This window comes from Dama dama, unplaced genomic scaffold (assembly GCF_033118175.1).
Source record: "Dama dama isolate Ldn47 unplaced genomic scaffold, ASM3311817v1 ptg000109l, whole genome shotgun sequence".
NCBI lineage: Eukaryota > Metazoa > Chordata > Mammalia > Artiodactyla > Cervidae > Dama > Dama dama.
Genome location: NW_026870920.1, coordinates 2625183 through 2697271, shown reverse-complemented (window position 1 = coordinate 2697271; position 72089 = coordinate 2625183).

Sequence of the window (72089 nt, the reverse complement as noted above, 5' to 3'; positions counted from 1 at the left end):
AACGGTCTGAATAATAGGAGGAACATGAAGTGGTGTTGAAAAACATGAAGAGCCTGAAAAGGTGTGAAATATATAAAGAGCATCAAAAGATGTCAAAAATATGAGGAGCATGAAACGGTCTGAAAAGTAGGAGGAGCATGAAGCGGTCTTGAAAAACATGAAGAGCCTGAAAAGGTGTGAAAAATATGAAGAGCTTCAAAATGTTTCAAAAATATGAGGAGGATGATCGGTCTGAAAAGTAGGAGGAGCAAGAAGTGGCGTTTAAAAACATGAAGAGCATGAAAAGGTGTGAAAAATGTGAAGAGCTTCAAAAGATGTGAAATAAATGACTAGCAATAAACGGTCTGAAAAATAGGAGGAGCATGAAGCTGTGTTCAAAAACATGAAGAGCCTGAAAAGGTGTGAAAAATATGAAGAGCTTCAAAAGGTGTGAAAGTATGAAGAGTTTCAAAAGGTGTCAAAAATGAGATGAGCATGAAACGGTCTGAAAAATAGGAGGAGCATGAAGTGGTGTTTAAAAACATGAAGATCATGAAAAGGTGTGAAAAATATGAAGAGCTTCAAAAGGTTTGAAAAATATGAGGAGCAGGAAACGGTCTGAAAAATAGGAGGAGCATGAAGTGGTGTTCAAAAACATGAAGAGCCTGAAAAGATGTGAAAAATATGAAGAGCTTCCAAAGGTGTGAAAAATATGAGGAGCATGAAACGGTCTGAAAAATAGGAGGAGCATGAAGCGGTGTTGAAAAACATGAAGAGCCTGAAAAGGTTTGAAAAATATCAAGAGCTTACAAAGGTGTCAAAATATGAGGAGCTTGAAACGGTCTAAAAAATAGGAGGAGCATGAAATGGTATGAAAAATAGGAAGAGCATGAAACGGTGTTGAAAAACATGAAGAGCCTGAAAAGGTGTGAAAAATAGGAGGAGCTTCAAAAGGTGTCAAAAATATGAGGAACATGTAACGGTCTGAAAAATGGAGGAGCATGAAGCGGTGTTCAAAAACATGAAGAGCCTGAAAAGGTGTGAAAAATATGAAGAGCTTCAAAATGTGTGAAAAATATGAGGAGCATGAAACGGTCTGAAAAATAGGAGGAGCATGAAGTGGTGTTCAAAAATATGAAGAGCCTGAAAATGTGTGAAAAATATGAAGAGCTTCAAAAGGTGTCAAAAATATGAGGAGCATGAGACGGTCTCAAAAATAGGAGGAGCATGAATCGGTGTTGAAAAACATGAAGAGCCTGAAAAGGTGTGAAAAATATGAAGAGCTTGAAAATGTGTCAAAAATATGAGGAGCATGAAACGATCTCAAAAATAGGAGGAGCATAAAGCCGTTTTGAAAAACATGAAGAGCCTGAAAAGGTATGAAAAATATGAAGAGCTTCAAAGTTGTCAATAATAAGAGTTGCATAAAACAGTTAGAAAAATAGGAGGAGCATGAAACGGTCTGAAAAATAGGAGGAACATGACGCAGTGTTGAAAAACATGAAGAGCCTGATAAGGTTTGAAAAATATGAAGAGCTTCAAAAAGTGTGAAAAATATGAGGAGCATGAAACGGTCTGAAAAATAGGAGGAGCATGAAGCGCTGTTCAAAAACATGAAGAGCCTGAAAACGTGTGAAAAATATGAAGAGCTTCAAACCCTGTCAAAAATATGAGGAGAATGAAACGGTCTGAAAAATAGGAGGAGCATGAAGAGGTGTTGAAAAACATGAAGAGCCTGAAAAAGTGTGAAAAATATGAGGAGCTTCAAAAGGTGTGAAAAATATGAAGAGCTTCAAAAGGTGTCAAAAATGTGAGGAGCAAGAAACGGTCTGAAACACAGAAGGAGCATGACGCGGTGTTGAAAAACATGAAGAGCCTGAAAAGGTGTGACAAATATAAAGAGCTTAAAGGTGTGAATAATATGAGGAGCATGAAACCGTCAGAAAAATAGAAGAAGCATGAAGCGGTGTTGAAAAACATGAAGAGCCTGATAAGGTTTGAAAAATATGAAGAGCTTCAAAAGGCGTGAAATACATGAGGAGCATGAAATTGTCTGAAAAATAGGAGGAGCATGAAGCTGTGCTCAAAAACATGAAGAGCCTGAGAAGGTGTGAAAAATATGATGAGCTTCAAAAGGTGTGAAAAATAGGAGGAGCATGAAGCGGTGTTGAAAAACATGAAGAGCCTGAAAAGGGGTGAAAAATACGAAGAGCTTACAAAGGTGTCAAAAATATGAGGAGCATGAAACGGTCTGAAAAATAGGAGGAGCATGAAGCTGTGTTCAAAAATATGAATAGCCTGAAAAGGTGTGAAAAATATGAAGAGCTTCAAAAGGTGTCAAAAATATGAGGAGCATGAAACGTTCTGAAAAATAGGAGGAGCATGAAGAGGTGTTGAAAAACATGAAGAGCCTGAAAAAGTGTGAAAAATATGAAGAGCTTCTAAAGTTGTGAAAAATATGAAGAGCTTCAAAAGGTGTCAAAAATGAGATGAGCAAGAAACGGTCTGAAACACAGAAGGAGCATGAAGTGGTGTTGAAAAACGTGTAGAGCCTTAAATGGTGTGAAATATATGAAGAGCTTCAAAAGGTGTGAAAAATATGAGGAGCATGAGACGGTCTCAAAAATAGGAGGAGCATGAAAAGCTGTTCAAAAACTTGGAGTGCCTGAAAAGGTGTGAAAAATATGAGGAGCTCCAAAAGTTGTCAAAATATGAGGAGCATGAAACGGTCTCAAAAATAGGAGGAGCGTCAAACGGTGTTGAAAAACATGAAGAGCCTGAAAAGGTGTGAAAAATATGAAGAGCTTCAAAAGGTGTCAAAAATATGAGGAGCATGAAACGATCTCAAAAATATGAGGAGCATAAAGCCGTGTTGAAAAACATGAAGAGCCTGAAAAGGTATGAAAAATATGAAGAGCTTCAAAAGGTGTCAATAATAAGAGTTGAATGAAACAGTTTGAAAAATAGGAGGAGCATGAAATGCTGTTCAAAAATATGAAGAGCCTGAAAAGTTGTGAAAAATATGAAGAGCTTCAAAAGGCGTGAAATACATGAGGAGCATGAAATTGTCTGAAAAATAGGAGGAGCAGGAAGATGTGCTCAAAAACATGAAGAGCCTGAGAAGGTGTGAAAAATATGATGAGCTTCAAAAGGTGTGAAAAATAGTAGGAGCATGAAGCGGTGTTGAAAAACATGAAGAGCCTGAAAAGGGGTGAAAAATACGAGAGCTTACAAAGGTGTCAAAAATATGAGGAGCATGAAACGGTCTGAAAAATAGGAGGAGCATGAAGCTGTGCTCAAAAACATGAAGAGCCTGAGAAGGTGTGAAAAATATGAAGAGCTTCAAAAAGTGTGAAAAATATGAGGAGCAAGAAACGGTCTGAAAAATAGGAGCAGCATGAAGCGGTGTTCAAAAATATGAAGAGCTTGAAAAGGTGTGAAAAATATGAAGAGCTTCAAAAGGTTTAAAAAATATGAGGATCATGAAACGGTCTGAAAAATAGGAGGAGCATGAAGTGGTGTTCAAAAACATGAAGAGCCTGAAAAGATGTGAAAAATATGAAGAGCTTCCAAAGGTGTGAAAAATATGAGGAGCATGAAACGGTCTGAAAAACAGGAGGAGCATGAAGCGGTGTTGAAAAACATGAAGAGCCTGAAAAGGTGTGAAAAATATCAAGAGCTTACAAAAGTGTCAAAAATATGAGGAGCTTGAAACGGTCTGAAAAATAGGAGGAGCATGAAACGGTATGAAAAATAGGAAGAGCATGAAACGGTGTTGAAAAACATGAAGAGCATGAAAAGGTGTGAAAAATATGAAGAGATTCAAAAGGTGTCAAAAATATGAGAAGCATGAAACGGGGTTCAAAAACATGAAGACCCTGAAAAAGTGTGAAAAATATGAAGAGCTTCAAAAGCTGTCAAAAATATGAGGACCTTGAAAAAGTTTTCAAAAACATGAAGAGCATGAAAAGGTGTGAAAAATATGAAGAGCTTCAAAAGGTGTCAAAACTATAAGGAGCATGAAACGGTCTGAAAAATAGGAGGAGCATGAAACGGTGTTCAGAAACATGAAGAGCCTGAAAAGGTGTGAAAAAAATGAAGAGGTTCAAAACGTGTCAAAGTATGAGGAGCATGAAACGGTCTCAAAAATAGGAGGAGCATGAAATGGTGTTGAAAAACATGAAGACTTTGAAAAGGTGTGAAATATATGAAGAGCTTCAAAAGGCGTCAAAAATTTGAGGAGCATGAAACGGTCTGAAAAATAGGAGGACCATAAAGCGGTGTTGCAAAAGATGGAGAGCCTGAAAAGGTGTGAAAAATATGAAGAGCTTCAAAAGGTGTCAAAAATATGAGGAGCATGAAACGGTCTGAAAAATAGGAGGAACATGAAGCCGTGTTCAAAAACATGAAGAGCCTGAAAAGGTGTGAATTTTATGAAGAGCTTCAAAAGGTGTCAAAACTATGAGGAGCATGAAACAGCCTGAAAAATAGGAGGAGCATGAAGTGGTGTTGAAAAACATGAAGAGCCAAAAAGGTGTGAACAATATGAAGAGCTTCAAAAGGTGTGAAAAATATGAAGAGTTTCAAAAGGTGTAAAATATATGAGGAGCATGAAACTGTCTGAAAAATAGGAGGGGCATGAAAGGTGTTGAAAAACATGAAGAGCCTGAAAAGGTGTGAAAAAGATGAAGAGCTTCAAACGGTGTCAGAAATAAGAGGAGCATGGAACGCTCTCAAAAATAGGAGGAGCATGAAACGTTTTTGAAAAACATGAAGAAAAGGAAAATGTATGAAAAATATGAAGAGTGTCAAAAGGTGTGAAAAATATGAGGAGCATGAAACGTTCTGAAATATAAGAGGAGCATGAAGCGGTGTTCAAAAAGATGCAGTACTTGAAAAGGTGTGAAAAATATGAAGAGCATCAAAAGGTGTCAAAAATATGAGGAACTTGAAAAGGTGTTCAAACATGAAGAGCATGAAAAGGTGTGAAAAATATGAAGAGCTTCAAAAGGTGTGAAAAATATGAGGAGCATGAAGCGGTGTCCAAAAACATGAAGAGCCTGAAAAGGTGTGAAAAATATGAAGAGCTTCAAAAGGTGTCAAAATATGAGGAGCATGGAACAGTCTGAAAAATAGGAGGAGCATGAAACGGTGTTCAAAAACATGAAGAGCCTGAAAAGGTGTGAAAAATATGAAGAGCTTCAAAAGGTGTCAAAAATATGAGTTGCATGAAACGGTCTGAAAAATAGGATGAGCATGAAACGGTGTTCAAAAATATGAAGAGCCTGACATGGTGTGAAAGATATGAAGAGCTTCAAAAGGTGTCAAAAATATGAGGAGCATGAAATGGTCTGAAAATTTGGAGGATCATGAAACGGTATTGAAAAACATGAAGAAAAGGAAAAGGAGTGAAAAATATAATGAGGTTCAAAAGGTGTGAAAAATAGAAGGAGCATGAAGCGGTGTTCAAAAACATGAAGAGCTTGAAAAGGTGTGAAATATATGAAGAGCTTGAAAAGGTGTGAAAAATAGGAGGAGCATGACACAGTCTGAAAATAGGAGGAGCATGAAACGGTGTTGAAAAACATGAAGAGCCTGAAAGGTGTGAACAATATGAAGAGCTTCAAAGGGTGTCAAAAATATGAGGACCTTGAAAAGGTGTTCAAAAACATGAAGAGCATGAAAAGATCTGAAAAATATGAAGAGCTTCAAAAGGTGTCAAAAATATGAGGAGCATGAAACGGTCTAAAATATAGGAGGAGCATGAAGCGGTGTTGAAAAACATGTAGAGACTGAAAAGGTGTGAAATATATGAAGAGTTTCAAAAGGTGTCAAAACTATGAGGAGCATGATACGGTCTGAAAAAAAGGAGGAGCATGAAACGGTGTTCAGAAACATGAAGAGCCTGAAAATGTGTGAAAAATATGAAGAGGTTGAAAACGTGTCAAAGTATGAGGAGCATGAAACGGTCTGAAAAATAGGAGGAGCATGTAGCAGTGTGGAAAAACATATAGACCATGAAAAGTTGTGAAATATATGAAGAGCTTCAAAAGGCGTCAAAAATTTGAGGAGCATGAAACGGTCTGAAAAATAGGAGGAACATGAAGCGGTGTTGAAAAAGATGACCAGCCTGAAAAGGTGTGAAAAATATGAAGAGCTTCAAAAGGAGTCAAATATATGAGGAGCATGAAACGGTCTGAAAAATAGGAGCATGAAGCGGTGTTGAAAAAGATGAAGAGCCTGAAAAGGTGTGAAAAATATGAAGAGCTTCAAAAGATGTCAAAAATATGAGGAGCATGAATCGGTCTGAAAAATAGGAGAAGCATGAAGTGGTGTTGAAAAACAGAAAGAGCCTGAAAAGGTGTGAAAAATATGAAGAGCTTCAAAATGTGTCAAAAATATGACGAGCATTAAATGATCTGAAAACCATGAGGAGCATGAAGCGGTGTTCAAAAACATGAAGAGCCTGAAAAGGAGTGAAATATATGAAGAGCTTCAAAAGTTGTCAAAAATATGAGGAGCATGAAAAGGTGTCAAATATATGAGGAGCATGAAACTGTCTGAAAAATAGGAGTGGATGAAAGGTTTTAAAAAACATGAAGAGCCTGAAAAGTTGTGAAAAATATGAAGAGCTTCAAAAGGTGTCAAAAATTTGAGGCGCATGAAACGGTCTGAAAAATTGGAGGAGCACTAAACGGTGTTCAAGAACATGAAGACCCTGAAAAGGTGTGAAAAATATGAAGAGCTTCAAAAGGTGTCAAAAATTTGAGGCGCATGAAACGGTCTGAAAAATTGGAGGAGCACTAAACGGTGTTCAAGAACATGAAGAGCATGAAAAGGTGTGAAAAACATGAAGAGCTTCAAAAGGTGTCAAAAATATGAGGAGCATGAAACGGTCTGAAAAATAGGAGAAGCATGAAGCAGTGTTGAAAAACATGAAGACCCTGAAAAAGTGTGAAAGATAAGAAGAGCTTCAAAAGTTTCAAAAATTTGAGGAGCATGAAACGGTCTGAAAAATTGGAGGAGCATGAAACGGTGTTCAAGAACATGAAGAGCCTGAAAAGGTGTGAAAAATATGAAGAGCTTCAAAACGTGTCAACAATATGAGGAGCATGAAATGGTCTGAAAAATAGGAGGAACATGAAACGGTATTGAAAAACATGAAGAACAGGAAAAGGAGTGAAATATATGATGAGCTTCAAAAGGTGTGAAGAATATGAGGAACATGAAGCGGTGTTCAAAAACTTTAAGAGCTTGAAAAAGTGTGAAATATATGAAGAGCTTCAGAAGGTGTGAAAAATAGGAGGAGCATGAAGCGGTGTTCAAAAACATGAAGAGCTTGAAAAGGTGTGAAATATATGAAGAGCTTCAATAGGTGTGAAAAATAGGAGGAGCATGAAGCGTTGTTCAAAAACATGAAGAACCTGAAGAGGTGTGAAATATATGAAGAGCTTCAAAAGGTGTCAAAAATATGAGGAGCATGAAACAGTCTGAAAATAAGAGGAGCATGAAACGGTGTTCAAGAACATGAAGAGCCTGAAAAGGTGTGAAAAATATGAAGAGCTTCAAAAGGTGTCAAAAATATGAGGCGCATGAAACGGTCTGAAAAATAGGAGGAGCATGAAACTGTGTTCAAAAATATGAAGAGCCTGAAAAGGTGAGAAATATATGAAGAGCTTCAAAAGGTGTCAAATATATGAGGAGCATGAAACGGTCTGAAAAAGAGGAGGTGCATGAAACGGTGGTCAAAAACATGAGGAACCTGAAAATGTGTGAAAAATATGAAGAGCTTCAAAAGCTGTCAAAAATATGCAGAGCATGAAACAGTCTGAAAAAAAGGAGGAGCATGAAGTGGTGTTGAAAAACATGAAGATCCTGAAAAGGTGTGAAAAATATGAAGAGCTTCAAAAGGTGTAAAAAATATGAAGAGCATGAAAGGGTCTGAAAAATAGGAGGTGCATGAAACGGTGGTCAAAAACAGGGTGAAGCTGAAAAGGTGTGAAAAATATGAAGAGATTCAAAAGCTGTCAGAAATATGAGGAGCATGAAACAGTCTGAAAATTGGGAAGAGCATGAAGTGATGTTGAAAAACATGAAGATCCTGAGAAGGTGTGAAAAATATGAAGAGCTTCAAAAGGTGTCAAAAATATGAGGAGCATGAAACGGTCTGAAAAATATGAAGAGTTCCAAAAGCTGTCAAAAATATGAAGAGCATGAAACGTTCTGAAAAATAGGAGGAGCTTGAAGCAGTGTTGAAAAATATGAAGAGCATGAAAAGGTGTGAAAAATATGAAGAGCTTCAAAAGGTGTCAAAAATATGAGGAGCAAGAAACGGTCTGAAAAAGAGGAGGAGCATGAAGTGGTGTTGAAAAAAATGAAGAGCCAAAAAGGTGTGAACAATATGAAGAGCTTCAAAAGGTGTGAAAAATATGAAGAGCTTCAAAAGGTGTCAAATATATGAGGAGCATGAAACAGTCTGAAAAATAGGAGGAGCATGAAAGGTGTTGAAAAACATGAAGAGCCTGAAAAGGTGTGAAAAAAATGAAGAGCTTCAAACGGTGTCAGAAACAAGAGGAGCATGAAACGGTCTGAAAAATAGGAGGAGCATGAAACGTTGTTGAAAAACATGAAGAACAGGAAAATGTGTGAAAAATATGAAGAGTGTCAAAAGGTGTGAAAAATATGAGGAGCATGAAACGTTCTGAAATATAGGAGGAGCATGAAGTGGTGTTCAAAAAGATGCAGTGCTTGAAAAGGTGTCAAAAATATGAGGAGCATAAAAGGTGTCAAAAATATGAGGAACTTGAAAAGGTGTTCAAAAACATGAAGAGCATGAAAAAGTGTGAAAAATATGAAGAGCTTCAAAAGGTGTGAAAAATATGAGGAGCATGAAGCGGTGTCCAAAAACATGAAGAGCCTGAAAAGGTGTGAAAAATATGAAGAGCTTCAAAAGGTGTCAAAATATGAGGAGCATGGAACGGTCTGAAAAATAGGAGGAGCATGAAACGGTGTTCAAAAACATGAAGAGCCTGAAAAGTTGTGAAAAATATGAAGAGCTTCAAAAGGTGTCAAAAATATGAGTTGCATGAAACGGTCTGAAAAATAGGAGGAGCATGAAACGGTGTTCAAAAATATGAAGAGCCTGACATGGTGTGAAAGATATGAAGAGCTTCAAAAGGTGTCAAAAATATGAGGAGAATGAAATGGTCTGAAAAATTGGAGGAGCATGAAACGGTATTGAAAAACATGAAGAACAGGAAAAGGAGTGAAAAATATGATGAGCTTCAAAAGGTGTGAAGAATATGAGGAACTTGAAGCGGTGTTCAAAAACATGAAGAGCTTAAAAGGTGTGAAATATACGAAGAGCTTGAATAGGTGTGAAAAATAGGAGGAGCATGAAACGGTGTTGAAAAACATGAAGAGCATGAAAATGTGTGAAAAATATGACGAGCTTCAAAAGGTGTCAAAAATATGAGGAGCATGAAACGGTGTTCAAAAACATGAAGAGCCTGAAAAGGTATGAAAAATATGAAGAGCTTCAAAAGGTGTCAAAAATATGAGGACCTTGAAAAGTTGTTCAAAAACATGAAGAGCATGAAAAGGTCTGAAAAATATGAAGAGCTTCAAAAGGTGTCAAAAATATGAGGAGCATGAAACGGTCTAAAATATAGGAGGAGCATGAAGCGGTGTTGAAAAACATGAAGAGCCTGAAAAGGTGTGAAATATATGAAGAGTTTCAAAAGGTGTCAAAACTATGAGGAGCATGATACGGTCTGAAAAATAGGAGGAGCATGAAACGGTGTTCGTAAACATGAAGAGCCTGAAAAGGTGTGAAATATATGAAGAGGTTCAAAACGTGTCAAAGTATGAGGAGCATGAAACGGTTTGAAAAATGGGAGGAGCATGAAGCAGTGTTGAAAAAATGAAGACCATGAAAAGGTGTGAAATATATGAAGAGCTTCAAAAGGCGTCAAAATTTGAGGAGAATTAAACGGTCTGAAAAATAGGAGGACCATTAAGCGGTGTTGAAAAAGATGAAGAGCCTGAAAAGGTGTGAAAAATATGAAGAGCTTCAAAATGTGTCAAAAATATGAGGAGCATTAAATGATCTTAAAACCATGAGGAACATGAAGCGGTGTTCAAAAACATGAAGAGCCTGAAAAGGAGTGAAATATATGAAGAGCTTCAAAAGGTGTCAAAACTATGAGGATCATGAAACGGTCTGAAAAATAGGAGGAGCATGAAGTGGTGTTGAAAAACATGAAGAGCCTGAAAAGGTGTGAAAAATATGAAGAGCTTCAAAATGTGTCAAAAATATGAGGAGCATTAAATGATCTGAAAACAATTAGGAGCATGAAGCGGTGTTCAAAAACATGAAGAGCCTGAAAAGGAGTGAAATATATGAAGAGCTTCAAAAGGTGTCAAATCTATGAGGAGCATGAAACGGTCTGAAAAATAGGAGGAGCATGAAAAGGTGTTGAAAAACATGAAATGCCTGAGAGGGTGTGAAAAATATGAAGAGCTTCAAAAGTTGTCAAATATATGAGGAGCATGAAACTGTCTGAAAAATAGGAGGGGCATGAAAGGTTTTAAAAAACATGAAGAGCCTCAAAAGGTGTGAAAAATATGAAGAGCTTCAAAAGGTGTCAAAAATTTGAGGAGCATGAAACGGTCTGAAAAATTGGAGGAGCATGAAATGGTGTTCAAGAACCTGAAGAGCCTGAAAAGGTGTGAAAAATATGAAGAGCTTCAAAAGGTTTCAAAAGTATGAGGAGCATGAAATGGTCTGAAAAATAGGAGGAACATGAAACGGTATTGAAAAACATGAAGAACAGGAAAATGAGTGAAAAATATGATGAGCTTCAAAAGGTGTGAAGAATAAGAGGAACATGAAGCGGTGTTCAAAAACATAAAGAGCTTGAAAAGGTGTGAAATATATGAAGAGCTTCAAAAGGTGTGAAAAATAAGAGGAGCATGAAGCGGTGTTCAAAAACATGAAGAGCTTGAAAAGGTGTGAAATATATGAAGAGCTTCAATAGGTGTGAAAAATAGGAGGAGCATGAAGCGTTGTTCAAAAACATGAAGAACCTGAAGAGATGTGAAATATATGAAGAGCTTCAAAAGGTGTCAAAAATATGAGGAGCATTAAACAGTCTGAAAATAGCAGGAGCATGAACCGGTGTTGAAAAACATGAAGAACATGAAAAGGTGCGAAAAATATGAAGAGATTCAAAAGGTGTCAAAAATATGAGGACCTTGAAAAGGTGTTCAAAAACATGAAGAGCATGAAAAGGTGTGAAAAGTATGAAGAGCTTCAAAAGGTGTCAAAAATAGGAGGAGCATGAAACGGTCTGAAATATAGGAGGAACACAAGCGGTGTTGAAAAGCATGAAGAGCCTGAAAAGGTGTGAAATATGTGAAGAGCTTCAAAAGGTGTCAAAACTATGAAGAGCATGAAACGGTCTGAAAAATAGGAGGAGTATGAAACGGTGTTCAGAAACATAAAGAGCCTGAAAAGGTGTGAAAAAAATGAAGAGGTTCAAAACGTGTCAAAAGTATGAGGAGCATGAAACGGTCTGAAATATAGAAGGAGCATGAAGTGGTGTTGAAAAAGATGAAGAGCCTGAAAAGGTGTGTAAAATATGAAGATCTTCAAAAGGTTTCAAAAATATGAGGAGCATGAAACGGTCTGAAAAATAGGAGGATCTTGAAGCGGTGTTAAAAAACATGAAGAGCCTGAAAAGGTGTGAAAAATATGAAGAGCTTCAAAAGGTTTGAAAAATATAAGGAGCCTCAAAAGGTTTCAAAAATATGAGGAGCATGAAACGGTCTAAAAAATAGGAGGATCTTGAAGCGGTGTTCAAAAACATGAAGAGCCTGAAAATGTGTGAAAAATATGAATAGCTTCAAAAGGTGTCAAAATATGAGGAGCATCATGGTCTGAAAAATAGGAGGAGCATGAAACGGTGTTCAAAACATGAAGAGCCTGAAATGGTGTGAAAAATATGAAGAGCTTCAAAAGGTGTCAAAAATATGAGGAGCATGAAACGGTCTGAAAAATAGGAGGACCATGAAGAGGTGTTGAAAAAGATGAAGAGCCTGAAAAGGTGTGAAAAATATGAGGAGCTTCAAAATGTGTCAAAAATATGAGGAGCATGAAACGGTCTGAAAAATAGGAGGAGCATGAAGCCGTGTTCAAAAACATGAAGAGCCTGAAAAGGTGTAAATTATATGAAGAGCTTCAAAAGGTGTCAAAACTATGAGGAGCATGAAACAGTCTGAAAAATAGGAGGAGCATCATGTGGTGTTGAAAAAAATGAAGAGCCAAAAAGGTGTGAACAATATGAAGAGCTTCAAAAGGTGTGAAAAATATGAAGAGCTTCAAAAGGTGTCAAATATATGAGGAGCATGAAACAGTCTGAAAAATAGGAGGAGCATGAAACGTTGTTGAAAAACATGAAGAACAGGAAAATGTGTGAAAAATATGAAGAGTGTCAAAAGGTGTCAAAAATATGAGGAACTTGAAAAGGTGTTCAAAAACATGAAGAGTATGAAAAGGTGTGAAAAATATGAAGAGCTTCAAAAGGTGTCAAAATATGAGGAGCATGGAACGGTCTGAAAAATAGGAGGAGCATGAAACGGTGTTCAAAAACATGAAGAGCCTGAAAAGTTGTGAAAAATATGAAGAGCTTCAAAAGGTGTCAAAAATATGAGTTGCATGAAACGGTCTGAAAAATAGGAGGAGCATGAAACGGTGTTCAAAAACATGAAGAGCCTGAAAAGTTGTGAAAAATATGAAGAGCTTCAAAAGGTGTCAAAAATATGAGGAGCATGAAACGTTCTGAAAAATAGGAGGAGCATGAAGAGGTGTTGAAAAACATGAAGAGCCTGAAAAAGTGTGAAAAATATGAAGAGCTTCTAAAGTTGTGAAAAATATGAAGAGCTTCAAAAGGTGTCAAAAATGAGATGAGCAAGAAACGGTCTGAAACACAGAAGGAGCATGAAGTGGTGTTGAAAAACGTGTAGAGCCTTAAATGGTGTGAAATATATGAAGAGCTTCAAAAGGTGTGAAAAATATGAGGAGCATGAGACGGTCTCAAAAATAGGAGGAGCATGAAAAGCTGTTCAAAAACTTGGAGTGCCTGAAAAGGTGTGAAAAATATGAGGAGCTCCAAAAGTTGTCAAAATATGAGGAGCATGAAACGGTCTCAAAAATAGGAGGAGCGTCAAACGGTGTTGAAAAACATGAAGAGCCTGAAAAGGTGTGAAAAATATGAAGAGCTTCAAAAGGTGTCAAAAATATGAGGAGCATGAAACGATCTCAAAAATATGAGGAGCATAAAGCCGTGTTGAAAAACATGAAGAGCCTGAAAAGGTATGAAAAATATGAAGAGCTTCAAAAGGTGTCAATAATAAGAGTTGAATGAAACAGTTTGAAAAATAGGAGGAGCATGAAATGCTGTTCAAAAATATGAAGAGCCTGAAAAGTTGTGAAAAATATGAAGAGCTTCAAAAGGCGTGAAATACATGAGGAGCATGAAATTGTCTGAAAAATAGGAGGAGCAGGAAGATGTGCTCAAAAACATGAAGAGCCTGAGAAGGTGTGAAAAATATGATGAGCTTCAAAAGGTGTGAAAAATAGTAGGAGCATGAAGCGGTGTTGAAAAACATGAAGAGCCTGAAAAGGGGTGAAAAATACGAGAGCTTACAAAGGTGTCAAAAATATGAGGAGCATGAAACGGTCTGAAAAATAGGAGGAGCATGAAGCTGTGTTCAAAAACATGAAGAGCCTGAAAATGTGTGAAAAATATGAATAGCTTCAAAAGGTGTCAAAATATGAGGAGCATCATGGTCTGAAAAATAGGAGGAGCATGAAACGGTGTTCAAAACATGAAGAGCCTGAAATGGTGTGAAAAATATGAAGAGCTTCAAAAGGTGTCAAAAATATGAGGAGCATGAAACGGTCTGAAAAATAGGAGGACCATGAAGAGGTGTTGAAAAAGATGAAGAGCCTGAAAAGGTGTGAAAAATATGAGGAGCTTCAAAATGTGTCAAAAATATGAGGAGCATGAAACGGTCTGAAAAATAGGAGGAGCATGAAGCCGTGTTCAAAAACATGAAGAGCCTGAAAAGGTGTAAATTATATGAAGAGCTTCAAAAGGTGTCAAAACTATGAGGAGCATGAAACAGTCTGAAAAATAGGAGGAGCATCATGTGGTGTTGAAAAAAATGAAGAGCCAAAAAGGTGTGAACAATATGAAGAGCTTCAAAAGGTGTGAAAAATATGAAGAGCTTCAAAAGGTGTCAAATATATGAGGAGCATGAAACAGTCTGAAAAATAGGAGGAGCATGAAACGTTGTTGAAAAACATGAAGAACAGGAAAATGTGTGAAAAATATGAAGAGTGTCAAAAGGTGTCAAAAATATGAGGAACTTGAAAAGGTGTTCAAAAACATGAAGAGTATGAAAAGGTGTGAAAAATATGAAGAGCTTCAAAAGGTGTCAAAATATGAGGAGCATGGAACGGTCTGAAAAATAGGAGGAGCATGAAACGGTGTTCAAAAACATGAAGAGCCTGAAAAGTTGTGAAAAATATGAAGAGCTTCAAAAGGTGTCAAAAATATGAGTTGCATGAAACGGTCTGAAAAATAGGAGGAGCATGAAACGGTGTTCAAAAACATGAAGAGCCTGAAAAGTTGTGAAAAATATGAAGAGCTTCAAAAGGTGTCAAAAATATGAGGAGCATGAAACGTTCTGAAAAATAGGAGGAGCATGAAGAGGTGTTGAAAAACATGAAGAGCCTGAAAAAGTGTGAAAAATATGAAGAGCTTCTAAAGTTGTGAAAAATATGAAGAGCTTCAAAAGGTGTCAAAAATGAGATGAGCAAGAAACGGTCTGAAACACAGAAGGAGCATGAAGTGGTGTTGAAAAACGTGTAGAGCCTTAAATGGTGTGAAATATATGAAGAGCTTCAAAAGGTGTGAAAAATATGAGGAGCATGAGACGGTCTCAAAAATAGGAGGAGCATGAAAAGCTGTTCAAAAACTTGGAGTGCCTGAAAAGGTGTGAAAAATATGAGGAGCTCCAAAAGTTGTCAAAATATGAGGAGCATGAAACGGTCTCAAAAATAGGAGGAGCGTCAAACGGTGTTGAAAAACATGAAGAGCCTGAAAAGGTGTGAAAAATATGAAGAGCTTCAAAAGGTGTCAAAAATATGAGGAGCATGAAACGATCTCAAAAATATGAGGAGCATAAAGCCGTGTTGAAAAACATGAAGAGCCTGAAAAGGTATGAAAAATATGAAGAGCTTCAAAAGGTGTCAATAATAAGAGTTGAATGAAACAGTTTGAAAAATAGGAGGAGCATGAAATGCTGTTCAAAAATATGAAGAGCCTGAAAAGTTGTGAAAAATATGAAGAGCTTCAAAAGGCGTGAAATACATGAGGAGCATGAAATTGTCTGAAAAATAGGAGGAGCAGGAAGATGTGCTCAAAAACATGAAGAGCCTGAGAAGGTGTGAAAAATATGATGAGCTTCAAAAGGTGTGAAAAATAGTAGGAGCATGAAGCGGTGTTGAAAAACATGAAGAGCCTGAAAAGGGGTGAAAAATACGAGAGCTTACAAAGGTGTCAAAAATATGAGGAGCATGAAACGGTCTGAAAAATAGGAGGAGCATGAAGCTGTGCTCAAAAACATGAAGAGCCTGAGAAGGTGTGAAAAATATGAAGAGCTTCAAAAAGTGTGAAAAATATGAGGAGCAAGAAACGGTCTGAAAAATAGGAGCAGCATGAAGCGGTGTTCAAAAATATGAAGAGCTTGAAAAGGTGTGAAAAATATGAAGAGCTTCAAAAGGTTTAAAAAATATGAGGATCATGAAACGGTCTGAAAAATAGGAGGAGCATGAAGTGGTGTTCAAAAACATGAAGAGCCTGAAAAGATGTGAAAAATATGAAGAGCTTCCAAAGGTGTGAAAAATATGAGGAGCATGAAACGGTCTGAAAAACAGGAGGAGCATGAAGCGGTGTTGAAAAACATGAAGAGCCTGAAAAGGTGTGAAAAATATCAAGAGCTTACAAAAGTGTCAAAAATATGAGGAGCTTGAAACGGTCTGAAAAATAGGAGGAGCATGAAACGGTATGAAAAATAGGAAGAGCATGAAACGGTGTTGAAAAACATGAAGAGCATGAAAAGGTGTGAAAAATATGAAGAGATTCAAAAGGTGTCAAAAATATGAGAAGCATGAAACGGGGTTCAAAAACATGAAGACCCTGAAAAAGTGTGAAAAATATGAAGAGCTTCAAAAGCTGTCAAAAATATGAGGACCTTGAAAAAGTTTTCAAAAACATGAAGAGCATGAAAAGGTGTGAAAAATATGAAGAGCTTCAAAAGGTGTCAAAACTATAAGGAGCATGAAACGGTCTGAAAAATAGGAGGAGCATGAAACGGTGTTCAGAAACATGAAGAGCCTGAAAAGGTGTGAAAAAAATGAAGAGGTTCAAAACGTGTCAAAGTATGAGGAGCATGAAACGGTCTCAAAAATAGGAGGAGCATGAAACGGTGTTGAAAAACATGAAGACTTTGAAAAGGTGTGAAATATATGAAGAGCTTCAAAAGGCGTCAAAAATTTGAGGAGCATGAAACGGTCTGAAAAATAGGAGGACCATAAAGCGGTGTTGCAAAAGATGGAGAGCCTGAAAAGGTGTGAAAAATATGAAGAGCTTCAAAAGGTGTCAAAAATATGAGGAGCATGAAACGGTCTGAAAAATAGGAGGAACATGAAGCCGTGTTCAAAAACATGAAGAGCCTGAAAAGGTGTGAATTTTATGAAGAGCTTCAAAAGGTGTCAAAACTATGAGGAGCATGAAACAGCCTGAAAAATAGGAGGAGCATGAAGTGGTGTTGAAAAACATGAAGAGCCAAAAAGGTGTGAACAATATGAAGAGCTTCAAAAGGTGTGAAAAATATGAAGAGTTTCAAAAGGTGTAAAATATATGAGGAGCATGAAACTGTCTGAAAAATAGGAGGGGCATGAAAGGTGTTGAAAAACATGAAGAGCCTGAAAAGGTGTGAAAAAGATGAAGAGCTTCAAACGGTGTCAGAAATAAGAGGAGCATGGAACGCTCTCAAAAATAGGAGGAGCATGAAACGTTTTTGAAAAACATGAAGAAAAGGAAAATGTATGAAAAATATGAAGAGTGTCAAAAGGTGTGAAAAATATGAGGAGCATGAAACGTTCTGAAATATAAGAGGAGCATGAAGCGGTGTTCAAAAAGATGCAGTACTTGAAAAGGTGTGAAAAATATGAAGAGCATCAAAAGGTGTCAAAAATATGAGGAACTTGAAAAGGTGTTCAAACATGAAGAGCATGAAAAGGTGTGAAAAATATGAAGAGCTTCAAAAGGTGTGAAAAATATGAGGAGCATGAAGCGGTGTCCAAAAACATGAAGAGCCTGAAAAGGTGTGAAAAATATGAAGAGCTTCAAAAGGGGTCAAAAATATGAGTTGCATGAAACGGTCTGAAAAATAGGATGAGCATGAAACGGTGTTCAAAAATATGAAGAGCCTGACATGGTGTGAAAGATATGAAGAGCTTCAAAAGGTGTCAAAAATATGAGGAGCATGAAATGGTCTGAAAATTTGGAGGATCATGAAACGGTATTGAAAAACATGAAGAAAAGGAAAAGGAGTGAAAAATATAATGAGGTTCAAAAGGTGTGAAAAATAGAAGGAGCATGAAGCGGTGTTCAAAAACATGAAGAGCTTGAAAAGGTGTGAAATATATGAAGAGCTTGAAAAGGTGTGAAAAATAGGAGGAGCATGACACAGTCTGAAAATAGGAGGAGCATGAAACGGTGTTGAAAAACATGAAGAGCCTGAAAGGTGTGAACAATATGAAGAGCTTCAAAGGGTGTCAAAAATATGAGGACCTTGAAAAGGTGTTCAAAAACATGAAGAGCATGAAAAGATCTGAAAAATATGAAGAGCTTCAAAAGGTGTCAAAAATATGAGGAGCATGAAACGGTCTAAAATATAGGAGGAGCATGAAGCGGTGTTGAAAAACATGTAGAGACTGAAAAGGTGTGAAATATATGAAGAGTTTCAAAAGGTGTCAAAACTATGAGGAGCATGATACGGTCTGAAAAAAAGGAGGAGCATGAAACGGTGTTCAGAAACATGAAGAGCCTGAAAATGTGTGAAAAATATGAAGAGGTTGAAAACGTGTCAAAGTATGAGGAGCATGAAACGGTCTGAAAAATAGGAGGAGCATGTAGCAGTGTGGAAAAACATATAGACCATGAAAAGTTGTGAAATATATGAAGAGCTTCAAAAGGCGTCAAAAATTTGAGGAGCATGAAACGGTCTGAAAAATAGGAGGAACATGAAGCGGTGTTGAAAAAGATGACGAGCCTGAAAAGGTGTGAAAAATATGAAGAGCTTCAAAAGGAGTCAAATATATGAGGAGCATGAAACGGTCTGAAAAATAGGAGCATGAAGCGGTGTTGAAAAAGATGAAGAGCCTGAAAAGGTGTGAAAAATATGAAGAGCTTCAAAAGATGTCAAAAATATGAGGAGCATGAATCGGTCTGAAAAATAGGAGAAGCATGAAGTGGTGTTGAAAAACAGAAAGAGCCTGAAAAGGTGTGAAAAATATGAAGAGCTTCAAAATGTGTCAAAAATATGACGAGCATTAAATGATCTGAAAACCATGAGGAGCATGAAGCGGTGTTCAAAAACATGAAGAGCCTGAAAAGGAGTGAAATATATGAAGAGCTTCAAAAGTTGTCAAAAATATGAGGAGCATGAAAAGGTGTCAAATATATGAGGAGCATGAAACTGTCTGAAAAATAGGAGTGGATGAAAGGTTTTAAAAAACATGAAGAGCCTGAAAAGTTGTGAAAAATATGAAGAGCTTCAAAAGGTGTCAAAAATTTGAGGCGCATGAAACGGTCTGAAAAATTGGAGGAGCACTAAACGGTGTTCAAGAACATGAAGACCCTGAAAAGGTGTGAAAAATATGAAGAGCTTCAAAAGGTGTCAAAAATTTGAGGCGCATGAAACGGTCTGAAAAATTGGAGGAGCACTAAACGGTGTTCAAGAACATGAAGAGCATGAAAAGGTGTGAAAAACATGAAGAGCTTCAAAAGGTGTCAAAAATATGAGGAGCATGAAACGGTCTGAAAAATAGGAGAAGCATGAAGCAGTGTTGAAAAACATGAAGACCCTGAAAAAGTGTGAAAGATAAGAAGAGCTTCAAAAGTTTCAAAAATTTGAGGAGCATGAAACGGTCTGAAAAATTGGAGGAGCATGAAACGGTGTTCAAGAACATGAAGAGCCTGAAAAGGTGTGAAAAATATGAAGAGCTTCAAAACGTGTCAACAATATGAGGAGCATGAAATGGTCTGAAAAATAGGAGGAACATGAAACGGTATTGAAAAACATGAAGAACAGGAAAAGGAGTGAAATATATGATGAGCTTCAAAAGGTGTGAAGAATATGAGGAACATGAAGCGGTGTTCAAAAACTTTAAGAGCTTGAAAAAGTGTGAAATATATGAAGAGCTTCAGAAGGTGTGAAAAATAGGAGGAGCATGAAGCGGTGTTCAAAAACATGAAGAGCTTGAAAAGGTGTGAAATATATGAAGAGCTTCAATAGGTGTGAAAAATAGGAGGAGCATGAAGCGTTGTTCAAAAACATGAAGAACCTGAAGAGGTGTGAAATATATGAAGAGCTTCAAAAGGTGTCAAAAATATGAGGAGCATGAAACAGTCTGAAAATAAGAGGAGCATGAAACGGTGTTCAAGAACATGAAGAGCCTGAAAAGGTGTGAAAAATATGAAGAGCTTCAAAAGGTGTCAAAAATATGAGGCGCATGAAACGGTCTGAAAAATAGGAGGAGCATGAAACTGTGTTCAAAAATATGAAGAGCCTGAAAAGGTGAGAAATATATGAAGAGCTTCAAAAGGTGTCAAATATATGAGGAGCATGAAACGGTCTGAAAAAGAGGAGGTGCATGAAACGGTGGTCAAAAACATGAGGAACCTGAAAATGTGTGAAAAATATGAAGAGCTTCAAAAGCTGTCAAAAATATGCAGAGCATGAAACAGTCTGAAAAAAAGGAGGAGCATGAAGTGGTGTTGAAAAACATGAAGATCCTGAAAAGGTGTGAAAAATATGAAGAGCTTCAAAAGGTGTAAAAAATATGAAGAGCATGAAAGGGTCTGAAAAATAGGAGGTGCATGAAACGGTGGTCAAAAACAGGGTGAAGCTGAAAAGGTGTGAAAAATATGAAGAGATTCAAAAGCTGTCAGAAATATGAGGAGCATGAAACAGTCTGAAAATTGGGAAGAGCATGAAGTGATGTTGAAAAACATGAAGATCCTGAGAAGGTGTGAAAAATATGAAGAGCTTCAAAAGGTGTCAAAAATATGAGGAGCATGAAACGGTCTGAAAAATATGAAGAGTTCCAAAAGCTGTCAAAAATATGAAGAGCATGAAACGTTCTGAAAAATAGGAGGAGCTTGAAGCAGTGTTGAAAAATATGAAGAGCATGAAAAGGTGTGAAAAATATGAAGAGCTTCAAAAGGTGTCAAAAATATGAGGAGCAAGAAACGGTCTGAAAAAGAGGAGGAGCATGAAGTGGTGTTGAAAAAAATGAAGAGCCAAAAAGGTGTGAACAATATGAAGAGCTTCAAAAGGTGTGAAAAATATGAAGAGCTTCAAAAGGTGTCAAATATATGAGGAGCATGAAACAGTCTGAAAAATAGGAGGAGCATGAAAGGTGTTGAAAAACATGAAGAGCCTGAAAAGGTGTGAAAAAAATGAAGAGCTTCAAACGGTGTCAGAAACAAGAGGAGCATGAAACGGTCTGAAAAATAGGAGGAGCATGAAACGTTGTTGAAAAACATGAAGAACAGGAAAATGTGTGAAAAATATGAAGAGTGTCAAAAGGTGTGAAAAATATGAGGAGCATGAAACGTTCTGAAATATAGGAGGAGCATGAAGTGGTGTTCAAAAAGATGCAGTGCTTGAAAAGGTGTCAAAAATATGAGGAGCATAAAAGGTGTCAAAAATATGAGGAACTTGAAAAGGTGTTCAAAAACATGAAGAGCATGAAAAAGTGTGAAAAATATGAAGAGCTTCAAAAGGTGTGAAAAATATGAGGAGCATGAAGCGGTGTCCAAAAACATGAAGAGCCTGAAAAGGTGTGAAAAATATGAAGAGCTTCAAAAGGTGTCAAAATATGAGGAGCATGGAACGGTCTGAAAAATAGGAGGAGCATGAAACGGTGTTCAAAAACATGAAGAGCCTGAAAAGTTGTGAAAAATATGAAGAGCTTCAAAAGGTGTCAAAAATATGAGTTGCATGAAACGGTCTGAAAAATAGGAGGAGCATGAAACGGTGTTCAAAAATATGAAGAGCCTGACATGGTGTGAAAGATATGAAGAGCTTCAAAAGGTGTCAAAAATATGAGGAGAATGAAATGGTCTGAAAAATTGGAGGAGCATGAAACGGTATTGAAAAACATGAAGAACAGGAAAAGGAGTGAAAAATATGATGAGCTTCAAAAGGTGTGAAGAATATGAGGAACTTGAAGCGGTGTTCAAAAACATGAAGAGCTTAAAAGGTGTGAAATATACGAAGAGCTTGAATAGGTGTGAAAAATAGGAGGAGCATGAAACGGTGTTGAAAAACATGAAGAGCATGAAAATGTGTGAAAAATATGACGAGCTTCAAAAGGTGTCAAAAATATGAGGAGCATGAAACGGTGTTCAAAAACATGAAGAGCCTGAAAAGGTATGAAAAATATGAAGAGCTTCAAAAGGTGTCAAAAATATGAGGACCTTGAAAAGTTGTTCAAAAACATGAAGAGCATGAAAAGGTCTGAAAAATATGAAGAGCTTCAAAAGGTGTCAAAAATATGAGGAGCATGAAACGGTCTAAAATATAGGAGGAGCATGAAGCGGTGTTGAAAAACATGAAGAGCCTGAAAAGGTGTGAAATATATGAAGAGTTTCAAAAGGTGTCAAAACTATGAGGAGCATGATACGGTCTGAAAAATAGGAGGAGCATGAAACGGTGTTCGTAAACATGAAGAGCCTGAAAAGGTGTGAAATATATGAAGAGGTTCAAAACGTGTCAAAGTATGAGGAGCATGAAACGGTTTGAAAAATGGGAGGAGCATGAAGCAGTGTTGAAAAAATGAAGACCATGAAAAGGTGTGAAATATATGAAGAGCTTCAAAAGGCGTCAAAATTTGAGGAGAATTAAACGGTCTGAAAAATAGGAGGACCATTAAGCGGTGTTGAAAAAGATGAAGAGCCTGAAAAGGTGTGAAAAATATGAAGAGCTTCAAAATGTGTCAAAAATATGAGGAGCATTAAATGATCTTAAAACCATGAGGAACATGAAGCGGTGTTCAAAAACATGAAGAGCCTGAAAAGGAGTGAAATATATGAAGAGCTTCAAAAGGTGTCAAAACTATGAGGATCATGAAACGGTCTGAAAAATAGGAGGAGCATGAAGTGGTGTTGAAAAACATGAAGAGCCTGAAAAGGTGTGAAAAATATGAAGAGCTTCAAAATGTGTCAAAAATATGAGGAGCATTAAATGATCTGAAAACCATTAGGAGCATGAAGCGGTGTTCAAAAACATGAAGAGCCTGAAAAGGAGTGAAATATATGAAGAGCTTCAAAAGGTGTCAAATCTATGAGGAGCATGAAACGGTCTGAAAAATAGGAGGAGCATGAAAAGGTGTTGAAAAACATGAAATGCCTGAGAGGGTGTGAAAAATATGAAGAGCTTCAAAAGTTGTCAAATATATGAGGAGCATGAAACTGTCTGAAAAATAGGAGGGGCATGAAAGGTTTTAAAAAACATGAAGAGCCTCAAAAGGTGTGAAAAATATGAAGAGCTTCAAAAGGTGTCAAAAATTTGAGGAGCATGAAACGGTCTGAAAAATTGGAGGAGCATGAAATGGTGTTCAAGAACCTGAAGAGCCTGAAAAGGTGTGAAAAATATGAAGAGCTTCAAAAGGTCTCAAAAATATGAGGAGCATGAAATGGTCTGAAAAATAGGAGGAGCATGTAACGGTGTTCAAAAATATGAAGAGCCTGAAAAGGTGTGAAATATATGAAGAGCTTCAAAAGGTGTCAAAAGTATGAGGAGCATGAAATGGTCTGAAAAATAGGAGGAACATGAAACGGTATTGAAAAACATGAAGAACAGGAAAATGAGTGAAAAATATGATGAGCTTCAAAAGGTGTGAAGAATAAGAGGAACATGAAGCGGTGTTCAAAAACATAAAGAGCTTGAAAAGGTGTGAAATATATGAAGAGCTTCAAAAGGTGTGAAAAATAAGAGGAGCATGAAGCGGTGTTCAAAAACATGAAGAGCTTGAAAAGGTGTGAAATATATGAAGAGCTTCAATAGGTGTGAAAAATAGGAGGAGCATGAAGCGTTGTTCAAAAACATGAAGAACCTGAAGAGATGTGAAATATATGAAGAGCTTCAAAAGGTGTCAAAAATATGAGGAGCATTAAACAGTCTGAAAATAGCAGGAGCATGAACCGGTGTTGAAAAACATGAAGAACATGAAAAGGTGCGAAAAATATGAAGAGATTCAAAAGGTGTCAAAAATATGAGGACCTTGAAAAGGTGTTCAAAAACATGAAGAGCATGAAAAGGTGTGAAAAGTATGAAGAGCTTCAAAAGGTGTCAAAAATAGGAGGAGCATGAAACGGTCTGAAATATAGGAGGAACACAAGCGGTGTTGAAAAGCATGAAGAGCCTGAAAAGGTGTGAAATATGTGAAGAGCTTCAAAAGGTGTCAAAACTATGAAGAGCATGAAACGGTCTGAAAAATAGGAGGAGTATGAAACGGTGTTCAGAAACATAAAGAGCCTGAAAAGGTGTGAAAAAAATGAAGAGGTTCAAAACGTGTCAAAAGTATGAGGAGCATGAAACGGTCTGAAATATAGAAGGAGCATGAAGTGGTGTTGAAAAAGATGAAGAGCCTGAAAAGGTGTGTAAAATATGAAGATCTTCAAAAGGTTTCAAAAATATGAGGAGCATGAAACGGTCTGAAAAATAGGAGGATCTTGAAGCGGTGTTAAAAAACATGAAGAGCCTGAAAAGGTGTGAAAAATATGAAGAGCTTCAAAAGGTTTGAAAAATATAAGGAGCCTCAAAAGGTTTCAAAAATATGAGGAGCATGAAACGGTCTAAAAAATAGGAGGATCTTGAAGCGGTGTTCAAAAACATGAAGAGCCTGAAAATGTGTGAAAAATATGAATAGCTTCAAAAGGTGTCAAAATATGAGGAGCATCATGGTCTGAAAAATAGGAGGAGCATGAAACGGTGTTCAAAACATGAAGAGCCTGAAATGGTGTGAAAAATATGAAGAGCTTCAAAAGGTGTCAAAAATATGAGGAGCATGAAACGGTCTGAAAAATAGGAGGACCATGAAGAGGTGTTGAAAAAGATGAAGAGCCTGAAAAGGTGTGAAAAATATGAGGAGCTTCAAAATGTGTCAAAAATATGAGGAGCATGAAACGGTCTGAAAAATAGGAGGAGCATGAAGCCGTGTTCAAAAACATGAAGAGCCTGAAAAGGTGTAAATTATATGAAGAGCTTCAAAAGGTGTCAAAACTATGAGGAGCATGAAACAGTCTGAAAAATAGGAGGAGCATCATGTGGTGTTGAAAAAAATGAAGAGCCAAAAAGGTGTGAACAATATGAAGAGCTTCAAAAGGTGTGAAAAATATGAAGAGCTTCAAAAGGTGTCAAATATATGAGGAGCATGAAACAGTCTGAAAAATAGGAGGAGCATGAAACGTTGTTGAAAAACATGAAGAACAGGAAAATGTGTGAAAAATATGAAGAGTGTCAAAAGGTGTCAAAAATATGAGGAACTTGAAAAGGTGTTCAAAAACATGAAGAGTATGAAAAGGTGTGAAAAATATGAAGAGCTTCAAAAGGTGTCAAAATATGAGGAGCATGGAACGGTCTGAAAAATAGGAGGAGCATGAAACGGTGTTCAAAAACATGAAGAGCCTGAAAAGTTGTGAAAAATATGAAGAGCTTCAAAAGGTGTCAAAAATATGAGTTGCATGAAACGGTCTGAAAAATAGGAGGAGCATGAAACGGTGTTCAAAAATATGAAGAGCCTGACATGATGTGACAGATATGAAGAGCTTCAAAAGGTGTCAAAAATATGAGGAGAATGAAATGGTCTGAAAAATTGGAGGAGCATGAAACGGTATTGAAAAACATGAAGAACAGGAAAAGGAGTGAAAAATATGATGAGCTTCAAAAGGTGTGAAGAATATGAGGAACTTGAAGCGGTGTTCAAAAACATGAAGACCTTGAAAAGGTGTGAAATATATGAAGAGCTTCAAAAGGTGTGAAAAATAGAAGGAGCATGAAGCGGTGTTCAAAAACATGAAGAGCTTGAAAAGGTGTGAAATATATTAAGAGCTTGAATAGGTGTGAAAAATAAGAGGAGCATGAAACAGTCTGAAAATAGGAGGAGCATGAAACGGTGTTGAAAAACATGAAGAGCATGAAAAGGTGTGAAAAATACGAAGAGTTTCAAAAGGTGTCAAAAATATGAGGACTTTGAAAAGTTGTTCAAAAACATGAAGAGCATGAAAAGGTCTGAAAAATATGAAGAGCTTCAAAAGGTATCAAAACTATGAGGAGCATGAAACGGTCTAAAATATAGGAGGAGCATGAAGCGGTGATGAAAAACATGAAGAGCCTGAAAAGGTCTGAAAAATATGAAGAGGTTCAAAACGTGTCAAAGTATGAGGAGCATGAAACGGTCTGAAAAAGAGGAGGAGCATGAAGCAGTGTTGAAAAAATGAAGACCATGAAAAGGTGTGAAATATATGAAGAGCTTCAAAAGGCGTCAAAAATTTGAGGAGCATGAAACGGTCTGAAAAATAGGAGGACCATGAAGCGGTGTTCAAAAACATGAAGAGCCTGAACAGGAGTGAAATATATGAAGAGCTTCAAAAGGTGTCAAAACGATGAAGAGCATGAAACGGTCTGAAAAATAGCAGGAGCATGAAATGGTGTTGAAAAACATGAAGAGCCTGAAAAGGTGTGAAAAATATGAAGAGCTTCAAAATGTGTCAAAAATATGAGGAGCATTAAATGATCTGAAAACCATGAGGAGCATGAAGCGGTGTTCAAAAACATGAAGAGCCTGAAAAGGAGTGAAATATATGAAGAGCTTTAAAAGTTGTCAAAATATGAGGAGCATGAAATTGTCTGAAAAATAGGAGGGGCATGAAAGCTTTTAAAAAACATGAAGAGCCTGAAAAGGTGTGAAAAATATGAAGAGCTTCAAAAGGTGTCAAAAATTTGAGGAGCATGAAACGGTCTGAAAAATTGGAAGAGCATGAAATGGTGTTCAAGAACCTGAAGAGCCTGAAAAGGTGTGAAAAATATGAAGAGCTTCAAAAGGTGTCAAAAATTTGAAGAGCATGAAACGGTCTGAAAAATTGGAGCAGGAAACGGTGTTCAAGAACATGAAGAGCCTGAACAGGTGTGAAAAATATGAAGAGCTTCAAAAGGTCTCAAAAATATGAGGAGCATGAAATGGTCTGAAAAATAGGAGGAGCATGTAACGGTGTTCAAAAATATGAAGAGCCTGAAAAGGTGTGAAATATATGAAGAGCTTCAAAAGGTGTCAAAAATATGAGGAGCATGAAATGGTCTGAAAAATAGGAGAACATGAACCGGTATTGAAAAACATGAAGAACAGGAAAATGAGTGAAAAATATGATGAGCTTCAAAAGGTGTGAATAATAAGAGGAACATGAAGCGGTGTTCAAAAACATAAAGAGCTTGAAAAGGTGTGAAATATATGAAGAGCTTCAATAGGTGTGAAAAATAGGAGGAGCATGAAGTGGTGTTCAAAAACATGAAGAGCTTGAAAAGGTGTGAAATATATGAAGAGCTTCAATAGGTGTGAAAAATAGGAGGAGCATGAAGCGTTGTTCAAAAACATGAAGAACCTGAAGAGGTGTGAAATATATGAAGAGCTTCAAAAGGTGTCAAAAATATGAGGAGCATTAAACAGTCTGAAAATAGGAGGAGCATGAACCGGTGTTGAAAAACATGAAGAACATGAAAAGGTGTGAAAAATATGAAGAGATTCAAAAGGTGTCAAAAATATGAGGACCTTGAAAAGGTGTTCAAAAACATGAAAAGCATGAAAAGGTGTGAAAAATATGAAGAGCTTCAAAAGGTGTCAAAAATAGGAGGAGCATGAAACGGTCTGAAATATAGAAGGAGCATGAAGTGGTGTTGAAAAAGATGAAGAGCCTGAAAAGGTGTGTAAAATATGAAGATCTTCAAAAGGTTTCAAAAATATGAGGAGCATGAAACGGTCTGAAAAATAGGAGGAGTATGAAACGGTGTTCAGAAACATAAAGAGCCTGAAAAGGTGTGAAAAAAATGAAGAGGTTCAAAACATGTCAAAAGTATGAGGAGCATGAAACGGTCTGAAATATAGAAGGAGCATGAAGTGGTGCTGAAAAAGATGAAGAGCCTGAAAAGGTGTGTAAAAAATGAAGATCTTCAAAAGGTTTCAAAAATATGAGGAGCATGAAACGGTCTGAAAAATAGGAGGATCTTGAAGCGGTGTTAAAAAACAAGAAGAGCCTGAAAAGGTGTGAAAAATATGAAGAGCTTCAAAAGGTGTGAAAAATATAAGGAGCCTCAAAAGGTTTCAAAAATATGACGAGCAGGAAACGGTCTGAAAAATAGGAGGATCTTGAAGCGGTGTTCAAAAACATGAAGAGCCTGAAAATGTGTGAAAAATATGAATAGCTTCAAAAGGTGTCAAAATATGAGGAGCAAGACGGTCTGAAAAATAGGAGGAGCATGAAACGGTGTTCAAAACATGAAGAGCCTGAAATGGTGTGAAAAATATGAAGAGCTTCAAAAGGTGTCAAAAATATGAGGAGCATGAAACGGTCTGAAAAATAGGAAAAGCATGAAGCATTGTTGAAAAACATGAAGACCCTGAAAAGGTGTGAAAGATATGAAGAGCTTCAAAAGCTGTCAAAAATATGAGGACCTAGAAAAAGTTTTCAAAAACATGAAGAGCATGAAAAGGTGTGAAAAATATGAAGAGCTTCAAAAGGTGTCAAAACTATGAGGAGCATGAAACGTTCTGAAAAATAGGAGGAGCATGAAACGGTGTTCAGATACATGAAGAGCCTGAAAAGTTGTGAAAAAAATGAAGAGGTTCAAAACGTGTCAAAGCATGAGGAGCATAAAACGGTCTGAAAAATAGGAGGAGCATGAAAAGGTGTTGAAAAACATGAAGACACTGAAAAGGTGTGAAATATATGAAGAGCTTCAAAAGGCGTCAAAATTTGAGGAGCATGAAACGGTCTGAAAAATAGGTGGACCATGAAGCGGTGTTGAAAAAGATGAAGAGCCTGAAAAGGTGTGAAAAATATGAGGAGCTTCAAAAGGTGTCAAAAATATGAGGAGCATGAAACGGTTTGAAAAATAGGAGGAGCATGAAGCCGTGTTCAAAAACATGAAGAGCGTGAAAAGGTGTAAATTATATGAAGAGGTTCAAAAGGTGTCAAAACTATGAGGAACATGAAACAGCCTGAAAAAGAGGAGGAGCATGAAGTGGTGTTGAAAAAAAATGAAGAGCCAAAAAGGTGTGAACAATATGAAGAGCTTCAAAAGGTGTGAAAAATATGAAGAGCTTCAAAAGGTGTCAAATATATGAGGAGCATGAAACAGTCTGAAAAATAGGAGGAGCATGAAAGGTGTTGAAAAACATGAAGAGCCTGAAAAGGTGTGAAAAAAATGAAGAGCTTCAAACGGTGTCAGAAATAATAGGAGCATGAAACGGGGTGAAAAATAGGAGGAGCATGAAACGTTGTTGAAAAACATGAAGAACAGGAAAATGTGTGAAAAATATGAAGAGTGTCAAAAGGTGTGAAAAATATGAGGAGCATGATACGTTCTGAAATATAGGAGGAGCATGAAGCGGTGTTCAAAAAGATGCAGTGCTTGAAAAGGTGTGAAAAATATGAGGAGCATCAAAAGGTGTCAAAAATATGAGGAACTTGAAAAGGTGTTCAAAAACATGAAGAGCATGAAAAGGTGTGAAAAATATGAAGAGCTTCAAAAGGTGTGAAAAATATGAGGAGCATGAAGCGGTGTCCAAAAACATGAAGAGCCTGAAAAGGTGTGAAAAATATGAAGAGCTTCAAAAGGTGTCAAAATATGAGGAGCATGGAACGGTCTGAAAAATAGGAGGAGCATGAAACGGTGTTCAAAAACATGAAGAGCCTGAAAAGTTGTGAAAAATATGAAGAGCTTCAAAAGGTGTCAAAAATATGAGTTGCATGAAACGGTCTGAAAAATAGGAGGAGCATGAAACGGTGTTCAAAAATATGAAGAGCCTGACATGGTGTGAGAGATGTGAAGAGCTTCAAAAGGTGTCAAAAATATGAGGAGAATGAAATGGTCTGAAAAATTGGAGGAGCATGAAACGGTATTGAAAAACATGAAGAACAGGAAAAGGAGTGAAAAATATGATGAGCTTCAAAAGGTGTGAAGAATATGAGGAACTTGAAGCGGTGTTCAAAAACATGAAGAGCTTGAAAAGGTGTGAAATATATGAAGAGCTTCAAAAGGTGTGAAAAATAGAAGGAGCATGAAGCGGTGTTCAAAAACATGAAGAGCTTGAAAAGGTGTGAAAAATAGGAGGAGCATGAAACAGTCTGAAAATAGGAGGAGCATGAAACGGTGTTGAAAAACATGAAGAGCATGAAAAGGTGTGAAAAATATGACGAGCGTCAAAAGGTGTCAAAAATATGAGGAGCATGAAAGGGTGTTAAAAAACATGAAGAGCCTGAAAATGTGTGAAAAATATAAGGAGCTTCAAAAGGTGTCAAAAATATGAGGACCTTGAAAAGTTGTTCAAAAACATGAAGAGCATGAAAAGGTCTGAAAAATATGAGGAGCATGAAGCGGTGTTGAAATACATGAAGGGCCTGAAAACGTGTGAAAAATATGAAGAACTTCAAAATGTGTCAAAAATATGAGGAGCATGAAACGGTATGAAAAATAGGAGCAGCATGAAACGGTGTTGAAAAACACGAAGAGTCTGAAAAGGAGTGAAATACATGAAGAGCTTCATAAGGTGTCGAAAATATGAGGAGCATGAAACGGTCTGAAAAATAGGAGCAGCATGAAACGGTGTTGAAAAACACGAAGAGTCTGAAAAGGAGTGAAATACATGAAGAGTTTCAAAAGGTGTGGAAAATATGAGGAGCAGGAAGCGTTGTTGAAAAACATGAAGAGCCTGAAAAGGTGTGAAATATATGAAGAGCTTCAAAAGGTGTCAAAAATATGAGGAGCAGGAAGCGATGTTGAAAAATATGAAGAATATGAAAAGGGGTGAAAAATATGAAGAGCTTCAAAAGGTGTGAAAAATATGAAGAGGTTCAAAAGGTGTGAAAAATATGAGGAGCATGAAACGGTCTGAAAAATAGGAGGAGCATAAAGCGTTGATGAAAAACATGAAGAGCCTGAAAACGTGTGAAAAACATGAAGAGCCTGAAAAAGGGTGAAAAATATGAAGAGCTTCAAAAGGTGTGAAAAATATGAAGAGCTTCAAAAGGTGTGAAAAATATGAGGAGCATGAAACTTTCTGAAAAATAAGGGTAGCATGAAATGGTGTTGAAAATTTGAAGAGTCTTAAAAGGTGTAAAAAATATGAAGAGCTTCAAAAGGTGTGAAAAATATGAGGAGCATGAAACGGTCCTAAAAATAGGAGGAGCATGAAGCGGTGTTCAAAAACATGAAGAGCCTAAAAAGGTGTGAAAAATATGAAGAGCTTCAAAAGGTGTGAAAAATATGAAGAGCTTCAAAAGGTGTTAAAAAGATGAGGAGCATGAAACGATCTGAAAAATAGGAGGAGCATTAAACGGTGTTGAAAAACATGAAGAGCCTGAAAAGCTGTGAAATATAAGAAGAGCTTCAAAAGGTGTCAAAAATATGAGGAGCATGAAACAGTCTATAAAATAGGAGGAGCATTAAGCGGTGTTCAAAAACATGAAGAGCCTGAAAAGGTGTGAAAAATATGAAGAGCTTCCAAAGGTGTGGAAAATATGAAGAGCTTCAATAGGTGTCAAAAGTATGAGGAGCATGAAACGGTCTGAAAAATAGGAGGAACATGAAACGGTGTTGAAAAACATGAAGAGCATGAAATGGTTGAAAAATATGAAGAGCTTCAAAAGGTGTCAAAGAAAGGAATAGCATGAAACGGTGTTCAAAAAGATGAAGAGCCAGAAAAGGTGTGAAAAATATGAAGAGCTTCAAAAGGTGTCAAAAATATGAGGAGCATGAAACGGTCTGAAAAATATGAGGAAAATGAAACGGTTTGAAACATAGGAGGAGCATGAAACGGTGTTGAAAAACATGAAGAGCCTGAAAAGGTGTGAAAAATATGAAGAGCTTCAAAAGGTGTCAAAAATTTGAGAAGCATGAAACGGTCGAAAAATATGAGGAGCATGAAAAGGTCTGAAAAATTGGAGGAGCATGAAGTGTGGTTGAAAAACCTGAAGAGCTTCAAAAGGTTTGAAAAATATGAGGAGCATGAAACGGTCTGCAATATAGGAGGAGCATGAAATGGTGTTGAAAAACATGAAGAACTTCAAAAGGTTTGAAAAATATGAGGAGCATGAAACGGTCTGAAAAATAGGAGGAGCATGAAACGGTTTTTGGGGGGAGCCAGCCTGACTGCTCAGGCCCCTTCTCGGCCCTGAGAGAGATCAAAAGGTCCCTCTCTGTCCCGCCACCCCTGATTTGTTAAAGTGCAAATTGGCCTTTCTCACCTCCCTCATGGAAATCGCTGCAGCCACCATTTGCCCATTTTCCTGACTCTGATAAGATTATCGGGCTTCTGTGAATGGCTTATGTCTAGGTAGTCTTTACCTGATTGGAAGACCCTGGTGCCATGCTCTGCTGGAGTTAAGATAAAACTCCTGAGCTAAAACTAGTGTCTGCAGTTCTGCACGTATGCAAGTCTTTGATCTAAAATTTGGTGAATCCTGTTAGTATATATATGTATGTTACCCCTCAATAAAGTCGTCGGAATGAGTCACAAGCTGACTCCGTCCCTCTCAACCCCATCTTTCTTAGTCTTTTATTTCTCAGGTGCTGTGGTGATTGCGTCCTCGACCTGTTCATCTAGCCGGCAGGCCCAGCAAGTGGCGCCAGAACGAGGAACGTGGGCGGATCCCACCGCACAGCCACCGAAAACTATTGAAAGTGATCCCGGGAGAAAGCCTCACCTATTCAGGTATCGTTGGAAAACTGTGGGTGGAGAGGGTATATAGTTGAGAGTAAAAATTATGGGGCAAAGTAATAGTAGGCAGTTCTTTGTTTCTATGTTAAAAACTATGCTAAAAGCTAGAGGAATTTCTGTGTCTAAACAGAAACTAGAAAGATTTCTTGTCTTTGTGGAGGAAACTTGTCCTTGGTTCCCAGAGGAAGGAACTATTAGCCTTGAAACTTGGGTAAAGGTGGGAGAAGAAATTCAAACAGTTTATACCCTCTGTGGACCAGACAAAGTTCCTCTTGATGCTTATTCTCTATGGACTCTAATAAGAGATTTTTTAAACCCAGAACACGAAAGTAGGAAATTTGAAACAGCCTTGAAACTTATAACACCCAAGTGTTCAGGTGCCCCGCAACGGGTAGCGGAGCACATATATGACTCCCCAATTGTTTCAGGTTCCAGAAAAAATGATAATGAGACTACTGCTCTGGAACAAGACTCAGATTCAGAACTTTCTCCTGATGAGGAAGATGATTTAAAAGAGCAGGCTTTTGAGCATGACAAAGAAGGATGGGATGCCTTTATAGTAACTCAACAAAAGAATAAAGACCAAGGCTCCCCTTTTTCTGAACTTAGAGAGATACTAACATCCATATCTGAGAGAATGGAACAACTAGACTTATCGCCCATAAATACAGCTAAGCCGTTGCATTCTAAAACGCCATCCGTTATAGCCAGTTTAGATCCTGACCCGCTGCCGCCGCCTGTCCCGCTCCCTCCCCCTCCTCTCGCAGAAGCGCCTTTGATTCCAACAGCACCAGTATATGTTCCATCTAGCCTAAAAAGGCCAGTCCTTTCACCACTACAAATGGCTGTGAAAACAGCCCGAGAACAGGGTGAAAATCTTGAGGGATATTCTATGATTTTTCCTGTTTTTCAAGATGCTAATCATCGGAGGTATCATGAGCCTCTGCCTCTTAAACAACTGAAACAAGATTGCGCCCAATACGGGCCTACTGCACCATTTTCTCCAGCCATAACTGAAAGTCTTTCATCTCAGGACTTGCCTCCTAATGGTTGGAAGGCAGTTGCGCGAGCCTGTCTCTCAGGAGGTGATTATCTCTTGTGGCGCTCAAAATAAGGCGAGGTCTGTAACATCATTGAAGACCGTAACCACCGCAATGGGCTGCAGGTTACTTTTGACATGCTAATGCAGGAAAGACAATTTAGAGACCTCAATCAACAACTGACCCTTCCTCCCCTAAAATACTAAACGATGAGGGGCGAGCTGCTCTGGCCTTAATTGAAGAGGCCCTCTCTCAGCATTTTGCTACCTACTGTGATTTTTCTCAACCGTGGGGACTATATGTGTTTCCCTCTAAACATACCCCGACGGCAGTGTTATATCAAAATGCTCCCTTACAGTGGATCCATTTACCTGTATCGCCTTCAAAAGTTCTTACTCCTTTTTTTGATTTCATTAGCCTCCTCGTTGCCAAAGGAAGGCGTCTTTCCAGAGAAATGTTGGGAGCCGATCCTGCTTACATTTATGTGCCCTATACCAAAGAACAGCAGGAATGGCTTTTTCAGTTTAATGACTCGTGGGCTTTGGCCTTTTCCTCCTTTACAGGTCAAATTATTAATCATTTACCTTCTGATAAACTTTTGCATTTTGCCAGCCAGCATTCATTTATTTTTCCAAAGAATGTTTCTAATGTTCCTATTCAAGATGCTCTTACGATCTTTACTGATGGATCCTCCAATGGAACTGCTGCCTTTGTGGTTAATGATACCCCTTTCTCCTGGCAGACGAACTATACATCGGCTCAAGAAGTAGAACTTTCAGCCGTCCATAAAGTATGCTCACGATATTCCTCACAGTCTTTTAATTTGTTTACTGATAGCAAATACATTGCTCATGCTTTGCAATATATAGAAACTGTTTCCTTTATTTCTACTGTGAATTCTAACATTCAAAATTTGTTACGTTCAATTCAGTCTCTGCTGCAACAGCGCACCTTACCCTGCTTCTTTGGACATTTACGTGCCCACCCTGGGCTTCCTGGACCTCTATCTATGGGAAATCAGATGGCTGATTCTCACACTAGAGTTTTTCTTTCACAGGTGGAAGCAGCACAGCAATCACATGCGCTACATCACCAAAATAGTAATACTCTTCGTTTGCAGTTTCAAATTCCTCGAGAGACTGCACGACAAATTGTTAAATCTTTTTCTGTTTGCCCTAAGTTTCTTCCAGTTTCACATCTTGGCGTTAATCCTCGCGGGCTTCTACCGAATCATCTTTGGCAAATGGATGTCACTCATGTCCCTTCCTTTGGTCGTTTAAAGTACGTTCATGTATCTATTGACACCTTTTCAGGATATATTGTGGCATCCTTACAGACTGGTGAAGCCGCAAAACATTCTATCTCACATTGTCTTTATGCTTTTTCCATTTTAGGCACGCCAAAGATTATAAAAACTGATAATGGCCCTGGCTATGTCTCCTCTGCCTTCAAAAATTTTTGTTCCTCTTTTTCTATCACCCTAAAAACAGGCATTCCTTATAATCCACAGGGTCAAGGCATCGTAGAACGTGCTAATCAAACTTTGAAACTACAGCTTCAAAAAATACAGAGGGGGAAGCTCTACTCCCTTCTACCCAGAAATTACCTTAATCACGCTTTATATATTTTAAATTTTTTAATTTTAGATAAAGAAGGACATTCAGCCGCGCAGAGATTTTGGGACCCTCAGATTTCCAGCATAAAGCCGATGGTCTTGTGGAAAGACCCGCTGGATAATAACTGGCATGGCCCAGATCCCGTGTTAATTTGGGGGAGGGGTCAGGTGTGTGTTTTTCCACAGGATGCCGAAGCACCGCGCTGGCTCCCAGAAAGGCTGGTACGCCAGACGGAGGAGATTACTGAATCAGCAATTAGGTCAGCTGACTTTACAGCAGAGGAATCTTCTCCCGACAAATCAGCAGATGCATGAGTGTTAATGCGTACTTATATTACGAAAATAGATCTGTTTCTTCTCCTAATGATTTTAATCGATTTGAGGGTGACTACTACCAAGTTTGGGATGAATATTTCTGGATGACCCCTGAAAAAGGACAGCTACTGACCCCTGCTGACATTTGCTGGGAGCAAAAGACTCATGTACCAACATTTGGAGGCCGAGAATTTCCAGGATATCACATGAAACATATGGGACTATTGCCTACCCACAAATGTAAGACTGTAATGGATGTAACGTTTATTGTCAACAAGTCTGTTATTTGGCCAGGGACAGATTGGGAAAATAGCCCTGGTATAAGATGGGTAGCCCCAAATAACACTCGATGGATTTGTGGATACACCCTTTGGCCCTGGCTCCCTGTAGGATGGGTGGGGAGATGTACCCTAGGGTTTGTGTTTGCCCCTGGGAGAATTCATAAGCAAAAAATTAGTCAACCTGTTAATTTACCTTATGTTAAAGCCCGGTGGTCACGCTCTGTTTTTCATTGGTATGATTATTTAGCCTCAATTTTTGTGCCCTCTTTAGGAGCCACTGATATTATGCTCAGGGTAGAGGCTTTGAACAATTTTACAAAACAAGCTTTGACAGATACTAGAAGAGCTTTAGAGGCTCTTAATGAAGAACAAAAACAGATGAGAAAAGCCGTTCTACAAAATCGTATGGCTCTGGATATTCTAACAGCCTCTCAAGGGGGAACATGTGCCTTAATAAAAATGGAGTGTTGTGTATATATTCCTGATTATTCCTCAAATGTTTCTGATGCTTTAGAAGATATGAAACAACAAGTAGCCGCTATGGATTTTCCTGACTCCAGCATTTGGAGTCAGATATCTGCCTGGTTTCATAGTGGTTGGTGGAAATCTATAATTTTTATCATTATATGCATATTGTTATTGCTGTGTTTTGGCCCTTGCATTTGTCAATGCATATCTGAGATGATAAATAAAAGATTGCTGATGTTTTCCCGTTTGCAAATGCGGCCATTTCCTTCGAGGGAGATATAATGGCCATTAGTCAAAAGAAAAGGGGGAGATGCGGGGAGCCGGCCTGACTGCTCAGGACCCTTCTCGGCCCTGAGAGAGATCAAAAGGTCAGTCTCTGTCCCACCACCCCTGATTTGTTAAAGTGCAAATTGGCCTTTCTCACCTCCCTCAAGGAAATCGCTGCAGCCACCATTTGCCCATTTTCCTGACTCTGATAAGATTATCGGGCTCCTGTGAATGGCTTATGTCTAGGTAGTCTTTACCTGATTGGAAGACCCTGGTGCCATGCTCTGCTGGAGTTAAGATAAAACTCCTGAGCTAAAACTAGTGTCTGCAGTTCTGCACGTATGCAAGTCTTTGATCTAAAATTTGGTGAATCCTGTTAGTATATATATGTATGTTACCCCTCAATAAAGTCGTCGGAATGAGTCACAAGCTGACTCCGTCCCTCTCAACCCCATCTTTCTTAGTCTTTTATTTCTCAGGTGCTGTGGTGATTGCGTCCTCGACCTGTTCATCTAGCCGGCAGGCCCGGCAAGGGTTTTGAAAAACATGAAGAGCTTCAAAAGGTTTGAAAAATATGAGGAGCATGAAACGGTCTGCAATATAGGAGGAGAATGAAATGGTGTTGAAAAACATGAAGAGCTTCAAAAGGTGTCAAAAATATGAAGAGCTTGAAATGGTCTGAAAAATAGGACGAGCATGAAACGGTGTTGAAAAACATGAAGAACATGAAAAGGTGTGAAAAATATAAAGAGCCTCAAAAGGTGTCAAAATTATGAGGAGCATGAAACTGTCTGAAAAATATGAGGAGCATGAAACGGTGTGAAAAATATGAGGAGCACGAAACTGTCTGATAAATAGGAGGAGCATGAAACGGCGTTGAAAAACATGAAGAGCTTCAAAAGGTGTCAAAAATATGAGGAGCATGAAACGGTCCGAAAAATAGGAGGATCATGAGTCGGTGGTGAATAACATGAAGAGCCTGAAAAGGTGTGCAAAATATGAACAGCTTCAAAAGGTGTGAAAAATATGAGGAGCATGAAACGGTCTGAAAATTAGGAGGAGCGTGTAGCGGTGTTGAAAAACATGAAAAGCCTGAAAAGGTGGGAAAATATGAAGAGCTTCAAAAGGTTTCAAAAATATGAGGAGCATGAAATGGTCTTATAAATAGGAGGAACATGAAACGGTGTTGAAAATCATGTAGAGCCTCAAAAGGTGTGAAAAATATGAAGAGCTTCAAAAGGTGTCAAAAATATGAGGAGCAAGAAACGGTCTGAAAAATAGGAGGAGCATGAACCAGTATTCAAATACATGAAGAGCTTGAAAAGGTGTGAAAAATATGAACAGCTTCAAAAGGTTTCAAAAATATGAGGAGCATGAAAAGGTCTGAAAAATAGGAGGAGCATGAAGCGGTGTTCAATAAGGTGAAGAGCCAGAAAAGTTGTGAAAAATATGAAGAGCTTCAAAAGGTGTGAAACATAGGAAGAGCTTCAAAGGGTGTCAAAAATTAGATTAGCATGAAAGGGTCTGAAAAATAGGAGGAGCATGAAGTTGTGTTGAGAAACATGAAGAGCCTTAAAATGTGTGAAAAATATGAAGAGCCTCAAAACGTGTCAAAATATGAGGAGCCTGAAACGGTCTCAAAAATAGGAGGAGCATGAAACTGTCTGAAAAATAGGAGGAGCATGAAGCGGTGCCAAAAACATGAAGAGCCTGAAAAGGTTTGAAAAATATGAAGAGCTTCAAAAGGTGTCAAAAATATGAGGAGCATGAAACGGTCTGAAAAATAGGAGCAGCATGAAACGGTCTGAAAAATAGGAGGAGCATGAAATGGTGTTGAAAAACATGAAGAGCCTGAAAAGGTGTGAGAAATATGAAGAGCTTAAAAAGATGTCAAAAATATGAGGAGCATGAACGGTCTGAAAAACAGGAGGAGCATGAAGCGGCGTGAAAATAACATGAAAAGCCTGAAAATGTGTAAAAATATGAAGAGCTTCAAAAATGTCAAAAATATGAAGAGCTTCAAAATGTGTGAAAAACATGAACAGCTTCAAAAGGTGTCAAAAATGAGATGAGCAATAAACGGCCTGAAAAATAGGAGGACCATGAAGCGGTGTTGAAAATCATGAAGAGCGTGAAAACGAGAGAAAAATATGAAGAGCTTCAAAAAGGTGAAAACTATGAAGAGCTTCAAAAGGTGTGAAAAATATGAAGATCTTCAAAAGGTGTCAAAAATATGAGGAGCATGAAACGGTCTGAACAATAGGAGGATTATAAAACGGTGTTCAAAAACATGAAGAGCCTGAAAAGTTGTGAAGAATATGAAGAGCTTCAAAAATGTCAAAAATATGAAGAGCTTCAAAAGGTGTGAAAAATATGAACAGCTTCAAAAGGTGTCAAAAATGAGATGAGCATTAAACGGTCTGAAAAATAGGAGGACCATGAAGCGGTGTTGAAAATCATGAAGAGCGTGAAAACGAGAGAAAAATACGAAGAGCTTCTAAAAGTGAAAAAATATGAGGAGCATGAAACGGTCTGAAAAATATGAGGAGCATGAAGCGAAGTTCAAAAACATGAAGAGCCTGAAAAGTTGTGAAAAATATGAAGAGCTTCAAAAGGTGAAAAAATATGAGGACCATGAAACTGTCTGAAAAATATGAGGAGCATGAAGCGAAGTTCAAAAACATGAAGAGCCTGAAAAGTTGTGAAAAATATGAAGAGCTTCAAAAGATGTCAAAAATATCAGGAGCATAAAACGGTCTGAAAAAAAGGAGGAGCATGAAACGGTGATCAAAAACATGAAGAGCTTGAAAATGTGTGAAAAATATGAAGAGCTTCAAAAGGTGTGAAATACATGAGGAGCATGAAACGGTCTGAAAAATAGGTGGAGCAAGAAGGGGTGTTGAAAAACATGAAGAGCCTGAAAATGTGTGAAAAATATAAAGAGCTTCATAAGATGTGAAAAATATGAAGAGCTTCAAAAGGTGTCAAAAATGAGATGAGCATGAAACGGTCTGAAAAATAGTAGGAGCATGAAGCGGTGTTGAAAAACATGAACAGCCTGAAAATGTGTGAAAAATATGAAGAGCTTCAAATGGTGGGAAATACATGAGGAGCATGATACGGTCTGAAAAATAGGAGGAGCATGAAGCGGTGTTCAAAAACATGAACAGCCTGAAAATGTGTGAAAAATATGAAGAGCTGCAAATGGTGGGAAATACATGAAGAGCATGATACGGTCTGAAAAATAGGAGGAGCATGAAGCGGTGTTCAAAAACATGAACAGCCTGAAAATGTGTGAAAAATATGAAGAGCTTCAAAAGGTGTCAGACATGAGATGACCATGAAACTGTCTGATAAATAGGAAGAACATGAAGTGGTGTTGAAAAACATGAACAGCCTGAAAAGGTGTGAAATATATGAAGAGCTTCAAAAAGTGTTAAAAATATGAGGAGCATGAAACGGTCTGAAAAATAGGAGGAGCATGAAGTGGTGTTGAAAAACATGAAGAGCCTGAAAAGGTGTGAAAAATATGAAGAGCTTCAAAAGGTGTCAAAAATAGGAGGAGCATGAAACGGTCTGAAAAATATGAGGAGCATGAAGCTGTGTTCAAAAACATGAAGAGTCTGAAAAGGTGTGAAAAATATGAAGAGCTTCAAAAAGTGTTAAAAATATGAGGAGCATGAAACGGTCTGAAAAATATGAGGAGCATGAAGCTGTGTTCAAAAACATGAAGAGTCTGAAAAGGTGTGAAAAATATGAAGAGCATGAAACGGTCTGAAAAAGAGAAGCAGCATGAAACGGTGTTGAAAAACATGAAGAGCCTGAAAAGGTGTGAAAAATATGAAGAGCTTCAAAAGGTGTGAAAAATATGAGGAGCATGAAACGATCTGAGAAACAGAAGCAGCAGGAAACGGTGTAGAAAAACATGAAGAGCCTGAAAAGGTGTGAAAAATATGAAGAGCTTCAAAAGGTTTGAAAAATATGAAGAGCTTCCAAAGGTGTCAAAAATATGAGGAGCATGAAACTGTCTGAAAAATAGGAGAAGCATGAAACAGTGATCAAAAACATGAAGAGCCTGAAAAGGTGAGAAAAATATGAAGAGCTTCAAAAGGTGTGAAATACATGAGGAGCATGAAACGGTCTGAAAAATAGGAGAAGCATGAAGTGGTGTGGAAAAATATGTAGAGCCTGAAAATGTGTGAAAAGCATGAAGAGCTTCAAAAGGTGTGAAATACATGAGGAGCATTAAACGGTCTGAAAAATAGGAGGAGCATGAAGCGATGTTCAAAAACAAGAAGAGCCTGAAAAGTTGTGAAAAATGTGAAGAGTTTCAAAAGGTGTCAAAATTATGAGGAGCATGAAACGGTCTGAAAAATAGGAGGAGCATGAAGCGGTGTTGAAAAACCTGAAGAGCCTGAAAAGGTGTGAAAAATATGAAGAGCTTCAAAAGGTGTCAAAAATATGAGGAGGATGAAACGGTCTGAAACATAGGAGGAGCATGAAACGGTGTTGAAAAACATGAAGAGGCTGAAAAGTTGTGAAAATTATGAAGGGCTTCTAAAGGTGTAAAAAATATGAGGAGTTTCAAAACGTGTCAAAAATGAGATGAGCATGAAACGGTGTGAAAATAGGAGGAGCATGAGGCCGGGTTGAAAATCACAAAGAGCCTGAAAAGGTGTGAAAAATATAAAGAGCTTGAAAAGGTGTCAAAATTAGATGAGCATGAAACGTTCTGAAAAATAGGAGGAGGATGAAGTGGTGTTGAAAAACATGAAGAGCCTGAAAAGGTGTGAAATATATGAAGAGCTTCAAAAGTTGTGAAAAAAATGAACAGCTTCTAAAGGTGTCAAAATTATTAGGAGCATGAAACGGTCTGAAAAATTGGAGGAGCATGAAACGGTGTTCAAAAACATGAAGAGCCTGAAAAGGTGTGAAAAATATGAAGGGCTTCAAAACGTGTGAAATACAGGAGGAGAATGAAACGGTCTGAAAAATAGGAGGACCATGAAACGGTGTTCAAAAACATGAAGAGCCTGAACAGGTGAGAAAAATATGAAGAGCCTGAAAAGGTGTGAAAAATATGAAGAGCTTCAAAACGTGTGAAAAATACGAGGAGCATGAAACAGTCTGAAGATAGGAGGAGCATGATGCGGTGTTGTAAAAGATGAAGAGCCTGTAAATTTGTGAAAAATATGAAGAGCTTCAAAGATGTGAAAAATATGAGGAGCATGAAACAGTCTGAAAAATAGGAGGAGCATGTCGCGGTGTTGAAAATCATGAAGAGTTTGAAAAGGTATGAAAAATATGAAGAGCTTCAAAAGGTGTGAAACATATGAAGAGCTTCAAAAGGTGTGAAAAATATGAGGAGTATGAAACGGTCTGAAAAATAAGAGGAGCTTGAAGTGGTGTTGAAAAACAAGAAGAGCCTGAAAAGTTGGGAAAAATATGAAGAGGTTCAAAAGGTGATAAAAATGTGAGGAATATGAAACGGTGTGAAACATAAGAGGAGCATGAAACAGTCTCAAAAATAGGAGGATCATGAAACGGAGTGGAAAAACATGGAGAGGCTGAAAAGGTGTGGAAAATATGAAGAGCTTCAAAAGATGTGAAATACATGAGTAGCATTAAAAGATCTGAAAAATAGGAGGTGCATGAAGCGGAGTTCAAAAACATGAAGAGATTGAAAAGGTGTGAAAAATATGAAGATCTTCAAAAGGTGTCAAAAATATGAGGCGCATGAAACGGTTTGAAAAATAGGAGGAGCATGAAGCGGTGTTCAAAAACATGAAGAGCCTGAAAAGGTGTGAAAAATATGAAGAGCTTGAAAAGCTGTCAAAATATGAGAGCAGGAAACGGTCTGAAAAATAGGAGTAGCATGAAACGGATTTCAAAAACATGAAGAGCGTGAAAAAGAGTAAAAAATATGAAGAGCTTCAAAAGGTGGTAAATATACGAGGAGAATGAAACAGTCTGAAAAATAGGAGGAGGATGAAGTGGTTTTCAAAAACATGAAGAGCCTAAAATTGTGTAATAAATATGAAGAGCTTCAAAAGGTGTCAAAAATATGAGAAACACGAAACGACTGAAAAAAAAGGAGGAGCATGAAGCCGTGTTGAAAAACAAGAAGATTCTGAAAAGGTGTGAAAAATGTGAAGAGCTTCAAAAGGTCTCAAAAATATGAGGAGCATGAATCGGTCTGAAAAATAGGAGGAGCATGAAGTGGTCCTCAAAAACATGAAGAGCCTGAAAAGGTGTGAAAAATATGAAGAGCTTCAAAAGGTGTCAAAAATATGAGGAGCATGAAACGGTCTGAAAAATAGGATGATCATGAAGCGTTGTTGAAAAACATGACGAGACTCAAAAGTTCTGTAAAATATGAAGAGATTCAAAAGGTGTCAAAAATATGAGAAGCATGAAACTACTGAAAAATAGGAGGAGCATGAAGCGGTGTTGAGAAACATGAAGAACATGAACAGGTTTGAAATATATGAAGAGCTTAGAAAGGACTCAAAAATATGAAGAGCATGAAACGGTCTGAAAAATAGGAGGAGCATGAAATGGTGTTGAAAAACATGAAGGGCGTGAAAAGGTGTGAAAAATATGAAGAGTTTCAAAAGGTGTCAAAAATATGAGGAGCATGAAACGGACTGAAAAATAGGAGCAGCATGAAGCAGTGTTCCAAAACATGAAGAGCCTGAAAAGGTGTGAAAAATATGAAGAGCTCCAAAAGGTGTGAAAAATATGAGGTGCATGAAACAGTCTGAAAAATTGGAGGAGCATGAAGCGGTGTTGAAATACATGAAGAGTTTGAAAAGGTGAGAAAAATATGAAAAGCTTCAAAAGGTGTGAAAAATATGAGGTGCATGAAAGTGTCTGAAAAATAGGAGGAGCATGAAGCAGTGTTGAAAAACATAAAGAGCCTGAAAACGTGTGAAAAATATGAAGAGCTTCAAAAGGTGTCAAAAATATGAGGAGCATGAAACGGTCTGAAAAATAGGAGGAGCATGAAGCGATGATGAAAAACATGAAGAGCCTGAAAAGGTGAGAGAAATATGAAGAGCTTCAAAAGGTGTCAAAAATATGAGGAGCTTTAAACGGTCTGAAAAAAAGGAGGAGCATGAAGCGGTGTTCAAAAACATGAAGAGCCTGAAAAGGTGTGAAAAATATGAAGAGCTTCAAAACGTGTCAAAAATATAAGGGGCATTGAACGGTCTGAAAAATAGGAGGAGCATGAAGCGGTGTTCAAAAACATGAAGAGCCTGAAAAGGTGTGAAAAATATGAGGAGCTTCAAAAGGTGTCAAAATATGAGGAGCATGAAACGGTCTGAAAAATAGCAGAAGCATGAAGCGGTGTTCAAAAACATGAAGAGCCTGAAAAGGGGTGAAAAATATGAAGAGCTTCAAAAGGTGTGAAAATATGAAGAGCTTCAAAAGGTGTCAAAAATATGAGGAGCATGAAACGGTCTGAAAAATAGGAGGAGCATGAAACCGTGTTCACAAACATGAAGAGCCTGAAAAGGTGTGAAAATTATGAAAAGCTTCAAAAGGTGTGAAATACATGAGGAGCATAAAACGTTCAGAAAAATAGGAGAAGCATGAAGCGGTGTTGAAAAACATGAAGAGCCTGAAAAGTTGTGAAAAACATGATTAGCTTCAAAAGGTGTCAAAAATATGAGCATCATGAATCGGTCTGAAAAATAGGAGGAGCATGAAACCGTGTTCAAAACTATGAAGTGCCTGAAAAGGTGTGAAAAATATGAAGAGCTTCAAAAGTTGTGAAATACATAGGAGCATAAAACTTTCAGAAAAATAAGAGGAGCATGAAGCAGTGTTGAAAAACTTGAAGAGCCTGAAAAGGTGTGAAAAATATGAAGAGCTTCATAAGGTGTAAAAAATATGAGGGGAATGAAACGGTCTGAAAATTAGGAGGAGCATGAAGCGATGTTAAAATACATGAAGAGCCTGAAAAAGTGTGAAAATATGAAGAGCACCAAAAGTGTCAAAAACATGAGGACCATGAAACGGTCTGAAAAATAAGAGGAGCATGAAGCGGTGTTGAAAAACATGAAGAGCCTGAAAAGGTGTGAAAATTATGAAGAGCTTCAAAAGATGTGAAAAATATGAAGAGCTTCAAAAGCTTTCAAAATTGAGATGAGCATGAAAGGGTCTGAAAAACAGGAGGAGCTTGAAGCGGTGTTGAAAAACATGAAGAACCTGATAACGTGTGAAAAATACGAAGAGTTTCAAAAGTTGTGAAAAATATGAAGAGCTTCAAAAGGTGTCAAAATTATGAGGAGCATTAATTGGTCTGAAAAATAGGAGGAGCATGAAGAGGTGTTCAGAAACATGAAGACCCTGAAAAGGTGCGAAAAATATGAAGAGCCAGAAAAGGTGTGAAAAATATGAAGAGCTTCAAAAGGTGTGAAAAATATGAAGAGCTTCAAAAGGAGTCAAAAATGAGATAAGCATGAAACGGTCTGAAAAATAGGAGGAGCATGAAGCGGTGTTGAAAAACATGAAGTGACTGAAAAAGTGTGAGAAATATGAAGAGCTTCAAAAGGTGTCAAAAATATGAGGAGCATGAAATTTTCTGAAACATAGGAGGAGCATGAAACGGTGATCAAAAACATGGAGAGCCTGAAAAGGTGTGAAATTTATGAAAAGCTTCAAAAGGTTTGAAAAATATGAAGACCTTCAAAAGCTGTCAAATATATGAGGACCATGAAACGGTCTGAAATATACGAGGAGAATCAAGTGGTGTCCAAAACCTGAACAGCCTGAAAAGGTGTGAAAAATATGAAGAGCTTCAAAATGTGTGAAAAATATGAGGAGCATGAAACGGTCTGAAAATTAGGAGGAGCATGAAGCGGTGTTGAAAAACATGAAGAGCCTGATAACGTGTGAAAAATATGAAGAGTTTCAAAAGTTGTGAAAAATATGAAGAGCTTCAAAAGGTGTCAAAATTATGAGGAGCATTAATCGGTCTGAAAAATAGGAGGAGCATGAAAAGGTGTTCAGAAACATGAAGACCCTGAAAAGGTGCGAAAAATATGAAGAGCTTCAAAAGGTGTCAAAAATATGAGGAGCATGAAACGGTCTGAAAAATATGAGGAGCATGAAGTGGTGTTGAAAAACATGAAGAGCCTGAAAAGGTGTTGAAAATATGAAGAGCTTCAAATGGTTTCAAAAATGAGATGAGCATGAAACGGTCTGAAAAACAGGAGGAGCTTGACGAGGTGTTGAAAAACATGAAGAACCTGAAAAGATGTGAAAAATATGAACAGCTTCAAAAGTTGTGAAAAAACTGAGGAGCATGAAATGGTCCGAAAAATAGGAGATGCATGAAGTTGTGTTGAAAAACATGAAGAGCCTGAAAAGGTGTGAAAAATATGAAGAGCTTCAAAAGGTGTGAAATACATGAGGAGCTTGAAACGGAGTATAAAATATGAGGAGCATGAAGTGGCGTTCAAAAACATGAAGAGCCTGAAAAGCTGCGAAAAATATGAAGAGCTAAAAATGGTGTCAAAAATATGAGGAGCATGAAACGGTCTGAAAAATAGAAGGAGCATGAAGCGCTGTTCAAAAACATGAAGAGCCTGAAAAGGTGTGAAAAATATGAAGAGCTTCAAAAGGTGTCAAAAATGAGATGAGCATGTAACGGTCTGAAAAATAGGAGGAGCATTAAGTGGTGTTGAAAACATGAAATGCTTGAAAAGGTGTGAAATATAAGAAGAGCTTCAAAAGGTGTCAAACATATGAGGAGCATGAAGCGGTCTGAAAAATAGGAGGAGCATGAAACGGTATTGAAAAACATGAAGAGTCTGAAAAAGTGTGAAAAATATGCAGAACGTCAAAAGGTGTGAAAAATATGAAGAGCTTCAAAAGGTGTCAAAAATAAGATGAGCATGAAACGGTCTGAAAAATAGGAGGAGCATGAAGTGGTTTTCAAAAAAAGGAAGAGCCTGAAAAGGTGTGAAATATATGAAGAGCTTCATAAGGTGTCAAAAATAAGATGAGCATGAAACGGTCTGAAAAATAGGAGGAGCATGAAGCGGTATTGAAAAACATGAAGAGCCTGAAAAGGTGTGAAAAATATGAAGAGCTTCAAAAGGTTTCAAAAATATGAGGAGCATGAAACGGTCTGAAACATAGGAGGATCTTGAAGCGGTGTTGAAAATCATGGAGAGACTGAAAAGGTGTGAAAAATATGAAGAGCTTCAAAAGGTGTCAAAATTATGAGGAGCATTAATCGGTCTGAAAAATAGGAGGAGCATGAAGAGGTGTTCAAAAACATGAAGACCCTGAAAAGGTGCGAAAAATATGAAGAGCCAAAAAAGGTGTGAAAATATGAAGAGTTTCAAAAGGTGTGAAAAATATGAAGAGCTTCAAAAGATGTCAAAAATGAGATGAGTATGAAACGGTCTGAAAAATAGGAGGAGCATGAAGCGGTGTTGAAAAACATGAAGAGCCTGAAAAGGTTTGAGAAATATGAAGAGCTTCAAAAGGTGTCAAACATATGAGGAGCATGAAACGGTCTGTAAAAAAGGAGGAGCATGAAGCGGTGTTCAAAAACATGAAGAGCCTGAAAAGGTGTGAAAAATATGAAGATCTTCAAAAGTTGTCAAAAATTTGAGGAGCAAGAAACGGTCTGAAATATAGGTGGAGCAGGAAGTGGTTTTGAAAAACATGAAGAGACTGAAAAGGTGTGGAAATATGAAGAGCTTCAAAAGGTGTCAAAAATATGAGGAGCATGAAACGGTCTGAAAAATAGGAGGACCATGAAGCGTAGTTCAAAAACATGAAGAGCCTGAAAAGGTGTGAAATATATGAAGAGCTTCAAAAGGTGTCAAAAATATGAGGAGCATGAAAGAGTCTGAAAAATGGGAGGAGCATGAAACGTTGTTGAAAAATATGAAGAGCCTGTCAAGTTATGAAAAATATGATGAGCTTCAAAAGGTGTCAAAAATATGAGTAGCATGAAACAGTCTGAAAAATAGGAGGAGCATGAAGCGGTGTTGAAAAATATGAAGAGCCAGAAAAGGTGTGAAAACTATGAAGACTTTCAAAAGGTGTCAAAAATAGGAGTAGCATGAAACGGTGCTCAAAAACATGAAGAGCCTGAATAGGAGTGAAAAATATGAAGAGCTTCAAAAGGTGGCAAAAAATATGAGGAGCATGAAACGGTCTGAAAATAGGAGGAACATGAAGTAGTGTTGACAAACATGAAAAGACTCAAAAGCTGTGAGAAATATGAAGTGCTGCAAAAGGTGTGAAAAATATGAAGGGCTTCAAAAGGTGTCAAAAATGTGAGGAGAAAGAAACGGTCTGAAAAAAAAGGAGGAGCATGAAGTGGGGTTGAAAATATGAAGAGCCTGAAAGGAGTGAATAATATGAAGAGCTTCAAAAGGTGTCAAAAATGTGAGGAGCAAGAAACGGTCTGAAAAATAAGAGGAGCATGAAACCGCGTTAAACAACATGAAGAGCCTGAAAAGGTGTGAAAAATATGAAGAGCTTCAAAACGTGTCAAAAATATGAGGAGCATGAAACAGCCTGAAAAATAGGAGGAGCATGAAATGGTGTTGAAAAACATCAAGAGCCTGATAAGGTGTGAAATACATTAAGAGCTTGAAAAGGTGTCAAAAATATGAGGAGCATGACACGGTCTGAAAAATAGGAGGAGCATGAAGTGGTGTTGAAAAAATGAAGAGGCTAAAAAGGTGTGAAAAATATAAAGAGCTTCAAAAGGCGTCAAAAATATGAGGAGCATGAAACGGTCTGAAAAATAGGAGGAGAATGAAGCAGTGTTCAAAAACACGAAGAGCCTGAAAAGGTGTGAAAAATATGAAGAGCTTCAAAAGGTGTCAAAAATATGAGGAGCATGAAACAGTCTGAAAAATAGGAGGCGCATGAAGCGGTGTAGAAAAACATGAAGAGCCTGAAAAGGTGTGAAAAATATTAAGAGCTTCAAAAGGTTTGAAAAATATGAGGAGCATGAAACGGTCTGAAATATAGGAAGAGCATGAAACGGTGTTGAAAAATATGAAGAGCCTGAAAACGTGTGAGAAATATGAAGACCTCCAAAAGGTGTATAAAATATGAAGAGCTTCAAACAGTGTGAAAAGTATGAGTAGCATGAAACGGTCTGAAATATAGGAGGAGCATGAAGTGGTGTTGAAAAACATGAAGAGCCTGAAAAGTTGTGAAAAATAAGAAGAGCTTAAAAGGTGTCAAATATATGAGGAGCATGAAACGGTCTGAAATATAGGAAGAGCATGAAACGGTGATGAAAAAATGAAGAGCATGAAAAGGTGTGAGAAATATGAAGAGCTTAAAAGGTGTCAAAAATATGAGGAGCATGAAACGGTCTGAAAAATAGGAGGAACATGAAACGGTGTTCAAAAATATGAAGAGCCTGAAATGGTGTGAAAAATATGAAGAGTTTCAAAAGGTGTCAAAAATATGAAGAGCATGAAATGGTCTGAAAAATAGGAGGAGCATGAAGCAGTGTTCAAAACATGAAGATCCTGAAAAGGTGCGAAAACTATGAAGAGTTTCAAAAGGTGTCAAAAATATGAGCAGCATGAAACGGTCTGAAAAATAGTAGGAACATGAAGCGGTGTTGGAAAACATGAAGAGCCTGAAAAGGTGTGAAATATATGAAGAGCTTCAAAAGGTGTCAAAAATATGAGGAGCATGAAAGAGTCTGAAAAATGGGAGGAGCATGAAACGGTGTTGAAAAACATGAAGAGCCTGTCAAGTTGTGAAAAATATGAAGAGCTTCAAAAGGTGTCAAAAATATGAGTAGCATGAAACAGTCTGAAAAATAGGAGGAGCATGAAGCGGTGTAGAAAAACATGAAGAGCCTGAAAAGGTGTGAAAAATATTAAGAGCTTCAAAAGATTTGAAAAATATGAGGAGCATGAAACGGTCTGAAATATAGGAAGAGCATGAAACGGTGTTGAAAAATATGAAGAGCCTGAAAAGTTGTGAAAAATAAGAAGAGCCTCAAAAGGTGTCAAATATATGTGGAGCAGGAAACGGTCAGAAAAATAGGAGGAGCATGAGTAGTGTTGAAAAACATGAAGAGCCTAAAACGGTGTGAAAAATATGAAGATCTTCAAAATTTGTCAAAAATTTGAGGAGCAAGAAACGGTCTGAAATATAGGTGGAGCAGGAAGTGGGGTTGAAAAACATGAAGAGACTGAAAAGGTGTGAAAATATGAAGAGCTTCAAATGGTGTCAAAAATATGAGGAGCATGAAACGGTCTGAAAAATAGGAGGACCATTAAGCGGTGTTCAAAAACATGAAGAGCCTGAAAAGGTGTGAAATATATGAAGAGCTTCAAAAGGTGTCAAAAATATGAGGAGCATGAGAGTCTGAAAAATGGGAGGAGCATGAAACGGTGTTGAAAAACATGAAGAGCCTGAAAAAGTGTGAAAAATATGAAGAGCTAAAAAAGGTGTCAAAAATATGAAGAGCATGAAACGGGCTGAAAAATAGGAGGAGGATGAAGTGGTGTTGAAAAGCATGAAGAGCCTGAACAGGTGTGAAATATATGAAGAGCTTTAAAAGGTGTCAAATATATGAGGAGCATGAAAGGGTCTGACATATAGGAGGAGCATGAAACGGTGATGAAAAACATGAAGAGCATGAAAAGGTGTGAGAAAAATGAAGAGCTTAAAAGGTGTCAAAAATATGAGGAGCATGAAACGGTCTGAAAAATAGGAGGAACATGAAACGGTGTTCAAAAATATGAAGAGCCTGAAATGGTGTGAAAAATATGAAGAGTTTCAAAAGGTGTCAAAAATATGAAGAGCATAAAATGGTCTGAAAAATAGGAGGAGCATGAAGCAGTGTTCAAAACATGAAGATCCTGAAAAGGTGTGAAAACTATGAAGAGTTTCAAAAGGTGTCAAAAATATGAGGAGCATGAAACGGTTTGAAAAATAGTAGGAACATGAAGCGGTGTTGGAAAACATGAAGAGCCTGAAAAGGTGTGAAAAATATGAAGAGCTTCAAAATGTGTCAAAAATATGAGGAGCATGAAACGTTCTCAAAAATAGGAGGAGCATGAAGCGGTGTTCAAAAACATGAAGAGCATGAAAAGTTGTGAAATAATGAAGAGCTTAAAAAGGTGTGAATAATATGAAGAGCTTCAAAAGGTGTGAAAATATGAAGAGCTTCAAAAGGTGTGAAAATATGAAGAGCTTGAAAACGTGTCAAAAATATGAGGAGAATGAAACAGTCTGAAAAATAGGAGAGGCATGAAGCGGTGTTCAAAAATATGAAAGCCTGAAAAGGTGTGAAAATATGAAGAGCTTCAAAAGATGTCAAATATATGAGGAGCATGAACCAGTCTAAAAATAGGAGGATCCTGAGATGGTGTTGAAATACAGGAAGAGCATGAAAAGGTGTGAAAAATATGAAGAGCCTTAAAAGGTGTTAAAAAAAGGAATAGCATGAAACGGTGTTCAAAAAGATGAAGATCCTCAAAAAGTGTGAAACATATGAAGAGCTTCAAAAGGTGTCAAAAATATGGGGAGCATGACACAGTCTGACAAATAGCAGGAGCTTGAAGTGGTGTTGAAAAACATGAAGAGCCAGAAAAGGTGTGAAAAATATGAAGAGCTTCAACAGCTGTGAAAAATAGGAGTAGCATGAAACGGTGTGCAAAATCATGAAGAGCATGAAAAGGTGTGAAAAATATGCAGAGCTAAAAAAGGTGTGAAAAATATGAAGAGCATGAAACGGGCTCAAAAATAGGAGGAGGATGAAGTGGTGTTGAAAAGCATGAAGAGCCTGAAAAGGTGTGAAAAATATGAACAGCTTCAAAAGATGTCACAAATATGAGGAGCATGAAACGGTTTGAAAAATAGTAGGAACATGAAGCGGTGTTGGAAAACATGAAGAGCCTGAAAAGGTGTGAAAAATATGAAGAGCTTCAAAATGTGTCAAAAATATGAGGAGCATGAAACGTTCTCAAAAATAGGAGGAGCATGAAGCGGTGTTCAAAAACATGAAGAGCATGAAAAGTTGTGAAATAATGAAGAGCTTAAAAAGGTGTGAATAATATGAAGAGCTTCAAAAGGTGTGAAAATATGAAGAGCTTCAAAAGGTGTGAAAATATGAAGAGCTTCAAAATGTTTCAAAAATATTAGGAGCATGAAAATTTCTGAAAAATAGGATGAGCGTGAAGTGGTGTTGAAAAATATGAAGAGCCTGAAAAGGTGTCAAAAATATGAGAAGCATGAAACGGTCTGAGAAATAGGAGGAGCATGAAGCGGTGTTGAAAAACATGAAGAGCCTGAAAAGGTGTGAAATATATGAAGAGCTTCAAAAGGTGTCAAAAATATGAGGAGCATGAAACGGTCTGAAAAATAGGAGGAGCATGAAACAGTGTAGAAAACCATGAAGATCTTCAAAAATTGTCAAAAATATGAGGAGCATGAAATGGTCTGAAAAATAGAAGTAGCATGAAACGGTGTTGAAAAACATGAAGAGCTTCAAAATGTGTCAAAAATATGAGGAGCATGAAACGGTCTGAAAAATATGAGGAGCATGAAACGGTCTGTAAAATAGGAGGAGCAAGAAACGGTGTTGAAAAATATGAAGGGCATTAAAAGGTTTGAAAAAATATGAGGAGATCAAAAGATTTCAATTATGTGAGGAGCATGAAACCGTCTGAAAAATATGAGGATCACGAAACTGTCTGAAAAATAGGAGGAAAATGAATCGGTGTTGAAAAACATGAAGAGCTTAAAAGGTGTCAAAAATATGAGGAGCATGAAAATGTCTGAAAATTAGGAGGAGCAAGAAACGGTGTTGAAAAAAATGAAGATCCTGAAAAAGTGTGAAAAATATGAAGAGCTTCAAAAGCTGTCAAAAATACGAGGAAAATTAACTGGTCTGAAAATATGAGGTGCATGAAACGGACTGAAAATTAGGAGGAGCATGAAACGGTGTTGAAAAACATGAAGAGCATGGAAAGGTGTGAAAAATATGAAGAGCTTCAAAAGCTCACAAAAATATGAGGAGCATGAAATGGTCTTAAAAATATGAGGAGTATGAAACGGTCTGAAAAATAGGAGGAGAATGAAACGGTCTGAAATATAGGAGGAGCATGTAACGGTTTTGACAAACATGAAGAGCTTGAAAAGGTGTCAAAAATATGAGGTGTATGAAACGGCCTGAAAAATAGGAGGAGCATGAAACGGTGTTGAAAAACATGAAGAACAGGAAAATGAGTGAAAAATATGATGGGCTTCAAAAGGCATCAAAAATATGAGGAGCATGAAATGGTCTGAAAAATAGGAGGATCATGAAACGGTGTTAAAAAATATGAAGAGCATGAAAAGGTGTGAAAAATATGAAGAGCTTCAAAAGGAGTCATATATATGAAGAGCATGAAACGTTCTGAAATATAGGAGGAGCTTGAAGCAGTGTTGAAAAACATGAAGAGCCTTAAAAGGTGTGAAAAATACAAAGAGCTTCAAAAGGTGTCTAAAATATCAGGAGCATGAAACTTATAAAAAATAGGAAGAGCATGAAGCGGTGTTCAAAAACATGAAGAGCCTGAAAAGGTGTGAAAAATATGAAGAGCTTCAAAAGGAGTCAAAAATATGAGAAGCATGAAACGGTCTGAGAAATAGGAGGAGCATGAAACGATGTTCAGAACCTTGAAGAGCCTGAAAAGGTGTGAAAAATATGAAGAGCTTCAAAATATTTGAAAAATATGAGGAGCATGAACCGGTGTGAAAAATAGGAGGAGCATGAAACAGTGTTGAAAAACACGAAGAGCTTTAAAAGGTGTGAAAAATAATAAGGTCTTCAAAACATGTCAAAAATATGAGGAGCAGGAAACGGTCTGAAAAATAGGAGGAGCAGAAATGGTCTGAAAAATAGGAGGAGCATGAAACGGAGATGAAAATCATGAAGAGTTTCAAAAGGTGTCAAAAATATGAGGAGCATGAAACGGTCTGAAAAATATGAGGAGCATGAAACGGTCTGCAAAATAGGAGGAGCACGAAACAGCGTTGAAAAACAATAGCTTCAAAAGGTGTAAAAATTATGAAGAGCATGAAACGATCTGAAAATTATGGGGAGCACGAAACGGTGTGAAAAATATGAGGAGCAGGAAACTGTATTGAAAAACATGAACAGCCTGAAAATATGTGAAAAATATGAACAGCTTCAAACGGTGTAAAAAAATGAGGAGCATGAAACGATCTGAAAAATAGGAGGAGCATGAAGCGGTGTTGAAAAACATGAAGAGCCTGAAATGGTGTGAAAAATATGAAGAGCTTCAAAAGGTGTCAAAAATATGAGGAACCTGAAGTGGTGTTGAAAAACATGAAGAGCATCAAAAGGGGTGAAAAATATGAAGAGGTTCAAAAGGTGTCAAAAATGAGATGAGCATGAAACGGTCTGAAAAATAGGAGGAGCGTGAAGTGGTGTTGAAAATAATGAAAAGCCTGAAAAGGTGTGAAATATATGAAGAGCTTCAAAATTTGTCAAAAATATGAGGAGAATGAAACGGTCTGAAAAATAGGAGGAGCATGAAGCGGTGTTGAAAAACATGAAGAGCCTGAAAACGTGTGAAAAATATGAAGAGCTTCAAAAGGTTCGAAAAATATGAAGAGCTTCAAAAGGTGTCAAAAATTAGATGAGCTTGAAGCGATCTGAAAAATAGGAGGAGCATGAAGCCGTGTTCAAAAACATGAAGAGCCTGAAAAGGCGTGAAAAATATGAGGAGCTTCAAAAGGTGTGAAATACATGAGGAGCATAAAACGGTCTGAAAAATAGGAGGACCGTGAAGTGGTGTTGAAAATAATGAAAAGCCTGAAAAGGTGTGAAATATATGAAGAGCTTCAAAATTTGTCAAAAATATGAGGAGAATGAAACGGTCTGAAAAATAGGAGGAGCATGAAGCGGTGTTGAAAAACATGAAGAGCCTGAAAACGTGTGAAAAATATGAAGAGCTTCAAAAGGTTCGAAAAATATGAAGAGCTTCAAAAGGTGTCAAAAATTAGATGAGCTTGAAGCGATCTGAAAAATAGGAGGAGCATGAAGCAGTGTTGAAAAACATGAAGAGCCTGAAAAGGTGTGAAAAATATGAAGAGCTTCAAAAGGTGTCAAAAATGAGATGAGCATGAAACGGTCTGAAAAATAGGAGGAGCATGAAGCGGTGTTGAAAAAAATGAAGACCCTGAATAGGTGTGAAATATATGAAGAGCTTCAAAAGGTGTCAAAAATATGAGGAGTATGAAACGGTCTGAAAAATAGGAGGAGCATGAAGCGGTGTTCAACAACATGAAGAGCCTGAAAAGGTGTGAAAAATATGAAGAGCTTCAAAAGGTTTCAAAAATATGAGGAGCATGAAAAGGTCGGAAAAACAGGAGGAACATGAAACGGTGATGAAAAACATGAAGAGCCTGAAAAGATGTGAAAAATATGGAGAGCTTCAAAAGGTGTCCAAAATGAGATGAGCATGAAACGGTCTGGAAAATAGGAGGAGCATGAAGCGGTGTTAAAAAACATGAAGAGCCTGAAACGGTGTGAGAAATATGAAGAGATTCAAAAGGTGTCAAAATATGAGGAGCATGAATCGGTCTGAAAAATTGCAGGAGCATGAAGCGGTGTTGAAAATCATGAAGAGCCTGAAAAGGTGTGAAAAATATGAAAAGCTTCAAACGATATGAAAAACATCAAGAGCTTCAAAAGGTGTCAAAATGAGATGAGCATGAAACGGTCTGAAAAATAGGAGGAGCGTGAAGTGGTGTTGAAAATAATGAAAAGCCTGAAAAGGTGTGAAATATATGAAGAGCTTCAAAATTTGTCAAAAATATGAGGAGAATGAAACCGTCTGAAAAATAGGAGGAGCATGAAGCGGTGTTGAAAAACATGAAGAGCCTGAAAAGGTGTGAACTATATGTAGAGCTTCAAAATGTGTCGAATATATGAGGAGCATGAAACGGTCTGAAAAAAAGTAGGAGCAGGAAACGGTGTTGAAAAACATGAAGATCGTGAAAAGATGTGAAAAATATGAAGAGCTTCAAAAGGTGTCAAAAATATGAGGAGCATGAAACGGTCTGAAAAATAGGAGGACCATGAAGCTGTGTTCAAAAACATGAAGAGTCTCAAAAGGTGTGAAAAATATGAAGAGCACGAAACGGTCTGAAAAATAGAAGCAGCATGAAACAGTGTTGAAAAACATGAAGAGCCTGAAAACGTGTGAAAAATATGAAGAGCTTCAAAAGGTGTGAAAAATATGAAGAGCTTCAAAAGGTGTCAAAAATATGAGGAGCATGAAACGGTCTGAAAAATAGGAGGACCATGAAGCTGTGTTCAAAAACATGAAGAGTCTCAAAAGGTGTGAAAAATATGAAGAGCATGAAACGGCCTGAAAATTAGGAGGATCATGAAACGGTGTTGAAAAACATGAAGAGTCTGAAAAGGTTTGAAAAATATGAAGAGCTTCAAAAGGTGTCAAATATTAGAGAGGCATGAAACGGTCTGAAAAATAGGAGGAGCATGAAGCTGTGTTCAAAAACATAAAAAGCCTGAAAAGGTGTGAAAAATATGAAGAGCTTCAAAAGGTGTGAAATACATGAGGAGCATGAAAGAGCTGAAAAAATGGAGAAGCATGAAGTGTTGTGGAGAAACATGAAGAGCCTGAAAAGTGTGAAAAATATGGAGAGCTTCAAAAGGTGTCCAAAATGAGATGAGCATGAAACGGTCTGGAAAATAGGAGGAGCATGAAGCGGTGTTAAAAAACATGAAGAGCCTGAAACGGTGTGAGAAATATGAAGAGATTCAAAAGGTGTCAAAATATGAGGAGCATGAATCGGTCTGAAAAATTGCAGGAGCATGAAGCGGTGTTGAAAATCATGAAGAGCCTGAAAAGGTGTGAAAAATATGAAAAGCTTCAAACGATATGAAAAACATCAAGAGCTTCAAAAGGTGTCAAAATGAGATGAGCATGAAACGGTCTGAAAAATAGGAGGAGCGTGAAGTGGTGTTGAAAATAATGAAAAGCCTGAAAAGGTGTGAAATATATGAAGAGCTTTTAAAGGTTTCAAAAATATGAGGAGCATAAAAAGGCCTGAAAATAGGAGGAGCATGAAGCGGTGTTGAAAAACATGAAGAGCCTGAAAAGGTGTGAACTATATGTAGAGCTTCAAAATGTGTCGAATATATGAGGAGCAAGAAACGGCCTGAAAAAAAGTAGGAGCAGGAAACGGTGTTGAAAAACATGAAGATCGTGAAAAGATGTGAAAAATATGAAGAGCTTCAAAAGGTGTCAAAAATATGAGGAGCATGAAACGGTCTGAAAAATAGGAGGACCATGAAGCTGTGTTCAAAAACATGAAGAGTCTCAAAAGGTGTGAAAAATATGAAGAGCACGAAACGGTCTGAAAAATAGAAGCAGCATGAAACGGTGTTGAAAAACATGAAGAGCCTGAAAACGTGTGAAAAATATGAAGAGCTTCAAAAGGTGTGGAAAATATGAAGAGCTTCAAAAGGTGTCAAAAATGAGATGAGCATGAAACGGTCTGAAAAATAGGAGGAGCATGAAGTGGTGTTGAAAAACATGAAGAGCCTGAAAATGTGTGAAATATATGAAGAGCTTCAAAAGGTGTCAAATATATGAGGAGCATGAAACGGCCTGAAAATTAGGAGGATCATGAAACGGTGTTGAAAAACATGAAGAGTCTGAAAAGGTTTGAAAAATATGAAGAGCTTCAAAAGGTGTCAAATATTAGAGAGGCATGAAACGGTCTGAAAAATAGGAGGAGCATGAAGCTGTGTTCAAAAACATGAAAAGCCTGAAAAGGTGTGAAAAATATGAAGAGCTTCAAAAGGTGTGAAATACATGAGGAGCATGAAAGAGCTGAAAAAATGGAGAAGCATGAAGTGTTGTGGAGAAACATGAAGAGCCTGAAAAGGTGTGAAAAATATGAAGAGCTTCAAAAGGTGTGAAATACATGAGGAGCATGAAACTCTCTGAAAAATAAAAGGAGCATGAAGTCGTGTTCAAAAACAAGAAGAGCCTGAAAAGGTGTGAAAAATATGAAGAGCTTCAAAAGGTGTGAAATACATGAGGAGCATGAAAGAGCTGAAAAAATGGAGAAGCATGAAGTGTTGTGGAGAAACATGAAGAGCCTGAAAAGGTGTGAAAAATATGAAGAGCTTCAAAAGGTGTGAAATACATGAGGAGCATGAAACGGTCTGAAATATAGGCGGAGCAAGAAGGCGTGTTGAAAAACATGAAGAGCCTGAAAATGTGTGAAAAATATAAAGAGCTTCAAAAGATGTGAAAAATATGAAGAGCTTCAAAAGGTGTCAAAAATGAGATGAGCATGAAACGGTCTGAAAAATAGCAGGAGCATGAAGCGGTGTTGAAAAACATGAAGAGCCTGAAAAGATGTCTTAATTATGAAGAGGTTCTAAAGGTGTCAAAAATACGAGGAGCATGAAACGGTCTTAAAAATATGAGGAGAATGAAGTGGTGTTGAAAAACATGAAGAGCCTGAAAAGGTGTGAACTATATGAAGAGCTTCAAAAGGTGTCGAATATATGAGGAGCATGAAACGGTCTGAAAAAAAGAAGGAGCATGAAACGGTGTTGAAAAACATGAAGAGCGTGAAAAGATGTGAAAAATATGAAGAGCTTCAAAAGGTGTCAAAAATATGAGGAGCATGAAACGGTATGAAAAATAGGAGGAGCCTGAAGCTGTGTTCAAAACATGAAGAGTCTGAAAAGGTGTGAAAAATATGAAGAGCATGAAACGGTCTGAAAAAGAGAAGCAGCATGAAACGCTGTTGAAAAACATGAAGAGCCTGAAAAGGTGTGAAAAATATGAAGAGCTTCAAAAGGTGTGAAAAATATGAGGAGCATGAAACGATCTGAGAAACAGAAGCAGCAGGAAACGGTGTAGAAAAACATGAAGAGCCTGAAAAGGTGTGAAAAATATGAAGAGCTTCAAAAGGTTTGAAAAATATGACGAGCTTCCAAAGGTGTCAAAAATATGAGGAGCATGAAACGGTCTGAAAAATAGGAGAAGCATGAAACAGTGATCAAAAACATGAAGAGCCTGAAAAGGTGAGAAAAATATGAAGAGCTTCAAAAGGTGTGAAATACATGAGGAGCATGAAACGGTCTGAAAAATAGGAGAAGCATGAAGTGGTGTGGAAAAATATGTAGAGCCTGAAAATGTGTGAAAAGCATGAAGAGCTTCAAAAGGTGTGAAATACATGAGGAGCATTAAACGGTCTGAAAAATAGGAGGAGCATGAAGCGATGTTCAAAAACAAGAAGAGCCTGAAAAGTTGTGAAAAATGTGAAGAGTTTCAAAAGGTGTCAAAATTATGAGGAGCATGAAACGGTCTGAAAAATAGGAGGAGCATGAAGCGGTGTTGAAAAACCTGAAGAGCCTGAAAAGGTGTGAAAAATATGAAGAGCTTCAAAAGGTGTCAAAAATATGAGGAGGATGAAACGGTCTGAAACATAGGAGGAGCATGAACCGGTGTTGAAAAATATGAACAGCCTGAAAATGTGTGAAAAATATGAAGAGCTTCAAATGGTGGGAAATACATGAGGAGCATGATACGGTCTGAAAAATAGGAGGAGCATGAAGCGGTGTTCAAAAACATGAACAGCCTGAAAATGTGTGAAAAATATGAAGAGCTGCAAATGGTGGGAAATACATGAAGAGCATGATACGGTCTGAAAAATAGGAGGAGCATGAAGCGGTGTTCAAAAACATGAACAGCCTGAAAATGTGTGAAAAATATGAAGAGCTTCAAAAGGTGTCAGACATGAGATGACCATGAAACTGTCTGATAAATAGGAAGAACATGAAGTGGTGTTGAAAAACATGAACAGCCTGAAAAGGTGTGAAATATATGAAGATCTTCAAAAGGTGTGGAAAATATGAGGAGCATTAAAAGGTCTGAAAAATATGAGGAGCATGAAGCGGTGTTGAAATACATGAAGGGCCTGAAAACGTGTGAAAAATATGAAGAACTTCAAAATGTGTCAAAAATATGAGGAGCATGAAACGGTATGAAAAATAGGAGCAGCATGAAACGGTGTTGAAAAACACGAAGAGTCTGAAAAGAAGTGAAATACATGAAGAGCTTCATAAGGTGTCGAAAATATGAGGAGCATGAAACGGTCTGAAAAATAGGAGCAGCATGAAACGGTGTTGAAAAACACGAAGAGTCTGAAAAGGAGTGAAATACATGAAGAGTTTCAAAAGGTGTGGAAAATATGAGGAGCAGGAAGCGTTGTTGAAAAACATGAAGAGCCTGAAAAGGTGTGAAATATATGAAGAGCTTCAAAAGGTGTCAAAAATATGAGGAGCAGGAAGCGATGTTGAAAAATATGAAGAATATGAAAAGGGGTGAAAAATATGAAGAGCTTCAAAAGGTGTGAAAAATATGAAGAGGTTCAAAAGGTGTGAAAAATATGAGGAGCATGAAACGGTCTGAAAAATAGGAGGAGCATAAAGCGTTGATGAAAAACATGAAGAGCCTGAAAACGTGTGAAAAACATGAAGAGCCTGAAAAAGGGTGAAAAATATGAAGAGCTTCAAAAGGTGTGAAAAATATGAAGAGCTTCAAAAGGTGTGAAAAATATGAGGAGCATGAAACTTTCTGAAAAATAAGGGTAGCATGAAATGGTGTTGAAAATTTGAAGAGTCTTAAAAGGTGTAAAAAATATGAAGAGCTTCAAAAGGTGTGAAAAATATGAGGAGCATGAAACGGTCCTAAAAATAGGAGGAGCATGAAGCGGTGTTCAAAAACATGAAGAGCCTAAAAAGGTGTGAAAAATATGAAGAGCTTCAAAAGGTGTGAAAAATATGAAGAGCTTCAAAAGGTGTTAAAAAGATGAGGAGCATGAAACGATCTGAAAAATAGGAGGAGCATTAAACGGTGTTGAAAAACATGAAGAGCCTGAAAAGCTGTGAAATATAAGAAGAGCTTCAAAAGGTGTCAAAAATATGAGGAGCATGAAACAGTCTATAAAATAGGAGGAGCATTAAGCGGTGTTCAAAAACATGAAGAGCCTGAAAAGGTGTGAAAAATATGAAGAGCTTCCAAAGGTGTGGAAAATATGAAGAGCTTCAATAGGTGTCAAAAGTATGAGGAGCATGAAACGGTCTGAAAAATAGGAGGAACATGAAACGGTGTTGAAAAACATGAAGAGCATGAAATGGTTGAAAAATATGAAGAGCTTCAAAAGGTGTCAAAGAAAGGAATAGCATGAAACGGTGTTCAAAAAGATGAAGAGCCAGAAAAGGTGTGAAAAATATGAAGAGCTTCAAAAGGTGTCAAAAATATGAGGAGCATGAAACGGTCTGAAAAATATGAGGAAAATGAAACGGTTTGAAACATAGGAGGAGCATGAAACGGTGTTGAAAAACATGAAGAGCCTGAAAAGGTGTGAAAAATATGAAGAGCTTCAAAAGGTGTCAAAAATTTGAGAAGCATGAAACGGTCGAAAAATATGAGGAGCATGAAAAGGTCTGAAAAATTGGAGGAGCATGAAGTGTGGTTGAAAAACCTGAAGAGCTTCAAAAGGTTTGAAAAATATGAGGAGCATGAAACGGTCTGCAATATAGGAGGAGCATGAAATGGTGTTGAAAAACATGAAGAACTTCAAAAGGTTTGAAAAATATGAGGAGCATGAAACGGTCTGAAAAATAGGAGGAGCATGAAACGGTTTTTGCGGGGAGCCAGCCTGACTGCTCAGGCCCCTTCTCGGCCCTGAGAGAGATCAAAAGGTCCCTCTCTGTCCCGCCACCCCTGATTTGTTAAAGTGCAAATTGGCCTTTCTCACCTCCCTCATGGAAATCGCTGCAGCCACCATTTGCCCATTTTCCTGACTCTGATAAGATTATCGGGCTTCTGTGAATGGCTTATGTCTAGGTAGTCTTTACCTGATTGGAAGACCCTGGTGCCATGCTCTGCTGGAGTTAAGATAAAACTCCTGAGCTAAAACTAGTGTCTGCAGTTCTGCACGTATGCAAGTCTTTGATCTAAAATTTGGTGAATCCTGTTAGTATATATATGTATGTTACCCCTCAATAAAGTCGTCGGAATGAGTCACAAGCTGACTCCGTCCCTCTCAACCCCATCTTTCTTAGTCTTTTATTTCTCAGGTGCTGTGGTGATTGCGTCCTCGACCTGTTCATCTAGCCGGCAGGCCCAGCAAGTGGCGCCAGAACGAGGAACGTGGGCGGATCCCACCGCACAGCCACCGAAAACTATTGAAAGTGATCCCGGGAGAAAGCCTCACCTATTCAGGTATCGTTGGAAAACTGTGGGTGGAGAGGGTATATAGTTGAGAGTAAAAATTATGGGGCAAAGTAATAGTAGGCAGTTCTTTGTTTCTATGTTAAAAACTATGCTAAAAGCTAGAGGAATTTCTGTGTCTAAACAGAAACTAGAAAGATTTCTTGTCTTTGTGGAGGAAACTTGTCCTTGGTTCCCAGAGGAAGGAACTATTAGCCTTGAAACTTGGGTAAAGGTGGGAGAAGAAATTCAAACAGTTTATACCCTCTGTGGACCAGACAAAGTTCCTCTTGATGCTTATTCTCTATGGACTCTAATAAGAGATTTTTTAAACCCAGAACACGAAAGTAGGAAATTTGAAACAGCCTTGAAACTTATAACACCCAAGTGTTCAGGTGCCCCGCAACGGGTAGCGGAGCACATATATGACTCCCCAATTGTTTCAGGTTCCAGAAAAAATGATAATGAGACTACTGCTCTGGAACAAGACTCAGATTCAGAACTTTCTCCTGATGAGGAAGATGATTTAAAAGAGCAGGCTTTTGAGCATGACAAAGAAGGATGGGATGCCTTTATAGTAACTCAACAAAAGAATAAAGACCAAGGCTCCCCTTTTTCTGAACTTAGAGAGATACTAACATCCATATCTGAGAGAATGGAACAACTAGACTTATCGCCCATAAATACAGCTAAGCCGTTGCATTCTAAAACGCCATCCGTTATAGCCAGTTTAGATCCTGACCCGCTGCCGCCGCCTGTCCCGCTCCCTCCCCCTCCTCTCGCAGAAGCGCCTTTGATTCCAACAGCACCAGTATATGTTCCATCTAGCCTAAAAAGGCCAGTCCTTTCACCACTACAAATGGCTGTGAAAACAGCCCGAGAACAGGGTGAAAATCTTGAGGGATATTCTATGATTTTTCCTGTTTTTCAAGATGCTAATCATCGGAGGTATCATGAGCCTCTGCCTCTTAAACAACTGAAACAAGATTGCGCCCAATACGGGCCTACTGCACCATTTTCTCCAGCCATAACTGAAAGTCTTTCATCTCAGGACTTGCCTCCTAATGGTTGGAAGGCAGTTGCGCGAGCTTGTCTCTCAGGAGGTGATTATCTCTTGTGGCGCTCAAAATAAGGCGAGGTCTGTAACATCATTGAAGACCGTAACCACCGCAATGGGCTGCAGGTTACTTTTGACATGCTAATGCAGGAAAGACAATTTAGAGACCTCAATCAACAACTGACCCTTCCTCCCCTAAAATACTAAACGATGAGGGGCGAGCTGCTCTGGCCTTAATTGAAGAGGCCCTCTCTCAGCATTTTGCTACCTACTGTGATTTTTCTCAACCGTGGGGACTATATGTGTTTCCCTCTAAACATACCCCGACGGCAGTGTTATATCAAAATGCTCCCTTACAGTGGATCCATTTACCTGTATCGCCTTCAAAAGTTCTTACTCCTTTTTTTGATTTCATTAGCCTCCTCGTTGCCAAAGGAAGGCGTCTTTCCAGAGAAATGTTGGGAGCCGATCCTGCTTACATTTATGTGCCCTATACCAAAGAACAGCAGGAATGGCTTTTTCAGTTTAATGACTCGTGGGCTTTGGCCTTTTCCTCCTTTACAGGTCAAATTATTAATCATTTACCTTCTGATAAACTTTTGCATTTTGCCAGCCAGCATTCATTTATTTTTCCAAAGAATGTTTCTAATGTTCCTATTCAAGATGCTCTTACGATCTTTACTGATGGATCCTCCAATGGAACTGCTGCCTTTGTGGTTAATGATACCCCTTTCTCCTGGCAGACGAACTATACATCGGCTCAAGAAGTAGAACTTTCAGCCGTCCATAAAGTATGCTCACGATATTCCTCACAGTCTTTTAATTTGTTTACTGATAGCAAATACATTGCTCATGCTTTGCAATATATAGAAACTGTTTCCTTTATTTCTACTGTGAATTCTAACATTCAAAATTTGTTACGTTCAATTCAGTCTCTGCTGCAACAGCGCACCTTACCCTGCTTCTTTGGACATTTACGTGCCCACCCTGGGCTTCCTGGACCTCTATCTATGGGAAATCAGATGGCTGATTCTCACACTAGAGTTTTTCTTTCACAGGTGGAAGCAGCACAGCAATCACATGCGCTACATCACCAAAATAGTAATACTCTTCGTTTGCAGTTTCAAATTCCTCGAGAGACTGCACGACAAATTGTTAAATCTTTTTCTGTTTGCCCTAAGTTTCTTCCAGTTTCACATCTTGGCGTTAATCCTCGCGGGCTTCTACCGAATCATCTTTGGCAAATGGATGTCACTCATGTCCCTTCCTTTGGTCGTTTAAAGTACGTTCATGTATCTATTGACACCTTTTCAGGATATATTGTGGCATCCTTACAGACTGGTGAAGCCGCAAAACATTCTATCTCACATTGTCTTTATGCTTTTTCCATTTTAGGCACGCCAAAGATTATAAAAACTGATAATGGCCCTGGCTATGTCTCCTCTGCCTTCAAAAATTTTTGTTCCTCTTTTTCTATCACCCTAAAAACAGGCATTCCTTATAATCCACAGGGTCAAGGCATCGTAGAACGTGCTAATCAAACTTTGAAACTACAGCTTCAAAAAATACAGAGGGGGAAGCTCTACTCCCTTCTACCCAGAAATTACCTTAATCACGCTTTATATATTTTAAATTTTTTAATTTTAGATAAAGAAGGACATTCAGCCGCGCAGAGATTTTGGGACCCTCAGATTTCCAGCATAAAGCCGATGGTCTTGTGGAAAGACCCGCTGGATAATAACTGGCATGGCCCAGATCCCGTGTTAATTTGGGGGAGGGGTCAGGTGTGTGTTTTTCCACAGGATGCCGAAGCACCGCGCTGGCTCCCAGAAAGGCTGGTACGCCAGACGGAGGAGATTACTGAATCAGCAATTAGGTCAGCTGACTTTACAGCAGAGGAATCTTCTCCCGACAAATCAGCAGATGCATGAGTGTTAATGCGTACTTATATTACGAAAATAGATCTGTTTCTTCTCCTAATGATTTTAATCGATTTGAGGGTGACTACTACCAAGTTTGGGATGAATATTTCTGGATGACCCCTGAAAAAGGACAGCTACTGACCCCTGCTGACATTTGCTGGGAGCAAAAGACTCATGTACCAACATTTGGAGGCCGAGAATTTCCAGGATATCACATGAAACATATGGGACTATTGCCTACCCACAAATGTAAGACTGTAATGGATGTAACGTTTATTGTCAACAAGTCTGTTATTTGGCCAGGGACAGATTGGGAAAATAGCCCTGGTATAAGATGGGTAGCCCCAAATAACACTCGATGGATTTGTGGATACACCCTTTGGCCCTGGCTCCCTGTAGGATGGGTGGGGAGATGTACCCTAGGGTTTGTGTTTGCCCCTGGGAGAATTCATAAGCAAAAAATTAGTCAACCTGTTAATTTACCTTATGTTAAAGCCCGGTGGTCACGCTCTGTTTTTCATTGGTATGATTATTTAGCCTCAATTTTTGTGCCCTCTTTAGGAGCCACTGATATTATGCTCAGGGTAGAGGCTTTGAACAATTTTACAAAACAAGCTTTGACAGATACTAGAAGAGCTTTAGAGGCTCTTAATGAAGAACAAAAACAGATGAGAAAAGCCGTTCTACAAAATCGTATGGCTCTGGATATTCTAACAGCCTCTCAAGGGGGAACATGTGCCTTAATAAAAATGGAGTGTTGTGTATATATTCCTGATTATTCCTCAAATGTTTCTGATGCTTTAGAAGATATGAAACAACAAGTAGCCGCTATGGATTTTCCTGACTCCAGCATTTGGAGTCAGATATCTGCCTGGTTTCATAGTGGTTGGTGGAAATCTATAATTTTTATCATTATATGCATATTGTTATTGCTGTGTTTTGGCCCTTGCATTTGTCAATGCATATCTGAGATGATAAATAAAAGATTGCTGATGTTTTCCCGTTTGCAAATGCGGCCATTTCCTTCGAGGGAGATATAATGGCCATTAGTCAAAAGAAAAGGGGGAGATGCGGGGAGCCGGCCTGACTGCTCAGGACCCTTCTCGGCCCTGAGAGAGATCAAAAGGTCAGTCTCTGTCCCACCACCCCTGATTTGTTAAAGTGCAAATTGGCCTTTCTCACCTCCCTCAAGGAAATCGCTGCAGCCACCATTTGCCCATTTTCCTGACTCTGATAAGATTATCGGGCTCCTGTGAATGGCTTATGTCTAGGTAGTCTTTACCTGATTGGAAGACCCTGGTGCCATGCTCTGCTGGAGTTAAGATAAAACTCCTGAGCTAAAACTAGTGTCTGCAGTTCTGCACGTATGCAAGTCTTTGATCTAAAATTTGGTGAATCCTGTTAGTATATATATGTATGTTACCCCTCAATAAAGTCGTCGGAATGAGTCACAAGCTGACTCCGTCCCTCTCAACCCCATCTTTCTTAGTCTTTTATTTCTCAGGTGCTGTGGTGATTGCGTCCTCGACCTGTTCATCTAGCCGGCAGGCCCGGCAAGGGTTTTGAAAAACATGAAGAGCTTCAAAAGGTTTGAAAAATATGAGGAGCATGAAACGGTCTGCAATATAGGAGGAGAATGAAATGGTGTTGAAAAACATGAAGAGCTTCAAAAGGTGTCAAAAATATGAAGAGCTTGAAATGGTCTGAAAAATAGGACGAGCATGAAACGGTGTTGAAAAACATGAAGAACATGAAAAGGTGTGAAAAATATAAAGAGCCTCAAAAGGTGTCAAAATTATGAGGAGCATGAAACTGTCTGAAAAATATGAGGAGCATGAAACGGTGTGAAAAATATGAGGAGCACGAAACTGTCTGATAAATAGGAGGAGCATGAAACGGCGTTGAAAAACATGAAGAGCTTCAAAAGGTGTCAAAAATATGAGGAGCATGAAACGGTCCGAAAAATAGGAGGATCATGAGTCGGTGGTGAATAACATGAAGAGCCTGAAAAGGTGTGCAAAATATGAACAGCTTCAAAAGGTGTGAAAAATATGAGGAGCATGAAACGGTCTGAAAATTAGGAGGAGCGTGTAGCGGTGTTGAAAAACATGAAAAGCCTGAAAAGGTGGGAAAATATGAAGAGCTTCAAAAGGTTTCAAAAATATGAGGAGCATGAAATGGTCTTATAAATAGGAGGAACATGAAACGGTGTTGAAAATCATGTAGAGCCTCAAAAGGTGTGAAAAATATGAAGAGCTTCAAAAGGTGTCAAAAATATGAGGAGCAAGAAACGGTCTGAAAAATAGGAGGAGCATGAACCAGTATTCAAATACATGAAGAGCTTGAAAAGGTGTGAAAAATATGAACAGCTTCAAAAGGTTTCAAAAATATGAGGAGCATGAAAAGGTCTGAAAAATAGGAGGAGCATGAAGCGGTGTTCAATAAGGTGAAGAGCCAGAAAAGTTGTGAAAAATATGAAGAGCTTCAAAAGGTGTGAAACATAGGAAGAGCTTCAAAGGGTGTCAAAAATTAGATTAGCATGAAAGGGTCTGAAAAATAGGAGGAGCATGAAGTTGTGTTGAGAAACATGAAGAGCCTTAAAATGTGTGAAAAATATGAAGAGCCTCAAAACGTGTCAAAATATGAGGAGCCTGAAACGGTCTCAAAAATAGGAGGAGCATGAAACTGTCTGAAAAATAGGAGGAGCATGAAGCGGTGCCAAAAACATGAAGAGCCTGAAAAGGTTTGAAAAATATGAAGAGCTTCAAAAGGTGTCAAAAATATGAGGAGCATGAAACGGTCTGAAAAATAGGAGGAGCATGAAACGGTCTGAAAAATAGGAGGAGCATGAAATGGTGTTGAAAAACATGAAGAGCCTGAAAAGGTGTGAGAAATATGAAGAGCTTAAAAAGATGTCAAAAATATGAGGAGCATGAACGGTCTGAAAAACAGGAGGAGCATGAAGCGGCGTGAAAATAACATGAAAAGCCTGAAAATGTGTAAAAATATGAAGAGCTTCAAAAATGTCAAAAATATGAAGAGCTTCAAAATGTGTGAAAAACATGAACAGCTTCAAAAGGTGTCAAAAATGAGATGAGCAATAAACGGCCTGAAAAATAGGAGGACCATGAAGCGGTGTTGAAAATCATGAAGAGCGTGAAAACGAGAGAAAAATATGAAGAGCTTCAAAAAGGTGAAAACTATGAAGAGCTTCAAAAGGTGTGAAAAATATGAAGATCTTCAAAAGGTGTCAAAAATATGAGGAGCATGAAACGGTCTGAACAATAGGAGGATTATAAAACGGTGTTCAAAAACATGAAGAGCCTGAAAAGTTGTGAAGAATATGAAGAGCTTCAAAAATGTCAAAAATATGAAGAGCTTCAAAAGGTGTGAAAAATATGAACAGCTTCAAAAGGTGTCAAAAATGAGATGAGCATTAAACGGTCTGAAAAATAGGAGGACCATGAAGCGGTGTTGAAAATCATGAAGAGCGTGAAAACGAGAGAAAAATACGAAGAGCTTCTAAAAGTGAAAAAATATGAGGAGCATGAAACGGTCTGAAAAATATGAGGAGCATGAAGCGAAGTTCAAAAACATGAAGAGCCTGAAAAGTTGTGAAAAATATGAAGAGCTTCAAAAGGTGAAAAAATATGAGGACCATGAAACTGTCTGAAAAATATGAGGAGCATGAAGCGAAGTTCAAAAACATGAAGAGCCTGAAAAGTTGTGAAAAATATGAAGAGCTTCAAAAGATGTCAAAAATATCAGGAGCATAAAACGGTCTGAAAAAAAGGAGGAGCATGAAACGGTGATCAAAAACATGAAGAGCTTGAAAATGTGTGAAAAATATGAAGAGCTTCAAAAGGTGTGAAATACATGAGGAGCATGAAACGGTCTGAAAAATAGGTGGAGCAAGAAGGGGTGTTGAAAAACATGAAGAGCCTGAAAATGTGTGAAAAATATAAAGAGCTTCATAAGATGTGAAAAATATGAAGAGCTTCAAAAGGTGTCAAAAATGAGATGAGCATGAAACGGTCTGAAAAATAGCAGGAGCATGAAGCGGTGTTGAAAAACATGAACAGCCTGAAAATGTGTGAAAAATATGAAGAGCTTCAAATGGTGGGAAATACATGAGGAGCATGATACGGTCTGAAAAATAGGAGGAGCATGAAGCGGTGTTCAAAAACATGAACAGCCTGAAAATGTGTGAAAAATATGAAGAGCTGCAAATGGTGGGAAATACATGAAGAGCATGATACGGTCTGAAAAATAGGAGGAGCATGAAGCGGTGTTCAAAAACATGAACAGCCTGAAAATGTGTGAAAAATATGAAGAGCTTCAAAAGGTGTCAGACATGAGATGACCATGAAACTGTCTGATAAATAGGAAGAACATGAAGTGGTGTTGAAAAACATGAACAGCCTGAAAAGGTGTGAAATATATGAAGAGCTTCAAAAAGTGTTAAAAATATGAGGAGCATGAAACGGTCTGAAAAATAGGAGGAGCATGAAGTGGTGTTGAAAAACATGAAGAGCCTGAAAAGGTGTGAAAAATATGAAGAGCTTCAAAAGGTGTCAAAAATAGGAGGAGCATGAAAAGGTCTGAAAAATATGAGGAGCATGAAGCTGTGTTCAAAAACATGAAGAGTCTGAAAAGGTGTGAAAAATATGAAGAGCTTCAAAAAGTGTTAAAAATATGAGGAGCATGAAACGGTCTGAAAAATATGAGGAGCATGAAGCTGTGTTCAAAAACATGAAGAGTCTGAAAAGGTGTGAAAAATATGAAGAGCATGAAACGGTCTGAAAAAGAGAAGCAGCATGAAACGGTGTTGAAAAACATGAAGAGCCTGAAAAGGTGTGAAAAATATGAAGAGCTTCAAAAGGTGTCAAAAATATGAGGAGCATGAAACGATCTGAGAAACAGAAGCAGCAGGAAACGGTGTAGAAAAACATGAAGAGCCTGAAAAGGTGTGAAAAATATGAAGAGCTTCAAAAGGTTTGAAAAATATGAAGAGCTTCCAAAGGTGTCAAAAATATGAGGAGCATGAAACTGTCTGAAAAATAGGAGAAGCATGAAACAGTGATCAAAAACATGAAGAGCCTGAAAAGGTGAGAAAAATATGAAGAGCTTCAAAAGGTGTGAAATACATGAGGAGCATGAAACGGTCTGAAAAATAGGAGAAGCATGAAGTGGTGTGGAAAAATATGTAGAGCCTGAAAATGTGTGAAAAGCATGAAGAGCTTCAAAAGGTGTGAAATACATGAGGAGCATTAAACGGTCTGAAAAATAGGAGGAGCATGAAGCGATGTTCAAAAACAAGAAGAGCCTGAAAAGTTGTGAAAAATGTGAAGAGTTTCAAAAGGTGTCAAAATTATGAGGAGCATGAAACGGTCTGAAAAATAGGAGGAGCATGAAGCGGTGTTGAAAAACCTGAAGAGCCTGAAAAGGTGTGAAAAATATGAAGAGCTTCAAAAGGTGTCAAAAATATGAGGAGGATGAAACGGTCTGAAACATAGGAGGAGCATGAAACGGTGTTGAAAAACATGAAGAGGCTGAAAAGTTGTGAAAATTATGAAGGGCTTCTAAAGGTGTAAAAAATATGAGGAGTTTCAAAACGTGTCAAAAATGAGATGAGCATGAAACGGTGTGAAAATAGGAGGAGCATGAGGCCGGGTTGAAAATCACAAAGAGCCTGAAAAGGTGTGAAAAATATAAAGAGCTTGAAAAGGTGTCAAAATTAGATGAGCATGAAACGTTCTGAAAAATAGGAGGAGGATGAAGTGGTGTTGAAAAACATGAAGAGCCTGAAAAGGTGTGAAATATATGAAGAGCTTCAAAAGTTGTGAAAAAAATGAACAGCTTCTAAAGGTGTCAAAATTATTAGGAGCATGAAACGGTCTGAAAAATTGGAGGAGCATGAAACGGTGTTCAAAAACATGAAGAGCCTGAAAAGGTGTGAAAAATATGAAGGGCTTCAAAACGTGTGAAATACAGGAGGAGAATGAAACGGTCTGAAAAATAGGAGGACCATGAAACGGTGTTCAAAAACATGAAGAGCCTGAACAGGTGAGAAAAATATGAAGAGCCTGAAAAGGTGTGAAAAATATGAAGAGCTTCAAAACGTGTGAAAAATACGAGGAGCATGAAACAGTCTGAAGATAGGAGGAGCATGATGCGGTGTTGTAAAAGATGAAGAGCCTGTAAATTTGTGAAAAATATGAAGAGCTTCAAAGATGTGAAAAATATGAGGAGCATGAAACAGTCTGAAAAATAGGAGGAGCATGTCGCGGTGTTGAAAATCATGAAGAGTTTGAAAAGGTATGAAAAATATGAAGAGCTTCAAAAGGTGTGAAACATATGAAGAGCTTCAAAAGGTGTGAAAAATATGAGGAGTATGAAACGGTCTGAAAAATAAGAGGAGCTTGAAGTGGTGTTGAAAAACAAGAAGAGCCTGAAAAGTTGGGAAAAATATGAAGAGGTTCAAAAGGTGATAAAAATGTGAGGAATATGAAACGGTGTGAAACATAAGAGGAGCATGAAACAGTCTGAAAAATAGGAGGATCTTGAAACGGTGTGGAAAAACATGGAGAGGCTGAAAAGGTGTGGAAAATATGAAGAGCTTCAAAAGATGTGAAATACATGAGTAGCATTAAAAGATCTGTAAAATAGGAGGTGCATGAAGCGGAGTTCAAAAACATGAAGAGATTGAAAAGGTGTGAAAAATATGAAGATCTTCAAAAGGTGTCAAAAATATGAGGCGCATGAAACGGTTTGAAAAATAGGAGGAGCATGAAGCGGTGTTCAAAAACATGAAGAGCCTGAAAAGGTGTGAAAAATATGAAGAGCTTGAAAAGCTGTCAAAATATGAGAGCAGGAAACGGTCTGAAAAATAGGAGTAGCATGAAACGGATTTTAAAAACATGAAGAGCGTGAAAAAGAGTAAAAAATATGAAGAGCTTCAAAAGGTGGTAAATATACGAGGAGAATGAAACAGTCTGAAAAATAGGAGGAGGATGAAGTGGTTTTCAAAAACATGAAGAGCCTAAAATTGTGTAATAAATATGAAGAGCTTCAAAAGGTGTCAAAAATATGAGAAACACGAAACGACTGAAAAAAAAGGAGGAGCATGAAGCCGTGTTGAAAAACATGAAGATTCTGAAAAGGTGTGAAAAATGTGAAGAGCTTCAAAAGGTCTCAAAAATATGAGGAGCATGAATCGGTCTGAAAAATAGGAGGAGCATGAAGTGGTCCTCAAAAACATGAAGAGCCTGAAAAGGTGTGAAAAATATGAAGAGCTTCAAAAGGTGTCAAAAATATGAGGAGCATGAAACGGTCTGAAAAATAGGATGATCATGAAGCGTTGTTGAAAAACATGACGAGACTCAAAAGTTCTGTAAAATATGAAGAGATTCAAAAGGTGTCAAAAATATGAGAAGCATGAAACTACTGAAAAATAGGAGGAGCATGAAGCGGTGTTGAGAAACATGAAGA